General features: G+C 40.3%; 4 protein-coding genes across 15 annotated transcripts; 3 read left to right on the forward strand and 1 right to left on the reverse strand.

The window, feature by feature from the left end:
* The first annotated feature begins 1,601 nt into the window (after positions 1 to 1,601).
* On the forward strand, positions 1,602 to 2,540 carry LOC139009792 (olfactory receptor 7D4-like). Its single transcript, XM_070413906.1, has one exon. It carries the CDS (start codon positions 1,602 to 1,604, stop codon positions 2,538 to 2,540), a length of 939 nt encoding a protein of 312 aa, XP_070270007.1.
* Positions 2,541 to 9,234: 6,694 nt separating this feature from the next.
* Positions 9,235 to 29,959, reverse strand: LOC139010912 (zinc finger protein 177-like). 11 transcript variants are annotated; one of them, XM_070415968.1, is made up of 8 exons: positions 26,456 to 26,620; positions 25,508 to 25,644; positions 23,529 to 23,653; positions 20,723 to 20,824; positions 17,090 to 17,161; positions 16,376 to 16,502; positions 14,873 to 14,961; positions 9,235 to 14,338 (listed from the first exon to the last, which is right to left on the reverse strand). In XM_070415968.1, the coding sequence occupies exons 5-8, from the start codon at positions 17,120 to 17,122 to the stop codon at positions 13,235 to 13,237; spliced, it is 1,353 nt and encodes a 450-aa protein (XP_070272069.1). In that variant the 5' UTR covers positions 17,123 to 17,161; positions 20,723 to 20,824; positions 23,529 to 23,653; positions 25,508 to 25,644; positions 26,456 to 26,620; the 3' UTR covers positions 9,235 to 13,234. The 11 variants fall into 11 exon arrangements, with proteins under 11 accessions (XP_070272069.1, XP_070272072.1, XP_070272073.1 ...); XM_070415971.1 differs by lacking the exons at positions 25,508 to 25,644; positions 26,456 to 26,620 and adding an exon at positions 29,853 to 29,959; XM_070415972.1 differs by lacking the exon at positions 25,508 to 25,644.
* ZNF699 (zinc finger protein 699) lies at positions 29,733 to 47,734 on the forward strand. 2 transcript variants are annotated; one of them, XM_070415964.1, is made up of 6 exons: positions 29,733 to 29,984; positions 33,225 to 33,306; positions 34,464 to 34,590; positions 39,111 to 39,209; positions 39,602 to 39,785; positions 40,139 to 47,734. In XM_070415964.1, the coding sequence occupies exons 2-6, from the start codon at positions 33,259 to 33,261 to the stop codon at positions 41,595 to 41,597; spliced, it is 1,917 nt and encodes a 638-aa protein (XP_070272065.1). In that variant the 5' UTR covers positions 29,733 to 29,984; positions 33,225 to 33,258; the 3' UTR covers positions 41,598 to 47,734. The 2 variants fall into 2 exon arrangements, with proteins under 2 accessions (XP_070272065.1, XP_070272066.1); XM_070415965.1 differs by lacking the exon at positions 29,733 to 29,984 and having other exon boundaries at positions 33,138 to 33,306.
* A 13,711-nt stretch (positions 47,735 to 61,445) lies between these two features.
* Positions 61,446 to 62,459, forward strand: LOC139011440 (olfactory receptor 7E24-like). Its single transcript, XM_070416979.1, has one exon. The coding sequence runs from the start codon at positions 61,470 to 61,472 to the stop codon at positions 62,457 to 62,459; it is 990 nt and encodes a 329-aa protein (XP_070273080.1). The 5' UTR covers positions 61,446 to 61,469.
* Positions 62,460 to 71,257: the final 8,798 nt, after the last annotated feature.

A 71,257-nucleotide genomic window follows, 5' to 3' on the forward strand; every position in this document is an offset into this window, starting at 1 on the left:
AGCAATCTCCCGTGTTTACCTATGCCGCCATCTTGGTTTCTCAATATAAAAAGTTATCTTAAAGACCATAGACATGGATTGACAAGAGAGGGGAAGAGCAATTTCTATGCCTCTGCCTTAACTCTCCCTGCCTTCCTAGATCCGACCAGTGTTTTGGTTTCATCCACATATACTTGTGAATCTTTGTTCTCAGTGATGAATTTTGTTAAGTCTCGTAATAAGAGTAGCCTGACGGATGAAAGTAGTAGCTTGTGCATATCTCTGAAGGTCATGAAATATTGTTGGGGTCCAGCCTCAGCAGGTCCAGGGGTTCCCAAAGGTGTGGACAGAGTCGGCGAAGAAGGAATGACATGGAGACAGCGTTCAGTTGATCAGCATAGCCATGTTCTCTCTTTTTCTCTTGTTACATCTGTATTTATACCATTTGATCCTATAAGCATGCCTATATAGTCACATCATGGTATGTTTTGGGTACTCCCTTGACCTTCTACAGTTCCTTGTTTCATGTCCATAGTTTCTTATCTGACCTTTGCCAAAAATCCTGACTCTATCTAGTTTTGTTGATTTTAATCTTGTCTAGGTTAATCTCTGTGTTCCATTATAAGGGCTATTCCAAGGTCACTATTCTACTGCTCTACTGATAAGCTACAAGGAAGTGACTGAAGAAGATTATCCTACCCAGAAAAGGTTAAGTCCTCCCAGCCCCGCTGCTTGCCTTCCCTGGGACTGCCCTGTCGGTGGGTCTCCAGGGGTATAGGCTTTGGTGCTTTCCCTGGTGGGAAGACCCCTGGGGATGTGGGCCCAACAAGTCCCAAATTTATTGCCAACCTTCTTAGTCCAAGTTCTTTATAAGTAGTGCATGGTATTTCTGCAACACTAGGGGGTTTTACTGATTCATTCCCTTCCTTAGTCTCGTTAATTCCTAACTCCAGGGAAATACCTTACTCTGGGAGGTGGTCCTGGTTAGAACACATAGCGCTAAGAAGGGGAGCAAACATATTAAGAACAGTATGCCAGGTCCCTTGAAACATATTCTGTGCAGATGTTTCTTCCCTGCAGTGACTGTGTCAAGAAACAAGGATGGACAGGCTTACAGCAAAATATAAACCTGATGTAAAATCTCTGTCATTAGTGATGTAGCAGCAAAAGTTCCACTGATAATATCAAACAGAGTCCTAAAGTTTTCTGTCGGACTATCATTGTACATGTATACATTAAAAAATAAATGTATTTTTCATCATCATATACTGTGTTTTTGTCACTCAAATGAATTTTATTATTTCTTCAAGGTTCTTCACATACATACACCTTAAAAGACATCAAGTAGGCGTAACATGTTCTCAAAAAATTAGAATTGGCACGCAGAATTTTGAGTCAGAGATTTTGCTGGTTTTGGCATGCACTCACAAAAAGGTTGCCCACCCCTGCGCTAAATGATTACATTTAAAATGAAAATGGCTACCGTTTGTCTGAGTGAATCATAGTCATTAGAAGGATGTCCTCACAAAGGTGAAATCTAAAGGTGACCACTAGCTGATGTTCCAGTTGGCAGTTCTCTAAACATTTATTTGGCCTCTTTCTCCAGCAGACACACCAGCTACATGGAAGCAGGAAACTACACAGAAATATCAGAATTTCTGCTCCTGGGTCTCTCAGAAGATCCTGAACTACAGCCCTTCCTCTTTGGAGTGTTACTGTCCATGTACCTGGTCACTATACTTGGGAACCTTCTCATCATCCTGGCCATCAGCTCTGACTCCCATCTCCACTCCCCCATGTACTTCTTCCTCTCCAACCTGTCCTCTATTGACATCTGTTTCACCTCCACTATTATCCCGAAGATGCTGCTGAACATCCAGACACAGAGCAAAACCATCTCCTATATTGGATGCTTCATTCAGGCGTATTTTTTCATGATTTTTGCTGGATTGGATGGTTTCCTTCTGACTGTGATGGCCTATGATCGATATGTGGCCATCTGCCACCCCCTGCACTACCTGGTCATCATGAACCCCCGGCTCTGTGGCTTCCTGGTTCTGTTGTGTTGGTTCATCATTTTCTGGGTCTCCCTCACTCATATTCTACTGATGAGGCAGTTGTCCTTCTGTGTAGGTACTGAAATCCCACATTTCTTCTGTGAACTGACTCAGATTCTCAAGGTGGCCTGCTCTGACACCCTCATCAATGACATCTTCTTGTATGTGACTACTGCCTTACTGGGTGTGTTTCCTTTTACTGGAATTATTTTTTCTTACTCTAAGATTGTCTCCTCTTTAATGAGAATGTCCTCTGCAGAGGGAAAATATAAAGCATTTTCCACCTGTGGTTCTCACCTCTCTGTGGTCTCCTTGTACTATGGGACGAGCCTGGGGGTCTACCTCAGTTCTGCTGTGACCCATTCTACCCATTACAACTCAGTTGCCTCAGTCATGTACACCATAGTCACCCCCATGCTGAATCCCTTTATCTACAGCCTGAGGAACAAGGATGTGAAGGGGGCCTTGGGAAGGCTCCTTAGGCAAGGAGCCCCTTGTCTGTGATGGGTCACTTGCCTCAGAACTAAGTAAACATTGAAGTCCCCAAAGGCCAATGTCATGGATTTAAATCTGATTCTTTTCCTTTCCTGAAACACATGCTTCATTTCATCTATTCTCAAAGCTCCTATGACTTTCTTTTTCTTTTCTTTTTAAATTTAATTTTCAATTACAGTTTACATCAGTATTATTTTGTATTAGTTTCAGGTATACAGCATAGCAGTTAGGCAATTATATACTTTACAAGTGTTTTCCCCCAATATTTCTAGTACGCACCTGGCACCTGGCACCACATATATTTATTGCAATGTTATTGACTATATTCCCTATGCTGTACTTTATATCCCATGAGTACTTTGTAACTACTAATTTGTATTCTTAATCCCTTCAGCTTTTTCACCCAGTCCCCCAACTCCCTCTCTCCTGACAAGCACTAGTCTGTTCTCTGAGTCTGTTTCTATTTTGTTGATTTGTTTATTTTGTTTTTGTTTCCCTTCAGTAACTCTTTTTGTCTTTTTTTTCTCTATTTGCAGCCCATTGAGTTTTTATCTTTCTTACAGCCATTCCTGAGATTTCTAACATTAGATTTAAAGCACTTATATGAAGTGCTGACATGGTCCCTGCCCCCAAATTATCCTCTCAAATGTTGATATTCTTCACCTTAATTTGGTTGTGTGTTTATTTTTCTCTGGAAGAAATGGAACAAAAATCACACACTAATCATAAAAATTGTTTACCATATCAGGACTCTGCTTGTTGCTTTACATCTGTGATTTTCAACTGCAAAAATTTTTAAAACTTGCAGTACCTATTTAGTCAGATGCACTGACCTCTTTTCCCTTAGGTTGTCAAATTTAAAAAATGACAACAGCCCGGCTGGCGTGGCTCAGTGGTTGAGCTTTGACCTATGAACCAGGAGGTCACAGTTCATTTCCCAGCCAGGGCACATACCCAGATTGTGGGCTCAGTCCCCAGTGGGAGTGTGCAAGAGGCAGCCAATCAATGATTATCTTGCATCATTAGTGTTTCTGTCTCTCTCTCTCTCTGAAATAAAAGGATATGTTAAAAAAAATGACAACAGCCAAAAACAACAATAGCTGTCCTGTGTGAATGAATAGAAATTATACCTATTTTTTTGACAGAACAGCAAGAAATACATTTCTGGTGTGCCACAGAATTTTAGTAATTTATGTGCCATAAGATGAAAAAGGTTGAAAATCACTGCTTTACATGTATAATTTTATGTGGTTATGACAACATTTCTTTGAGCTATTTTATCTCATTTACTCAATTTTTCAGAGAAAGAGGTTGAGATTGAGAGGGACTCTAACCTGACACTGAACCCACAGTCCTGAGCTAGCACAACTTTCCTGTAACAGCGCTGAGATTTTCAACTTCAAGAATAGGAATCTAGATTTGAAAGCCAATTTGTTCAGGTGATTCATTTTAATATATTGCATAGATAACTCTTAGATGTTGCTCCAGTCTTTGCCTTTTTTCTTCCTTCCTTTTTCCCCCTTTCTTCCTTTCTTCTTCACTCTCTTTTATTGTATCTTTATTTCACATTATTGTAGTTTTAAAATACCCTAAGATCCTAAAACATGTAATAATGAATACAATAGAATAAGACTTGCTGTGTCAAGTGGTTTATCTTTGGGGGAGGGTACTCTCTAGAGGTGCCATCAGGAATAGTAGTTACACGTTGTGGACTGTTGAGAAGAGTGTTGACAGAATTGTGTTTGCAGGGAAGGGTGAAGTAGCAAAATCTGTTAAAATTGGTCAGCACTGCTCCCATGTTTTCTGAGATCCTTTCAGTATTGGCATTGCATACCAGCCTGACTGCCATGGTCAGCACCAGGTGGAACTTACTTTTCCCAATACATGGTGGCAGAAGTGACAGGGAATCATACTCCCAGGGACAGCTCTTGATGGAGAGACGCGGGGTATAACATTATCCTTCACATCTTAGCTGAGATAATTCTGAAGTTTGAATCTTGTGCCACTTTCCAGAATTCCCTTTCAGGGTGAAAACTCAGCTTACTTGCTGTGGGAAATGATACACGGTAAATTTTATTGGCTGTATTTTCTACCCTGTATCACATCTCCTCTGCCTAACTCATGTTCCGTGTTCCTTGCTTCTTCCAATAAAGTTGCTTGCGCATGAATCCTTGGCTCAGCGGTGCACTGGCACAACGGCACATAGGGGCTCAAACACTGCGATGATTTCCTTTCAGATGATCAGCTTTATTTTCTTAGACTGGGGAACAGCTGCTTTCACTACTCATGTCTGGTAGCTTCACTACTTAATAGAAACTAGATTTATTTAAGCTCCTATGTGTAAAAAAAAAAAATTCTGATCAGCACAGGCATGTCTTCTTTCCACGTTGGGCAATCTGTGATGAGGAGTCAATGTTACTGGCAGCCCCTTCAGAACCACATTTTTATTCAACTTATCTAACCTATTTTTACTGATTATTTACTATCTGTCAGTCATTATTTTAGGCTCAACTGCCACAGGATCAAGAGAATCAGGGGTATGAGAAGGAGCAGGCTGTCATATTAAAACCAGTGGTCTTCATAAACCTTATTGAGAAAGTTACATTTGTGAAGATGGTGAATGATTTAGGTGAGTGCACATCTGGGGAAACAGTGCCCCAGGCAGAGGGTGAGGTTAATACCAAGACCCTGAGGTGGGAGGTTGTCTGAGGCAATGTGGCTGCAGCAGAGCTATTGGGGGTGCATAGCAGCTAAGAGGAAGACAAGCATCTGAGTGACTGAGGACTCATTGCAGGGGTTTATTTATTTTTTGTTAATCCTTGCCTGAGAATATTTTTTCCTTGATTTTTAGAGAGTGGAAGGGAGAGATGGAGGGGGTGAAAGAGAGAGAGAGAGAGAGAGAGAGAGAGAGAGAGAGAGAGAGAGAGGAAAAAGAGAGAAAATCATTGATGTGAGGGAGATACATCAATTGGTTGCCTCCTGCACACACCCTACTGGGGCCAGGATTTCACCTGCAACCCTGGTACCTGCCCTTGTCTAAGAATTGAACCCAAGACCCTTTGGTGTGTGGGCCAACAGTGTGGTTTGAGCAGACACATGACATGATCTAACCTAGGATTTTAAAAATCATTATGGCTGCTGGGTTGAGCATGGATTGTAGGGTAAGGTAGCCTACTTGGAGCTGACTTGTACTATCCTGGTGTGATGTAGGTAGCTAGGGCCAAGGTGGGGATAATGATGTAAGGGTTGGGAAGCGGTCAGTTAGGCTACATTTTAAAGGTGGAAGCAAGAGGATGTGGGTGTGAGAGAAAGAGACACCAAGAATGTCTCTAGGGTTGGAGGCCTGAACAACTGAAGAATGGAATTGCATCCATTGAGACAGGGAGGGCTATGAGTGGAACAAATTTGGAAGGAAAGGAAACATTAGAAGTTCACGTTTTAAAAGGTTCAGATTGTGACATTCCAAATTCAGAAATATAAGGTTCCACTTACATTAGATAACTACAGCAGTCAAATTCATTAGACACAGAAGTTAACATAGATTACCAGGAGATGGGAGGAAGGAGAATGGGGAGTTAGTATTTAATAGGTACCAATTTTTGTTTGGAGAAGATGAAAAATATCTGGAGATGGATGGTCATGATGGTTGCACAACAATGTAAATGTACTTAAAGCCATGGAACCGTACACTTAAAAATAGTTAAAATGGTAAATTTTGGGTTATGTATATTGTGACACAGTGAAAAGTATGGAGATGTTTGTTTGACATTTCAGTAGTCTGCAGTTTGTGGTCTGTACTTAAGGTAAAAATTGGAGGGTTACAGACATAATTAGCGTTGAGGCCTGGAAGGTGGTTGAGATCCTTAAAGGAATAAGTGTGAATATGCAAGACCATGGACAGGACACTGGGGCACCCTGGGAGAGGAGGAACCTGCAAGAGAGACTGGGCAGGAGAGCCCAGTGACTTAGCAGGAAGGTTGCTCTGAAATCTAAGTGGAGAGAGTTTATCAGTGAAGATGCTAGCAAATCTTCTCAGGAAGAAAGGGTGTGAACTCTTTACAAGGCATGTGTCCTTCCAGACAGAGCCAGAGTTGTGCACTTCAAACATAGAGACCATTTGTTCAGAGGAACCTTAGGTTTTGTTGAACATGTTTTACTCCCAATGCCATGGAAGTCTGGCAGAGCTCCAGGTGTTGTAAAAAAGCTTCCATAAACATTTTATGGAATAATCTAAAGCAACCTAGATTATTTCTCTAGTCTTCTCTAGTGACTACCACTTTTCCATAACCAGGAAGGAAACAGACAAATAGGTGACAGCCCAGGTGACCTTGTCTTTGCTTCTTATCTACTTCATATGGAATGATTTATGCAAACCCCAGAAGTTCTGGATTTATTACTCAATTCCAATTATCTAAAATTTAGCTATCAGTGGGGCTGCTTCATAGTGAGTGATGTTTGGGTAAAAAATCAGTGTCCTTGAACAACACGGGTTTGAACTATGGGTGTCCATTTATATACAGATTAATACCTGTACTGTTTTCAGTCTTTGGTTAGGAGTCTGTGGGTGTGAAGAGCTGACTATATGCACTGATCTATACCATTTTATTTAGGGAACTTGAGCATCCACAGATTTTTGACTGTACAGAGGGTTGGTGCCTATAACCCTTGCATTGTTCAAAGGTCAATTGTAATTATAAAACATAGACTTTTTAGAAGACTGATCCATTCATTTTATACAATAAATATTTACTGAGAACCTACAATGTTTTAGGGACTAGGAACATGTATGTGAAGTAGTCTCTGTTGTCATATAGCTTACTCTCCAGTGGAGTAAAAAGTAATAAAGAGGTGAATCAATAAATACAGTTCAATTGTGAAAGAAGCTATGGAAACAAACAAAGTAATATAAGGCAGGGAATCAAAACATATTTCTATGAACACTCATGTTTACAGCACCAATATTGACAATAAATAAAAAGTGTAAACAACCCAAGTACCTATCAGTGGGTGAATGGATAAACAAAATGTGGTATGGACATAAAACAGAATACTATTCAGCCTTAAAAATGAAGGAAATTCTTACACATGTATAATGTGGATGAAAATATGCTAAGTAAAATAGGACAGTCCCAAAACAACAAATATTGTATAATTCCACTTATATAAGGTACCAATAGTAGTAAAATTCACAGAGATAAGAAATAGAGTGGTGATTGGTGAGACTAGAAGAAGGAAGGAATTGGGGAGCTCATGTTTAATGGGTAGAGTTTCAATTGGGAAGATGAAAAAACTCTGGAGATGGATGGTGGTGACGGCTGTACAACAAAGTGAATGTTCTTTTTTAAAAAAAGTATGTTTTTACTAAGTTCAGAGAGAGAAAGGGAGAGATAGAAACATTGATAGGCTGTCTCCTGCATGCCCTCTACTGGGAATCAAGCCCACAACCTCGGCCATGTGTCCTGACTGGGAATCAAACCAGCAACCTCCTGGTTCATGGGTCAACACTCAACCACTGAACCTCACTGGCTGGGCTGGATGTTCTTGATGTCAAATCAATAGAACTGTATGCCTAAAAATTGTTAAAATAGTATATTTTACTAGTATGTTATGTATACTTAACCACAATAAAAAAGATGCAATAGAACAAAATAACAGAGCAAGACTGTGAGATTTCTTTCAGATAATATTTTTAATTCTATCTAATAAAAGACAAAAAGGGTAATTAAGCATACCTCCGCTACACTTCCCATTGGCTAATCAGGGCGATATGCAAATTAACACTACGGTGTCAGGTGAATTTCCCGCCAAAATATAAGATGGCGGTTCACATACGCAGGTAGGTATCTTTGTGAACGGCAAACAAACAAATATTTGGTAATACGCAGTTACAATCGGCCCAAGTTTACACGTTTCCCATACTCCACTGCAAATCTATATGAACGGAGTTAAGACGGCTCCCGCGGAGTACGCGCAATTCACGCGAGCCGACTTAACTCGTTTCCCGCAATCCAAGTGTTAACTTTCAACAAAGATGGCAGCCGGCAGCCACACAGCTGAAGCGAACATGAGGCTTGCTTGCTCCAGTGATGGAGGAAGCCAAGGTTTCTGGCCTGCCGCGGCCCGGCTCTGAGCCCGAAAGCAACAATGTTTCAATTATAGAAGCTAAATAAACCCTAGATACCTGCTTTCAGCCGGCTGCGGCCTCAGAGCTGGGAGCGCCAGTGACGGCAACAATGTTTCAATTATAGAAGGTAAATAAATCCCAGAATAAAAAAGAAAAAAAGGAGAGGCTGGGTGCTTCAGTTGCTGGCCAGCCTGAAAACGGCTTTCAGCCCCTCACCCAGACTGGCCAGGCACCCCAGTGGGGACCCCCACCCTGAAGGGGGTGTGACCAGCTGCAAACAGCCATCAGCCCCTCACCCAGGCTGGCCAGGCACCCCAGCAGGACCCCCACCCTGATCTGGGACACCCTTCAGGGCAAACCAGCCGGCCCCCACCCGTGCACCAGGCCTCTATCCTATATAGTAAAAGGGTAATATGCAAACTGTCCCTAACAGCAGAAAGACTGGGAATGACTGGTCACTATGACACACACTGACCACCAGGGGGCAGACGCTCAATGCAGGAGCTGCCCTCTGGTGGTCAGTGCGCTCCCACATGGGGGAGCTCTGCTCAGCCACAAGCCAGGCTGACGGCTGCCAGTACAGCGGTGGTGGTGGGAGTCTCTCCTGCCTCCTCAGCAGCACTAAGGATGTCCGACTGCAGCTTAGGTCTGCTCCCCGCTGGCAAGTGGACATCCCCCGAGGGCTGCTGGGCTGCCAGAGGGATGTCTGATTGCCAGCTTGGGCCCAATCCCCTGGGGAGCAGGCCTAAGCCAGCAGGTGGTCATCCCCTGAGGGGTCTCAGACTGCGAGAGGGCAGACTGCTGAGGGACCCTCCCACCCCTGAGTGCACAAATTTTTGTGCACCGGGCCTCTACTATCATTATAAAATAATAGACAATGGCTGGGATTTTTTAGATAAAAATGTTAACATTAGTTCTCAAGAGTCTATTAGCATTTCTAATCCATGACAATATTGACATTCTGGTCTATAAAATTATTTGTGAGTAGCTGTCTCATGTTCTGTGAGATTTTTAAGAGGTTCCTGTGGACTACCCACTAGATGCCAACCCTGTACTGTTACAACCAGAAACATCTCCAGACATTGCCAATTGTCCTGCAGGGGGAAACTCAGCCTGATTGAGAACCCCTGGAAACAACTGTATGGGTGTCCGAGTTAATGGTGTAGCTTTTACAGCGATGGTAATAAAAGGAAAAGCAACATTTTAGGGAGGATAAAATGTCAGTTTAATTTTGAGTTGAGGGGTCTACAGGACCTATTATCTCAGAGGTCAATTATATTGATCTGGTGTCCATCAGTCTGCATGGGTGGCAGTGTAAATAAAGTAATTGTATAGAATGAGAAGAAGTTGCTGCTTCGCGAATTGGCAGTTAGACAAGCTGATGCTTGGCTGAATCTTACCCAGGATTCTTCAGTTCTCAGTTATAGGGCCTCACTGGATATATGCTCTCATTGGAAACTATGCCATCACAACATTAGCTACCACTGTCATTCAATAATTATTTGTATAATTATTCCATCTCTTCTGAATGTTCCAGGGAATTTACACTATCACTTTTTCCTTCCTTATCCAGTTTTTTCCCAAAGTTTGCATGCAATATTATGTCCAATGTCATAGGAATCTTCTATATTCCCCTATCTTTCAATGAAAATGAAACATTTTTCTTTGGGTATTATTCCAAATTTTTGTATATTTCGGCTATTAATGAGAAAACCACAGGCCTAAAATGGGGTCACTTGTGTTAAGACCTTGATAGTTAGACTTTGCAGTTCCCTTCTCCTAAAAGAAGATGGCTCGGCTTAAAATACCTCCCCCCCTTTTTGCTAATGACTCATTTGCCCCACCCTTTTTCCTAATAAAACCTCCACTTGTACAACCCTTCTGGTTGTTGGATGGGATGCTGGCTGATTCCTTTATCACTCAATAAAGCCTATTCTTCAAATTTACTTGGTGGATTAAAAAAAAATTGGTCTATACTTTCCATTGCCACTCTCTTCAACTCATCTGGCATCTTTCTGCCTCCATCACATTTGTTCTCATTGAGGTCAGCAGTGACATCATGTACCCAAGAAATACTAAGGGATATTTTCAAAATGCTTGATTTTACAGTAGCAATGTCACTAATGAAATTGTCACTGCAATGTCTCTTTCTAGAAATAGGGACCTCTCTCATTCACTTGATTTTTTTTTTTTTTTTTTTTTTTTGCAATCTGATTCTGAGGGTCCAGGGTCCTTGTAACATTTAACACATCCCTCAGGAAGAAATTCCTAACTCTGAAACCAAGAAAAAAATTGAGATGCTCTAAATTAAATTACAACACCAGAGAATGAGAGAAAAAGACAAAATAGTAAGCCTGTTAATAGCTGTGGGCCAGCTCTGACAAAAGGCTGCCCACATTCCTGTCTGTCTGTTGAAACTTTAGATTAACTTCCACATGGCTATTTCCACTACTAAACAAAAGAGAGAATAGCCAGGCACCGTTGAACCCCAGGAGCTTCCATTTATCTATGCATGCACTTTCCAATCTGTTGCCCACAGCCAATCCACAGGAGCGCACACTTCCTTGCTGATTCTGTGCCTATCCCACAACTGGCCCAGGACTAAAGTAGATTTATCCATTTTAGCATTTTACGTGTTGGCTCCCTCTCTAGATAAAGACATACATTTTTTGGTGAACTGCTTGAGGGTAAGTTGTGTGAACCCTAAGAAAGAAGATACCTCCTAAGAAGGGCTCCTGGTGGCTTAACTGGGCTTGATTTTTTAAACAGAGCCTAGCGGCCATTTCTATACAGAGTTCTCTCACACAAACCACACTTTAGGGAGAAGCCTACATTAAGCTGCCGGCCTCTGCACTGGACTGCCTTCCTGCACTGTGTTTCTACAAGCCAGTCCTCACAGAGGAATTCCAACCAATAGAACTGAGGTTTTCCCATCCAATAGGAGCTGTGCAGCCATATTCATCAACATCTTCACTGACCAATCAGAATAGCTCCCTTGTGACCAGTCAGGACAGTGTTTTTTAGACCAGTCAAACTGCAAGGATTTGGAGTCCTTCTTTGCATAAGGGCAGATCAATCAAGGACCAGGGACAGGGACTTCTGTCTATGTAAGTCAAATCCCCTCTGCCTCTGGGAGGAGGACACTTCCCCGTTCCCCTGAAGACAAGACTTGCTGGAGCTAAATCTTGGAAAGTGTCTCACTGGAGCAGAGCCGAGCATACCAGCACAGGGGCTGAGTGAGGTAGAACAGAGCAGGACAGAGCTGCCTAGCCAAAGCAGGGCTTTGCCCCAGGGCCACCTAGCCCCAGAGCCTCTTCATAGCCATGCTGTCCTGCTGCTTCATAATTGAGGTATAACAGTAGTAAGGTATTCCATAGCTGTGCTGTTTCACAATGGAACTGTTTTATACTAAATTTTCCTTCTTTGCTATACCCCAAACTGGGAATTCCTATTGGCATAATGGTACCAGCAACCATTGGTTTATCAGGAGATAAGGTTTGTAACGATACAGATTTAATAAACATATTCTGATGATTACAGAATATAGATTGTTTTCAACTATACTTGAAGGATTCACAAAACCTGGCCACATATGAGATCTATCAATTGAGAGTGAAATCCATTGTAACAGAATCTTCCCACAAGAGTGGTTTAATCCAGTTTGGAGCTTATTATTATTTTTTCATGTTACATGAAGTCCAGAAATAAACAACCCAGGGTTGGTACAGCCAAATACTATTGTATATATAATCAGTAGCCTATGACTGCTATCCCTTTGGTTTATTTCCTAAGAAAGAAGAGATAAGATAAATGGAAAATGTTAAGAGAAAATACCAGATGAGATGCTCCCATTTCCATGGGTTTCTTTAAAACCCAGGAGCAGCTCTCACTCTTTCTCATTGGCCAGGACTATGGGCTCATGGGCACTCATAGCTGCAAGGAAAGCTAGATGATTCCTTATCAAACTGTCCACACTGCCAACTTGAACAAAATTGTAGTTCTGTTACTTTAAGGAAGGAAGGGAGCAATGAAACGGGACAGCAACTGGTTCTGTCTGACACATTAGGCCACAAAGCAAATCTCCAACAATTTTCTATCTGAATATGTGTCATTTAGAATCTATATCATGAAGACCATATATTGAGTGCACAATGCAATTAAATTAGAAATCTATAACTAAAAGATAATTAAAATCTGCAGAGTTTTCACATTAAAACTCATTTCTAAATCCAAGAATCTTGTATAGATCCAAGACATCTTGATGAGAACTGGTACTCAATTACAATGAAAACATTATCTATCAAAACTTTTGTGATGTAAATCAAGGGAAATTTAGAATGCTACATTACATTTAATACTCGATTAATGAGTTGACAAACTTTAAGGATGAAACACTCACTGATAAAGATAACCACAGAACTGGAACACTTACAAGGTTGCTCCCTGTATAAGGTAAGTTGAGAGTTGTGCCTAAAGGCTTTCACCATTGGTCACAATGAGGTTTCTCTCCAGTGTGAGTTCTAGAGTGAGGAATGAGGTGTGAAGGACCACTTAAAGCTAGCCTGTAGTCATTTCATTCTTAAAGTTTTTGCTCAGTATGTATTCGCTTGTGCATTATAAGGTTAGTGCTGGTGCTGAATGCTTTTCCACAGTGAGTACATTTATAGGGCTTTTCTCCTGTGTGAGTTCTCACATGTACCCGCAGGCAAGAGGAATTCCTAAAGGCCTTCCCACATTCTCTACATTCATAGGTTTTCTCTCCAGTGTGCATTCTCTTGTGCACAATAAGATAAGAGCCCGAGCTGAAGGATTTTCCACATTGATCACACTCATAAGGTTTCTCTCCAGTGTGAGAGCGTCGATGTTTCTTAAGGGAAGACTGATCAATAAAGGCTTTCCCACAGTCGCTGCATTCATAGGGCTTCTCTCCAGTGTGGGTTCTCATATGTTTTTGGAGAGAGAAAGGAACAGTGAAAGCCTTGCCACATTCCTTACAGTCATAGGGTTTCTCTCCAGTGTGAGTTCTTTTGTGCACATTAAGATGAGAGCTCTGGCTGAAGAATTTTCCACAATGATTACATTCATAAGGCTTCTCTCCAGTGTGTGATCTTACATGTTTCTTAAGGGAAGAGTGAAAAATGAATATTTTCCCACAGTCACTACATTCATAAGGTTTCTCTGCAGTGTGAAGTCTCCCACATTTCTGAAGGGACAAGGGGCCAGTAAAAACCTTCCCATGTTTATCACATTTTGAGCTTCCCTTCTCAGTACACGAGTTTTTGTGCACCCTAAGGGAAGGTCTTTGTCCATAGTCACTGCATTCGCAGAGTTTCTCTCCAATAGGGTTTTGCACATGTCCTGAAAAGGAAGAGTGTAATCTGAGGGACAGAAGACATTGATCACACTCAGAAGATTTCTCTGTGAGAGTTCTTGAGTGTCCCCTATAGGATGACTCTAGATTGAAAACTCTGCTACAGTCAATAAATTCAGAAATGTTGTCTTCAGAGTGAGTACTCATATGACTCCTAAGAGTTAAGAAATGGTCAAAATCTTTCCTGTATTCTTTATATTTGTAGCATTTCTGACCCTTGCAATATCTTGTACAAATAAGGTGACAGTTCTTTCTGAAGAATTTTCCATAGTGATCAAATTCCAAAGGTTTCTCACCAGGGTGAGTTGGTGCCTGTTGAATAAGGAATAAGAGGTAACCTAAAGCTTTCTTACGTTCATTACACTTATGAGAATTCGTTTCCATGTGGATTCTGCCACATATAAGAAGTCCATTATTATGACTGACATTTTTACCAATTCTATGGCATATGTACGATTTTTGCCCTAGTAATTCCTTCAATTTGAATGGGCAGAATGCTTCCAAAGCCTCACTGTATTCATTCCAATCAAAGGGCATCCTAAATACAGAGTTTCTGTAATGGTGAGTAAGGAATAAATGACTTATGTATTAAATAATTAAAAACAAATCACATTTAAGTAAATGTTTATTCTTTGGTATTCTCTTTGAAGCTGCTTACTGTGAGGCAGCAAGTGTTGAGGTAGGATTGGAGATTTCTCAAATTCTGTGAGATTCATAGTCTTTCCTGAGACAGCTCTCTGCCACTTGCTTCAACTGTCTCTCCTTGTATGGGTGCTGCTGCTGTTTTAATTTACTGAAATTTACAGACTTCTCGTAACATAAAAAGCCATCCCTAGTAAATCTTACCATTTTTATGCCATTAGAAGTTTTTTCTTCAGGAACATTCTGCATAGGAATTGTATGTTTTGATTTAAGTTGAGTAGCCCAGCCTGAAACTGAAGCAGGAAAATTTTTATAACTATTGGGAGAAAAAGTAAGGATGAAAAAAAAAATAAGGTAAGTACTCTGTGGATTTGTTTTCAAATAATAACACTAAATATAGAAAGAAAAATGTGAAAGAGAAGATGAAACCAATGACCAGAGTAACTGACAGGAACAAGCAATGGAAATGGGAGGTATTTTACTTGGAAAGGATTCTGGAGGTTTGAGACAATAAGAGAGGGTATTACCTGGAAAGCAAAGTAGGGAGGACTGAACAGAAATTATTCAAGGAAATGTGAAATTGAAAGAGAAATTAAGCCCAGCTAGCATGGCTCAATGGTTGAGTGTGGACCTATGAACCAGGAGGTCAAGGTTCTCAGGGCATATGCCTGTGTTGGGGGCTCAAGCCCCAGTGTGGGTGTGCAGGAGACAGCTGATCAATGATTCTTTCTTATCATCATTAGTTTCTATCTCTCTCTCCCTTTCCCTTCCTCTCTGAAATACATAAAAAAAGTATTTTTTTTTAAAAGAAAGAGGAATTAAAAGTCTTTCTGAGACCAAATCAGAACAGGAATGAATGGGAATATGTTGAAAGAAGGAAAGTCCATAAAATGGCCTCAGCGTCCTTTTCCCACACTGACATTCCCAGATGCACCACCAGTTATGGCTGCTTCACACAATGACTCCCTTCTGCTTGGGGCTCACCTGAACAGGCCCCTTGGAGAATTCTTTTCTTCCCTAGCCTCAGTTCTTACTGCTCCACCTCAGTGATCAGACTGTATTTGCAGAGATGATACCCTGCTAATGGAAAAGACGTGATTTTGGAGCACTGAGAAGGAGGCAAGAAATCTTTCCATAAAACTGATTCCAATACTCTGGTCAGAAGTGGCAAGTGCAACTTTAGGAGCAGCAAAACAGATCAGATCAGAGAGCTTTCACAGGGCTCCAAAACTAACACCATATTCCATGTCTCTTATGGGACAGACCCTTGAAATCCAAGGCCAAGATCAGATATACAATGCAAATTACCTCATCTTTTAATGATAGAGAAAATGAAATCAGTGCATTTTCATGGGAAGCCATGAGACTGCCCCATAAGGGCAGGAACCACCCATTTGGGGTTCACCACATATTGTTATTCTTTTCTTATTTTAAAAAAGATATTTTTGTTGAGTTTTAGAGAGAGAGGAAGAGAGAGGGAGAGAGAGAGAAACATCGACGTGAAAGCGAAACATTGATCAACAGCCTCCTACCAGGGATCAAACCTAAAACCCAGGAATCAAACTGGCAACCTTTGGTGCATGGGAGGACACTCAAGCAACTGAGCCACACCTGCCAGAACTTGTTATTCTTTTCACAGATCCTGGAACATGATATATGATAAACTATTTGCTTCATGTAGAGATGAATAAATGAGGCCAACCTTACCCACGGAGGCCAGGTTCCTAAAGTTCTCCATCATCACATCTCTGTACAGGATTTTCTGAGCAGAGTTCAGGAGTGCCCACTCCTCCTGGGAGAAGTCCACCGCCACTTCCTCAAAGGTCACCAAGTCCTGAAACATCACACACATTCTGCCTTAGCCAACCATTCTTCATACACTGAGCCAGAAGAATGGTGAGAGAGGCTTCCAGGACTGGGGAAGGAGACTCAGTGCATAGGAAGCTCAGACATGCTTTGGAAGCCTCTCATGGTCTGCCCCAGAGCTCAGTTCTTGGAACTCTCCTCTCTCACTCTCACTCCCTGGACCATCTCATTCAAGCTCATGGTTTGACCAGCTTTTCTAACACTCAGTTGACTTGATTTTTCCACACTTAGATTCTGAGGACTCTTCTAATCTTATTCAAGATCTAGTACAGACTTAGTGTACAACAGGATGAGAAAACATGTTTGGAAAATGAACAAATGTTTCCTCTAGTGAAAAATCTCTCTTTTCCTTCATAGCACCCCACAGTATATAAAACATACTCAATCTGGAGGACTATCTGGAAAAACATTAACAAATGTTGTAGTAATAGAAGCCTTTCTTAAGGCATTTGCTCTCCCATTCTAAGAAGCCCAGAGAACTGGGGAAGCCTGAGGCCGGCCCAGTAGGACTGGGAAGCTGTGGTCATGGGTGAAAGAGTATAATTTCCCACATACCTGTGACCAAGATGTCAGCAATCCTGCACCCATTCTTCCCTTTCTGTGTCTCCCTCCTCACCTGGCAGAGTTCTGAGCAAGCAGAGTTAGAGAAAAAGAAAGAAGCCTTGAGAGTCTAGGCCTGACAGTCAACAGTTACAGACCTGCAACTTCCTCACACTAGCTGCAGAGTAACCACACACACAGGCACATATACATACACACAGTTTGCTCTTAAGATTTTATCTCCCTATCCAAGAACAATTAGGAATTGGGAATATAGTATATATTTATTATTTATTTTTTTAAAAACTTTTTCCTAAACTGAACCATGAAAAAATGCCTAGAGTCAGTAACAGCTCAAGAGCAATGAGCCGCTCTAGTGTCAAAATGCTTCTAAATGCCATTTGCCTATGAAAGAAACCAGGACTCATTTTGGAAATAGCTGAGTCCAATGTAAAACAGGAGATGTTCATGATGATCCTGAAACACCTTATACCAGAAAGCAAGGAGCCTCTCAAAGATTGATGGGGTTACCCCTTCTCCCTTTTGCAATTAATAAAGATCTTATTAACTAGGGGATAATTTAAGATTTCATAAATAAGCTGAAGAACTTTATAAATGAAGGATTGAGCTGCCATCAGAATCAACTGATAAATCTTAACATCACAAAAGAGGCATCTGGATATCATGTGAGTTCTGACATGATGCAACAAGAAAACAGCAACAACTATAGAATATTTTTGCCCCCCAAAAACACAATCTGACAAATCCTTTAACCTAATTAACAGTTTATGGGAAAGGGGAAGAGGAGAAACCCAGGGACATGTTAAATGACATCTGAGGAAACAATCAGCCAACCCATTTTGGGGTAGAAAGAAGACAGGAGAACTGTTACTGATAAACACACATAAACATTCACTGAAACGTGTGTACCTTAAATCTTGATTCCAACAACACCAATTGTAAAAACACATTTGAGACATTTCGAGTGAACACAAATAGGGTACATGGTATTGGTAAAGAGAAAAGCAGCCCCTGACATCCAGGATTTAACAACAGTAACAGATACAAGGCCACTCTGTAATCACGCCTGAGCACAGACAAAATATAAACATGTTCCAGGCCTCAAAAAGGATCTTGCCTTGGCCAATTTTGGTCAGTAATTAGAGTGTTGCCCCGGGGACCGAATGGGTTTGATTCCCCGTTAAGGGCACATACTTGGGTTGTGAATTCAATCCCGGCTGTGGTGGGGGGTGAGAGCAGGAGGCAACCAATCAATGTGTCTCTCTCATCTCTCTCTCTCTCTCTCTCTCTCTCTCTCTCTCTCTCTCTCTCTCTCCCTCCCTCCCTCCCTCCCTCCCTCCCTCCCTCCGCCAACTCCTCCCTTCCTTCCACACTGTCTGGAAATCAATGGGAAAAAATATTCTTGGGGTGCATGTGGGAGGCAACCAACTGATGTGTCTCTCACACTGATGTTTCTTTCTCTTTCTCCGCCCTTCCCTCCCTTCCTTCCACTCTGTCTGAAAATCAGTGGGGAAAAAAAAAATCCTCCGTTGAGGATTAAAAAAAAATTCTTGGGGTACACTTGTTGAAAATTGCTGCTCTCTCTATATAAACTGAATAGCCCTAAAATAATTTTAAAAACTAAATGGTGATGGTTGCATGATATTGTGAATATAATTAATGCCATTGAATTGTGTGTTTTAAAATGGTTATAATGGCAAATTTTATGTTATATATTTTTTACCATAATAAAAATGTAAAATATTAAATAATCTGGACTGTGCTGAACCCTTCAGAGAGGCTCCAGGTCTCTCCAGGCCCAAATAACTCACTGCCCAAAGAGAAAACACCAGACTCAGAGGTTTTAAAAGTCAGTTCTGCTATTCAAAAAGAGAATTCCAATCTGACTCCAAATCTTCCAGGGATTGGACACACTTATGAAGATTCTGGCTACTTACACTATACTTCAATATACTTGGTTTCCTATGATTGCCTATTACTAATATTAGTAGAGGCAATATTATCTTATACAATTTACAAGGCAATAATTAGGTATTTGCTCAATTAATATTTGACAAAGGAGGCAAGAACATACAATGGAATAAAGACAGTCTCTTCAATAAATGGTGTTTGGAAAATTGGACAGGTACGTGCAAAAAAATGATACTAGACCACCAACTTACACCATACACAAGAATAAACTCAAAATTGATAAAAGACTTAAATGTAAGTTGTGAAACCATAAAAAACTTAAAAAAAACCACAGGCAGCAAAATCTCAGATATCTCTCGTAGCAATATCTTTACCAATACATCTCCTAGGGCCATGGTCGGCAAACTGCGGCTCGCGAGCCACAAGCAGCTCTTTGGCCCCTTGAGTGTGGCTCTTCCACAAAATACCACGCATGGGCGCACACGTACAGTGCGACTGAAACTTCGTTGCCCATGCGCAGAAGTCGGTTTTTGGCCTGGGCGAGTCTATTTTGAAGAAGTACTGTTGATATTTGGCTCTGTTGACTAAGGAGTTTGCTGACCACTGTCCTAGGGCAAAGGAAACTAAGAAGAAAATAAACAAATGGATTGCATAAAAATAAAAAGCTTCTGCACAGAAAAAGGAACCATTAAGAAAATGAAAGAGCATGGGAGAACATATTTGCCAGTGATATATCTGATAAGGGGTTAATTTCCAAAATATATAGGGAATTCATACAACTTAACAAAAGGAAGACAAACAATCCAATAAAAAAATGGGCAAAGGATCTAAATAGACACTTCTCCAAAGTGGACATTTAGAAGGCCAAGAGACACATGAAAAAATGCTCAGTCACTGATCATCCAAGAGATGCAAATTAAAACAACAATGAGACATCACCTCAAACCTGTTAGAATGGCTATCATCAACAAATCAACAAATGACAAGTGTCAGGGAGGATGTGGGAAAAAGGGAACCCTAGTACATGTTGGTTGGAATGCAGACCGGTGCAGCCACTGTGGAAAACAATATGGAGTTTCCTCAAAAAATTAAACATGGAATGCCCATTTGACCCGGAGACCTCACTTATAGGAATATATCCTAAGACCAGAAACACCAATCAGAAAGGATATATGTACCCTTATGTTCATAGCAGCCCAATTTACAATAGATAAGATTTGGAAACAGCCTAAGTGTCTATCAACAGATGAGTGGATAAAAAAGTTGTGGTACATTTACACAATGGAATACGGTGCAGCTGTAAAAAAGTAAGAACTCTTACCATTTGCAACAGCTTGGATGGACCTGGAGAGTATTATGTTAAGTGAAATAAGCCAGTCAGAGAAAGATAAGTATAATATGATCTCACTCAAAAGTGGAATCCAGTGAACAAAATAAACTGATGAACAAAATAGATTCAGAGACACAGAAGGATGGAACAGACGGTCAAATCTCAGAGGGAAGGCAGGGGAGGGTGCGTGTGTGTGTGAATAGATCAACCAAGAACTTGTATGCATATATGCATAACCCATGGACACAGACAATAGGGTGTTGAAGGCCTGGGGCTGGGGTCAGCGGCGGGCTAGAAGAGGTCAATAGGGGAAAAAAGGGGACATATGTAATACTTTTAACAATAAAGATTAAAAAAAAAAGAATCACATATGCCTTTTCCCTCACTTTGGAGAACTTTTTCCCACTGTCTTCAGCACTTCTCTTTGTCCCATCTGAAACGATCAGACCAGGTGTGCATAGTTGATGTCTTCCTCTCATTGAAAGATCCTTCATGTTAAGAACATGGAAAGGGATATCAAATACTTTCATAAATCATGGACCAAGATTCTGCTCTTCAGGGATATCAAATACTGTTGGGTATAACTTGAGAAACAACAAAATTTTCATGTAACTCTACCATATCAGTAAACTTCCAAATGAAACTAAGACTTTCAAAAGCAAACACATACTCTCTCTCTCAATATACTTAAAAAGGGTTGCTGGTATTTACCTTGAAATCCAGGCTCAAACTTGTATATACATTTTTGAGGTCTTAAGCCTTTTATCCATAGAGAAAATAAAACTAGTACAATGAACAGATCTTCATTTTCATGGGAAAGCCGCTTGAGAGTAAGGTCTATAAAAGCAGAAACAATGTCTTCTCTGTCTACCGGGGCATTCCCATTAATCAGCAGATTGCCTGTAATAGAGTCACTTAAGAAATATTTGTTCCAGAAAAAATTTAAATGAAGAAATGGTACCATCTTACCTACTGCAAACAGATTCTCATAGTTCCCCAGCACCACATCTCTGTATAGATTTCTCTGAGTTTAAACTAGCAAAGTCCATTCCTCCTGGTTGAATCCCACAGCTACATCCTCAAAGGTCACTGTCACAAATGTTCTAGCATCAGGCAATTGCCTCGATCAATATTCACTGGAGCAAGAAGGAGACCCTATGCCTGACAGGGTCCCGTGTTCTCCCATCATCATCTCCCCCACGGCTCAATGGTCCTCATGCCCCTTCTCCCTACTTGGACATATTCACTAGTAATCCCATTCAGTCACACAGCTTTAAGAGCATTTCTTTCACCTGAATGAATGTAATTATCTCCCACGACTAGACTGTGACCCCTTCTGGTTTTATTTTTCTCTATTGACAGGATTTAGCATAGTCCTGAACATGCATCTTTCCTTTGTGTGTCCTCAGAATCACAAATTCTGAGTAGGCATGTTCACTCTCTGTGTATCATAACAAAATTAGAGCACACACTCAGAGCACAGAATCAGACTAAACTAGTAAATACTGGGATAACAGTATCATTTCCCTATGTAATCTGTCAACCACATGACAAGACCTGAGAAAATTAAACTGGGGACTCAGTCCCTAAGCAGGTCCTATTTGTATTAAGAAGCTCCATTCTAGCCCTAGCTGGTTTGGCTGGGTGGATAGAGCATTGGCCTGTGGACTGAAGGGTCCTGGATTCGATTCCAGTCAAGGGCACATGCTCAGGTTATAGGCTTGATCCCTAGCAGGGGGCGTGCAGGAGGCAGCCAATCAATGATTCTCTTTCATCGTTGATATTTCTCTCTCTCTCCCCCTCTCTCTTCCATCCTGAAATCAATAAAAATATATATTTTTCAAAAAGAAGCTCCATCCCACTAGAAGGAAACATGTCTACCTAGTAGGAAGAAGTATGTATTTTTAAAAAAATATATATTTTATTGATTTTTTACAGAGAGGAAGGGAGAGGGATAGAGAGTTAGAAACATCGATGAGAGAGATCGATCAGCTGCCTCCTGTAAACCCCCCACTGGGGATGTGCCCGCAACCAAGGTACATGCCCTTGACCAGAATCGAACCTGGGACCCTTCAGTCCACAGGCCGATGCTCTATCCACTGAGCCAAACCGGTCAGGGAGAAGTATGTGTTTTAATAAAGGAATACATTTCCTATTTACCTGAGAATAATGTGTCAGACATCTAGTGATAATCTTTTCCCCGTTGGGCTTCTTTTCACAAAGACAGAAAAAGTCTGAAAAAAGACAACCTTGAGAAGAAATGAAATCTGAAAACTTAGGCTGCTCCCCGATTGATGTTTCTCTCTCATCAATGTTTCTATCTTCTATCCCTCTCCCTTCCTCTCTTTCTAAAAAAAAATCAGTAAAGATATAAAAACAAACAAACTTAGATTACCTAGTTTCCACATTCACAAACCTGGAAGCACCATTTCACACTAATTCTAAATGGATGGACACACACATACACATTTGGATGGATGGATAGACAGACACATACACACACAGCTCCCATAAAATGCCCAAGCAGTCCATCTTATCTGAAATCAGAAAAGTAGTTTTGGATTTAATAAATAAGAGGAAGAATTTAATAATCTCATTTTACAGATAAAGAAATTAAAATCCAGGGAGGCAGAGTTGTTTGCCAACAATGATAAAACTCATCAAATGATTAAGCAGAACCTCTCTTATAAAAATACTAGAGGCCCGGTGTACGAATTCCTGCACGGGTGGGGTCCCTCAGTCTGGCCAGCAATCGGGCCAATAAGGGCTGTCTCACCCAGTCCTGATCGAGGCCAGTGGGGGCCGGCTGGGTTGGGGAAGACCACGGGAGGTTGGCCAGCCGGGGGAGGTTGGCTGTGGGAGTGCACTGACCACCAGGGGGCAGCTCCTGCATTGAGCGTCTGCCCCCTGGTGGTCGGTGCACGTCATAGCGACCGGTCATTCGGTCAACCGGTCGTAACGGCCACTTAGGCTTTTATATGTATAGATACATACATACCCATCCTTCTCAAATCCCAGGATTTAGGCATTCTTATCTACTTAATCCCCCTCTCCTAGAAAGCCTAGAAGCAGGACTGCTTAGACGACTGTTCATGGGCTAGAGTAAGATCTCTGAAAGGAACATCAACAAGGACTTACCACAAGGAGAAAGATCAATGGCCAGCATCCTGTGAGTCTGACAGAGGAACCTACCTGAACACTTCTTGTTCCCAAAGTCTCTTTAAGAGAGTATGTTTCAAACTTAATTCCTCTTGATTAAGTAGTAATGGGAAGTCTTGCCTCATACCTTCAATATTTAGGCAGCAGGCATTAGTCATCTGTCATCAAGCAGAAAATGAAATGATATATGTGAAAACCATAAGAAACTCCATACTACACCATCCGAACATAAATAATAATTGCAATTTACAGAGTACCCAACGTGTGCCAGAAACATTGATAACTCATCCGATTACCACCATTGAATAGTTGAGGCAATCTTATTCAGACAGGAGTAGTAATTAGCCCAAGATGACCAATTAGGAAGTGGTGAGCTAGGATTTGAATACACATTACTCTGTCATAAAGATCTGAGGCTCTGGACAATGTTGTATAATTTTGAATTCTGAGTGGCTAACGTCAGTCATGCGGGTGCTGCATGCCTACATTACAGATCCCATTAAAAACCTAAACACCAAAAGTTAGGTGCTACAGACTAAATGTTAAATGTTTGTGTCTCAACCCCCTTCCCCAATTCATATATTGAAACCTAATCTCCAGTGTGATGGTATTTGGAGGTAGGGCCTTGAGGTCATGATTAGTGGGATTACTGCCCTTATAAAAGAGATCCCAGAGAACCCCCTTGCCCCTTCTGCCATGTGAGGACACAGCGAGAAGACAGCCATCTATTAACCACAAAGTGGGTCCTCACCAGACTCTAAATCTGCTGACACCTTGATCTTGGTTTTCCCAGCCTCTAGAATGCTGAGAAATGTGTTGTTTATAAGCCACCAAGTCTACCACATTTTTGTCACAGCAGTCCAATTGACCAGACGTACATCAGGTGAGATTCCTTGGTTGGCAACTACTGACTGTAATATAGTAAATGAAAGTCCAAGAATATGTTGTGATACTGCAAAAGAAAAATGTATAGAAGGGAGGCTTGGAAGGAAAGCTCCTATTCACAGAGGACTGCCAGCTAAAGAATGAAGAAGGAATGACAGAATTTGAAAAAAAACACATTTGTATCCCCTAATATAAAAATAGGTTAAAAAAATAAAAAATAAAAACAGGTTAAGGCAAAAATCAACAACTGATGCTAAAACCATTGGGTAAAACTTTGGGGAACAAAGTGTCACCCATAGATTACCACAAGGAAAAATGTGGCTTAGCATCACTAATAAACAGCGGGATTTAAGTGAATTTAAGTGTCTCCCAATGAGATGAAGCACACATCACCCAGGAAACTTTCAAGTCTCTAAACCTGTGCAGTATAACGTGATAGCCACAGGCTAATGCAACTGAGGAACTGAATTTTTAACTTTATTCACTTTTAATTCAGTTTAGAAATAAAATTGATTCAGTCACTGAAAAACTTTTCAGTATGTCTGAAACAACTTGAGTTTGTAAATCTACTTTTTTCAACAGTAAATTTTATAAAATCTAAAAACAGATCAAGAATTTCCAATGAAAATTTAGCATCCACATGAGATGTGCTGTAAATGTAAAATACAGGCTAGATTTCAATCAGTTAGTAAACAAGAAATGGATAAGTTCTTAAAAGCTCTATTAGCCCTGCTGGTTGAGCATCCACCCACCAACCAAGAGGTCACCAACCAAGGGGTCACGGGTTGGATTCCCAGTCAGGGCACATGCCTGGGTTTTGGGCTTGATTCCCAGGCGGGGCATGCAGGAGGCAGCCCATCGAGGTTTCTCTCTCATCAATGTTTCCCTCTCTCCGTCCCTCTCCCTCCCTCCCCCCCCTCTCTCTCTCAAATCAATAAAAACATATTTAAAAATAAATAAAAGTTCTAGTAATACTTTTATATTGACTACATTAGTTATTAATTTCACTAATCATTTTCTATTGATAACTGGGTATGCTGGGTTAAATAAATTATTGAAAATAAAGTCACATGTATTTTTAATTTTTCTAACTTGGCTTGTAAACATTTTTTAAATTACATTTATACCTGGCATTGTATTTGTATTACAGAATACTGCTCCAGATCCGACATGTACTTCACAAGAACTCCAAGAGGCAGACAAGTCAAACAAAATCACAGGAAACCGCATCGCATCAGAACGCAGACATCTGACAATACAGGGGCTGGCAAAAAATTGCTTTACAGTTTCAGCACGGAAAGAGATGTGGATGTTATGATTATTACAACAGCTTGATTAACTCAAAAGAATGCCACTGACTGCTGTAAGCCTACTTTTGACAACTCCTGTATAACTCTCCTGGAATCTTCAACAATCAAAATTAAATTTTAAGAAATGCAGGGAAATGTTTTGGGCGTAATAAAGAGATTGGAAAACAACATGCAACGTGTGATCTTGTTCGGATCGATGCTAGCTCCAGAACCCCCCCCCCCCCCCCCCCCGATTCTTCTCTCATAGATACTTTTCTGGGGAACTGGAGGAATCTGATTTTCGTGGGTGGACAATGGAGTTTTGTTCTGTTTTGGAAGGAGACAGCCCTCGTTCTTAGGAGGCGCATGTTTAAGGGGTGAAGTGAGTGTCTGCAATTTGCCCCTCACTGGCTCATCATCACAAGAACCTACATCCTGAATGACAAGCGAGACACATCGCAACCATCAGTGAATCTAGAAGATCAAGGGTGCACCTGACGCTGCAGGCAGATTTCCTTCCGATGGGAATTTCTAAATGAGAACCACCCGCCCGTCCAAACCCACCCCACCTCGACTTCTGCTCGCAGCGAAGTCAGCGCGCACCATCTATTCTCCCGGAGACGCCCGCTCAGCGCCGGGGGCTGCAGGGCTCTGCGAGGAGCCGACTGGAGACCCGAGGAGGTAGCCGCCGTTCCCCGCGGTCAGCGCGCGAGTCACAGTCTTTCATTCACCCGCGTGCACCCAGCCACCGGGAAAGGCTCCTCTCTCCCCCGGAACGCAACTTACCAAACTCAATAACCGACACCCCGGGGGAAAAATCCACGGAGGGCGCCCGGGACCCGAAGGGAGTGCCGGCTGCGGGGACCGGGCACCCGAGGCCGCAGTCAGCGACGCGAAGGACGGAGGTGCTCTTCCTTCTGAGGAAAGGGCACAAACGGAGACTGACCTGGAGGCTTTGCTAAAGGGGAGGCGGGAATCGCCCCGCAGCGCCCCCCGGAGGCCCGAGGGGCCGGGTCAGATCGCGCGGGGCCGGGTCAGAGCGCGCGGGGCCGGGCTAACGCGGGAGGCCAGGCCCGGGTGACCCCGCCTACCCTTACCTCCGACGCCCGCCCGCGCACACGCCAACGTGCACACGCACGCTCGCTCGGTCTCCGCAAGCGACGTAAAGGGCGGAGCCTCGGAGGTTTGGACCAACCCGGGAATTGCCTGCTAGGTGATTGACATGAAAGGTGAGGCTGTATGCCCTAACCGGTTTGGCTCAGTGGATAGAGCGTCGGCCTGCGGACTGAAAGGTCCCAGGTTCGATTCCGGTCAAGGGCATGTACCTTGGTTGCGGGCACATCGATGTTTCCAACTCTCTATCCCTCTCCCTTCCTCTCTGTGAAAAATCAATAAAATATATTAAAAAAACGAAAGAAAGAAAGGTGCGGCTGTGGCCGAGGACTGTGGTGGTTTATTTTCTTTCCTGGCCCCTACCTCTTGCACGTCTTATGGGAAAAACAATTGTTCTGTAGACCAAAAAGTAACATCGCTAGATGATCATCACTAAAAATTTACTAGGGGTGGCGGGAGAAGAAACGATCGCAACCCGGTGCATGCATGCCGGAGACCATTTCCAACATGTCATAATTTCAAGAGTTTCATCAAAAGGTTGATGAGACTTGGGGACTCAACAGGGTTGAGTCACACCTGTAGTCACCTGTTGGGAATGGCTAAAGGCATTTCCCCAAACCTGAATAGGAAACTGATTGTGGCTGCCAGACAGTTAAAGCACATCTTAATCTACATGTTATTGCCTCCTACTGGCCAAACACCTAAACAGCCGTAGGCTAATTCCCCCATTCTGACAATGCCTCTGTACCCTTTGAAACCCTACCCTTTGAAGTGTATTACCTCCACCTTGCCTTAGGACAAATTGTGTTAATAAAAGCAAGGGTCCTAGACAGGGAGGGAGTGTTCAGTTCCTTTAGCTGAAGCTCCTCTGACCCCCCAATGCCTTTCAAAATTATATCTTGTCTCTGGACTCTTTATTAGTCTCTGGATTCCTATGTCATCTACGCACAGCCTTTTCCAGATTCCTGAACCCTTCTTGATTCTGGGACAAGAACCCCGGCACACGCAGACATGGCAAGCCATGTGGCCTGCAAGCGAAGACGGAGGTGTATTCATAGAAGGGAGATAAAGGAAGGGGAAGTTAGAGCCACAGAACTACATTATATAAACAGTTCTTTCTGTAGGGTTCTCCCAATGACAGTGTGAGAACTTCCATAACCCTAGCTCTTCCCAGGGACCCGCCTGATTATGTTCCTTTAAAGTTCCATTTCGTCTTTACAGATGTCACATTTTGCTGCATATTTAAATGCATCTTACTCCTGTTGGCACCACTGTTGCTAAACTTTCCGCATGGAGATGATGGATACAATCACTGCATAACTACATGCCCTTTTCATAAATTCACTGTTGGTGATTCAGCTTTTCAATGTAGTTTATTTTTTAAAAATTTGTCTTTATTGTTCATACTATTACACATGTCCCTTTGCTTTTTTTCACCATTGACCCCCTCCATCTGGCTCCATCTGGCTCCATCTGGCACCCGCCCCTCCCAGGCTTTCACCACGCTGTTGTCTGTGTCCATGGGCTATGCATATATGCATATGTTTCCCGGTTAATCCCCTCCCTTACTACCACCACCACCTCCCCAGTCCGGCCTCCCTCTGAAATTCCTCAGTCTGTTCCATGGTTCTATGTCTCCGGATCTATTTTGTTCATCAGTTTATGTTGTTCATTAGATTCCACTATGAGTGAGATCATGTGATACTTATCTTTCTCTGACTGGCTTATTTCGCTTAGCATAATACAATGTAGTTGTTAGGGCTGATCAAATAATTGAATTGATACTCCCTCCCCAGAATCTGGCAGACGGGATTTTTTAGAGCTTTAGCTCCTTCTCCATTCCTTGGCCAAAGAAAAAAACTTTCTGATCTGCTTTACCAAACCCAGTTTTGTTCTGTTGGTACGAGCTACACTGGGCAGAATGGCGATGCTGGGTCCCTGGCCTGCAAGGGGTGGGTGACAGTTATGACTGAGAACCGGAAGGAAGTACAAGGGCCTTTAGTGAGCACCGAAAGCATGAATGCTTGTGTGTTGTTTTGCCATGTGAACGTGAAAAGGTATTGGGAAAACAGATGGAAAAGAATACTAGAGGAGGTTGAACAGAGTCCTCCTACCGCGAAGTGTGCTGATTTTAGAGGTAAAAGGCCAGAGCAGCATCAGGGTTGGGGGCCACAGGAAATGCGGGCACACAATACAATGTATAGAGCTTAAGTTTTTTACAAAACGATATCCACTCCCATTTTTAAAAAAGAGGACAGGAGTGTTGCAGAGGCTGGCACATTCTAATGAAAGGACTGACTGGGTGGAAGGGAGGTCTCGTGGGTCGGTATAGGCCCCGCCTCTCGGAATATTCAACTAAGTCCCGCCCCACTGAGCTGGCCCCGCCCCTCGACCTGGCCTCACCGTAAGTCCCGCCCCACAGGGGTAGCCAACTAAGCCCGCCTCACTGACCTGGCCCCGCCTCACTGACCTGGTCCCGCCTCACTGACTTGGTCCCGCCTCACTGACCTGGTCCCGCCCCACCAACTTGGTACCGCCCCACCGACATCCAACCCCAACTCCTGCGCTGATCAGGTCCCAGGACCCAACCGTGTCTCTTCTGGGAGGAAATTGGCAGCTCGCCGCTCACAGCTGGAAGCACCGCCGCCCCCTCCCCACCCATCCCTGTCCCTCCCCATTTCCCAGCTCCGGAGCCCCCGCCTCTCCCGCTGGGCGCAGCGCAAAATCCGGAAGCAAATGTGGGCTTTTGCGCGTGCGCGCGCGAGCGGCCGGATTCGCCTCCCCGCACGGTCCCGGCGGCCTCGGTCCATTTTCACCGGGTCCTCAGCCTCCGCGCCTCGGTCCGGCCCGCTCCAGGTCCCCACCGTCGGAAGCGGAGAGCTCGGTCTCGGGGAGGCCGGCGATCACAGCGTGGCTGCCGCCGGGACCCCGCGCCCGGGCCTCCCCTCGCCGCGCGTTTCCCGAGCCCGGCCCGCCCCGCTCGCGGCGGGTGGCGGGTCCCCGACTCTCGGAATCGGGAACTCGGGCTGGGTCCAGCCGGCGGAGGGAGCGGAGGGGATCGGAAAATCACCTTCTCATTTGATTCTCCCCCGAAGCGCCCTGGGCTCTCTCCTAAAGGAACAGCGTCCCGCTATTCGGGTCCCGGGACCGAGCCTCACCTCGTCGTCTCCGCGCTGATCGGTGGATTCCGGCGGCGAGTGCGGTGAGCGCGGCTGACATTTGCCCCCACCCGTCCCCCGCCTCCCTCCTGGCGCGATTGGTGCGGCTGACCCTAACCCGACCCGCCCGCGGGCGCCGTCACACGTGACCCAGGTGCCGCTCGAGCGAGCGCAGCTGCCTCCGGTTCAGGTGCATCACCTAGAACCGAGGGTTCAATACCCAGAACCTCCGCGCCGAACGCAGCTACACATTTCAATCATCCCTAGATTTTTTGAATTTCACACACAGTGATCAGCTGTCAGTTTCAGCCCCCGCCCCTCCCCTTGCACCTTGTATTTCTTTACTTTATTGTGGTGCCAGACCTCCCTCCTCCGGTTCAGTGTAAAATAGCATGGAATTTGCATCCTTTCGCTGTTTCTGATCCCAGAGGGGATTATTCTGCTCTAAAGTAGGGTGTTTACTGGAGGTATTTGTGGATTTTTTTTTCCTAGTAAAACGTGTTCCCTTCAAGTTCTGGTGGGTTAAGTTGTTATCACCAATGAACATTAATATAGATCAGTCACTAGTTTATCTAGTAATACAAACTGTACGATGTTTTTCTGTTAATGTGGTGAATTCTATTAGTTGATGATTCCATTTTCAACATTTTATTCTTAGGATGAAATGAACTTGGTTTGTGATTAATATCTTTATTTTTCATTTCTTTTTTCAAAAAATATATTTTATTGATTTTTTCCAGAGAGGAAGGGAGAGGGCTAGTGAGTTAGAAACATCGATCAGCTGCCTCCTGCACGCCCCCTGCTGGGGATGTGCCCCGCAACCAAGATACATGCCCTTGACCGGAATCGAACCTGGGACCCTTCAGTCCGCAGGCCGACGCTCTATCCACTGAGCCAGACCGGTTAGGGCTATTTTTCATTTCTTGACTATACTAATATATTATTTACACTAATGTGTATGATAGCTTTTATTTTTAGTAGTATTTTTCTGGTCTTGGAAATATCTGAGAAAATAGTCCCCCCCCCCCCCCATGGGATTTTGAATATTTTACTTATTTGTTGAGCCTGTTGGTAAAATAATCTGTAACTTTTGTTTCTTACGTAGGTATGTTTTAAATTGGAGATTTTTTTTTCTTTAATGACTGGATATAATCAAGTTCTGTATTTATTTTAAATCATTGCTGGAAAATTGTATTTCTCTCTCTCAAAATTTATTCATTACCTGTATGTTTTCATATCAGTTCCCTTAGTTTTTTTGTTGTAGTCTCCCTGGTAACATCTGTGATCATAACTCATTCATAACTTCCTTTATCTGTGCTCTGTTGTTTTTAAAATTGCCATGGGTTTGTCGACTTCATTAGTTTTCAAAGGACACATTGCTACCTTTTCTGACTCTGTTTATTAGTTTTTTTAAGCATCATTAATTATGCCTTGTTTTCACTTTTCTTCCTAATTCTTTATGCTATTCTTTTCCCAACCTTATAAGTCAGTAGTTAGCCCATTGATACTGATTTTTTCTCCTCTGAGAATTGATGGTATTTATAAGTATATAAATACTAGTATATATACCACACCAGCTATGGATTCCCATTGTTATCTGAAACAGTTATTTTAATTTTCTGCTTCTCTCCTGCCATATGAGTAGTCCTGACTCACTAAAGATAAGTAAGTGTGCATCTCCTTATCCCTATCATGCGCTGCATTTTTACAGAGCATATACCACCACTTGATATTTTGTTAATTTACTGCCCTCCCTTAAAAAAGTTATGAAGTCCATGTGCTTCAGCATTTTTCTGTTTTGTTCAGTGCTGCATCTCCTGTGACTGCATGTCATAGGACCAGGGGAAATATTACGTAAATAAATATGCAGTGAAGACGCAGGCAGTAGGGGCCTTAAGAGAAGCATCCTTGCTCAAGACATAGGTCTTAGTCAAGAGAAGGAGCTCAAAGATAAAACCTTTGAATGGACGACTTCATTTGTCTACTCTGCAGTGTGTCCAACAGGGTTCTAGGCCAGGTCCTGGTAATGTTAGGGAATAAGGGCCTCACTAACAACTACGTTGTAAGGTAGACGTTCAGAAATATACTCATTGGCCATTTGGACTTGAGATAAATAGACCTGCACACACAGCCCGAGAGAGCAGCTTTCTAACTGGGAACATTGAGTGAGTGGTTAATTGACTCTAAGATTTCTCCACTATAAATTAGTTATAATGATACCTGATTTACAGAGTTTCTATGAAATATAAATAATTTCTTTGCAAAGCTGTGGGCATCTCTTTGCAAAGTCATTCTCACATCATGGTTGCTCACATGGAACATATTATTAATATACTAAAAACTGTGGTTGATGATTCAGTTTTTATTGGCTTTAAAATACCTACTTGATCCACCACAGTGGAAGAAACAGTTGTGTTTTCATTATTTGAAATTATTTGAAATTTGTGCAACAGCACTGTAGATATTACTACCAGAGATGACACACATTGCTAACTTCACCTAAGTATTACTTTTCTGTTGCTTCTGTACAGGCAGCATCAGGATTATAGCATGGTAGTCTTCTCTGCTTCCTGTGTATGGAATTTAGTTAGTTGGTTTCAGGGATCCTGCAGCCCCTGGGGGGAAGGTCCAGTGATTAGGAGCTGAGCAGTAATGCCTGTTAGCTTGCCAAGGGTGCAGAAGTGAGGAATATTGGGAACGGAGCACCCAGAAGTCTGGTATATTAGTCAGTACTTTCTTGGATTTGAAACAGAGTGTATATTCTTAGTATATTCTTAAGGTTAAAGGTATTGCCTGGAACTTTTTATGCTTTTCATTATCACAGGCAAATTGATTTCAGTATTAGCTAAGCTTTTAGAGTTCAGTTAACTTACTTGCAAAATGGGACTATTAATCTTTTTTTTTTTTTTTTAAAAAAAAAAGGCCAATAAGAACCAGAGCATAGTTTCTAGCTCTACATGAGGTAAGATTGCTCCACTTTTTTACAAGGCTACAGCATCCAAGCTCATGAGTGTCCAAATTGTGGGAAGATCTAAATCTGTGGTTCTCAACCTTCTGGCTCTTTAAGTACAGTTCCTCATGTTGTGACCCAACCATAAAATTGTTTTCGTTGCTACTTTATAACTGTAATGTTGCTACTGTTATGAATCGTAATGTAAATATCTGATATGCAGGATGGTCTTAGGCGACCCCTGTGAAAGGGTCGTTCGACCGCCAAAGGGGTCGCGACCCACAGGTTGAGAACCACTGATCTAAATTATGATGTCTTTTTCCTTCTGCCTCAGCTGTAACTTCTCAATAGTCTGCCTTTCTTCATGAATGGACAAAGAAAGAAGAGCTGCTGAGTTACAGAAAAACATGACACAGGTAGGTAAGAGCTAATAATTCTCCAAAAGAATATTCCCCTTTCACCAGCTCATCGGTCTGATTGTTAGAGCAGGGATTAGCAACCTGTTTCTTTGTTGGGCCACATAGTATGTTAGGCTTTGAAGGCCTGAGTTTCTGTTGGAACTCAACTCTGTCACTGTAGTGTGATAGTAGCCATAGACATCATATAAACATGTTTGATTGTGTTCCAGTAAAACTTTACTTACACAAACAGGTGGTAGGCTGGATTTAGCAGTGGCCTAGAGTCTAAGAAAATATGGCCACCTGGGGGCCTGGGTTGAAAAGTTGTGCTTTCTGCAGGCTTCTGGGCCTCTCAGGTTTATAAAAAAAAAAAAAAAGGAGAGCTCCTTTCTCTCAGTGCATTTTTAAAATTTTTTAAAATATATTTTTATTAATTTCAGAGAGGAAGGGAGAGGAAGAGCGAGATAGAAACATCAATGATGAGAGGGAATCATTGATTGGCTGCCTCCTGCACACCCCTACTGGGGACTGAGCCCGAAACCCAGGCATGTGCCCTTGACCGGAATTGAACCCGGGACCCTTGAGTCCACAGGCCGACGCTCTATACACTGAGCCAAACCGGCTAGGGCCTCTCAGTTTATTTTTATTCATTAAAACTTCATCCAGATTTGACCCTTTGTTTCATGTTGTGCTGATTGCTATAGCGGGAGAGAAGGAAGCAGGTGAAATTGTTTCTCACTTAACATTGTTGGTAGGTTTTGCGACTTAAAGCAAACAGTGGATATGGGAACCAGGTTCACCATAGATTGATATAGATGAGTTAAGTTCTCACAGCGTCTCCTCATCATAACAAAATGAAGTCATTCGAAGACCTGCTGTATTTAATTTTTAGACCAGTTCTCTCATTTTTGCTATATGCCCTGGACTGGTCTGGATCATTATAAGACTGGAATTGTTTACCATTGAACCATGGAGAGATAAATTGAGTGTTTAGAAGTGGGGAGAAAGATCTGATAGCTGTGTCCAGGGGTTGATGTTAGGAGACCATAAAATCTTTATAACTTCCCATGACTGGGTTCTCAGTTCCTTTCCCCTGTATTGTCAGCATCATCCATCCTCCTGAACACATTTGGGGAGTTGATATCTTTCTGATCAGAATATGTGGGATGTTCCAGGACTCAGTGGTCTTTGAGGATGTTGCTGTGGACTTCAGCCAGGAGGAGTGGGCTTTGCTGGATTGTGCTCAGAGGAACCTCTACAGAGAGGTGATGCTGGAGAACTTCCGGAATCTGGCCTCTCTAGGTAAGAATAGCAGCATTTCTTTATTTAGTTGTTTAGAAAACAAATCTTACTACTCAGCCTTATTCCTTATGCTAGGATTTGGGCTGAAGAATTGGAAGACATTGGTGAATAAGACAGGCATGGTCACTGACCCCAAGGAACTTGTAGTCTAGGGACTTCACCATGAAAATAAACATCTGTGTGCTGAACTGACTTTTTATTGTGGTGAAAAGTGTGGGCATACCTAAGTGGTTTGGCTCAGTGGATAGAGCTTTGGCCTGCAGACTAAAGGATCCTGGGTTCGATTCCAGTCAAAGGCACATGCCTGGGTTGCTTGATCCCCAGTGGGTGGCGTGCAGGAGGCAACTAATCAATGATTCTCATCATTGATGTTTCTCTCTCTCTCTCCCTCTCCCTTCCTCTCTGAAATCAATTATATATATATGGCTAATATGCAAAGTGTCCTTCGGGAGTTCAACTGGGAGACCAGGAGTTTGATTGCTTGCTGTCACCTGCACTGACCACCAGGGGGTGGCGTGGAACAAAGGAAGGCCCTGGCCAGCAGCCAAACGCCCCGATAGTCCTGATCGCTGGCCAGGCCTAAGGATCCTACCTGTGCACAAATTTCGTGCACCGGGCCTCTACTGTAAATTTATAATAATAAAAGCATAATATGCTAATTAGACCAGATGTCTTACCAGACGACCTTCCAGATGAAGCCAGGGCTATGAGGGAAGCCCGGGTCCTGGGTGCCAGAGGGAAGCTGGTGCTGGCAGCCTGGGGAAGGAAGGCCTACTATTGCACAAATGTTGTGCATCGGGCCTCTAGTGTGTGTGTGTGTGTGTGTGTGTGTGTGTGTGTGTAGATATAGATATAGATATAGATATAGATATAGATATAGATATAGATATAGATATAGATATAGATATTTGAGGGATCTCTTAGAGACCCAGGGAGGTTTATGGTTTGGGACCTTTTGAGAATTTGCTGCCACCGATGCTCTTTACTAAAAGACCACCAGCAACATACTTAATGTTAAACAAGTTGGGTTAATTAGTGCAGCAAGGGAGAACACATGATGTAGGGAGCTGTGGGTGTCATAGCAAAAGGGTATTAGAAAGTACATATGATAGGATTTGAACTTTGGTTGAGTGATTTGGGGAGGTGTCTATGCAAGCAGGCTGTATTTACTGGGCCTTTTGTAACAAAATACTACAAACTGGCTGACTAAAAACAAAAGAAACCTATTCTTTCACATTTCTGAATCTGGAGGTCCAAAATCAAGGTGTCAGAGGGCCTTGCTCCTTCTGAAAGCTCTTTAGAAAAAATCCTGCCTGTCTCTTCCTTGCTTCTGGTGGTGGCCAGAAATAAATCCTTGGTGTTCTTGACTTGCAGATACATTGCTCTAATCTCTGCCTCTGTCTTCTCTCTGTCTCTAAGTCCCTCCCTTTGTATAAGGACACTAGTTATTGGATTTAGGGCCCACCCTACTCCAGTATAACTTCAGCTTAATGTGATTATATCTGCAATGACCCTATTTCCAAATAAGGAAGCATTCTGAGGTTCTGCAGATGAATTAAAAAAAGACCCAAACATTAATTTATTTTTAGAGCAATTTTAGGCTCACAGCAAAATTGAACAGAAGGTATAGAGATTTCCCATATACCCCTTTACCCTTACACATGCACAACATCCCCATCAGAGTGGGTTATTTGTTACAACTGATGAACCTACATTGACATATCCTCATCACCTGAGTCCATAGTTTACATCAGGCTTCACTCTTGGTGTTATACCTTCTATGGTTTGGACAAACATATAATGACATATCCACTGCCATAATATCATACAGAGTAGTTTTACTGTCCTAAATCCTCTGTGCCCCATTGATTCATCCCTTCTTCCCTTTTAACCCCTGGCAAGTATGGATGTTTTTACTATGTCCATAGTTTTCCCTTTTCGAGAAGGTCATATATTTGGAATTATACAGTATATGTGTATGTAGCCTTTTCACATTAGCTTTTTTCAGTTAGTAACATGCATTTAAAGTTCTTTTATGTCTTGACAGTTCATTTCTTCTTAGCACTGAATATAATATTCCATTGTCTTGATGTACCACCATCTATTTATCCATTCACCTACAGAGGGCATCTTTACTGCTTCCAACTTTTGGCAATTATGAATAAAGCTTCTGTAAATGTGTGTGCAAGTTTTGTTTGGACATTTTCAACTCATTTGGGTAAATTCAAAAGAGCAGGATTGTCTGATCTATGGGAATGTTATGTTTAGTTTTAGAAAAAACCTCCAACCTATCTTCCAAGGTGGCTGTACCATATTGCATTCCCACCAGCAATGAATGAGAATTCCTGATGCTCCACATCCTAACCAGCATTTGGTGTTGTCAGTGTTCCAGATTTTGGCCATTCTCATAGGTGTTTTTTTTGTTTTTTTTTTAATATATTTTTATTGATTTTTTACAGAGAGGAAGGGAGAGAGAGAGTTAGAAAGATCGATGAGAGAGAAACATCGATCAGTTGCCTCCTGCACACCTCCTACTGGGGATGTGCCCGCAACCAAGGTACATGCCCTTGACCGGAATCGAACCTGGGACCCTTCAGTCTGCAGGCCGACGCTCTATCCACTGAGCCAAACCAGTTAGAGCTCTCATAAGTGTTTAATGGTATCTCATTGCTTTTTATTTTTTTTAAACTATTTTTTTAAAAGTACATTTTTATTTATTTCAGAGAGGAAGGAAGAGGGAGAGAGAGAAATAGAAACATTAGTGATGAGAGAGAATCATTGATTGGCTGCCTCCTGACGCCCCCTACTGGAGATCGAGCCTGCAACCTGGGCATGTGCCCTTGACCGGAATCAAACCCAGGACCCTTCAGTCTGCAGGCTGATGCTCTATCAAGCTAGGGAGGTATCTCATTGCTTTAATTTGCATTTTTCTGATGACATATGATGTGGAGCATCTTTTCATATGCTTATTTACCATTTATATATATATCTTTTTTGGTGAGGTGTCTTTTAAGGTCTTTGGCCCATTTTTAAATTGGGTTGTTTGTTTTTTAATTTTGAGTTTTGAGACTTCTTTGTGTATTTTTGATAACAGTTCTTTATAAGATATGTCTTTTGCAAATATTTTCTCCCAATCTGTGGCTTTTTTTTTTTTCTTTAATGTTTTTATTGAGTTCAGAGAGAGGAAGGCAGAGGGAGAGAAAGATAGAAACATCAATGATGAGAGCTAATCATTGAGCAAGTCTGCAACCTGGGCATGTGCACTGACCAGGAATTGAACCACGATCTCCTGGTTCACGGGTCGACACTCAACCATTGAGCCACACCAGCTGGACTGCGGCTTGTCTTTTGCAGAGTAAACAATTTTAATTTTAATGAAATCCAGCTTATCAATTCTTCCTTTTGTAGATGATGCCTTTGGTGTTGTATCTAGCAAGTCATTGCCAAGCCCTAGGTCATCTAGATTTTTCTCCTATTATCTTTTAAGAGTTTTATAGTTTTACATTTTAAATTTAGGTCTGTAATCAATTTTTGTGAAGAGTATAATGTTTGTGTTTAGATTCATTTTTTGGATGTTAATGTCTAGTTCTAGTCTTTGTTAAAAAAACTATGTTTTTTCTCCATTGTTTGCCTTTGCTCCTTTTTTAAAAAATCAGTTGACTATATTTATGGGTCTATTTCTGAACTCTATTCTGTTTCACTAGTGTATTTACACATGGATTAAAAAAAACTTTTTTGGTTAATTTTTACATGAGGATTTTTTTTCATTGCTTTTTTTCAGAGAGAGTGGAAGGACAGAAGGAAGGGGGAGAGAGATAGAGACAGAGAACAAGAGAGAGAGAGAGAGAGAATGAAAATGTAAGAGAGACACATTGACTGGTTGCCTCCCATATGGGGTGGGGAACGAACCTGAAACCCAGGTATGTGCTCTTGACCAGGAATGGAAAACCCATGATCCTTGGGTGCATGGGCCGATGCTCCAACTGCTGAGCCACAAGCCAGGGCTGGATATGGATTTTGGGTAGGTGGACACTGTTCAACCCACTTGGATTGAACTCACTTGGGTAGATTGGATGCTAATAGAAAATGGGGGAAATTCTATTATTGGGTATTTTGTGGGTGGCATAGTGACTTTTTTTTTTTTTTGCCTATCCTTAGATTAAATTTTGAAATGGCCTTATTTCATTTTACAATGGTATCAGAGCAACGTTGTCTAAGATTGGTATTCTGTGAGATTATTTGTGTTCAGCAGGAGAACAAAATGTCCTGGCTGTAAGTATCAGACCAACTTCTAGTAATACTGAGGATTAGATATGAAAGTCAGATCAGTTCTAGACATCAGAGGCTATGTTACAACTCCTCCCCTTAAAAATTTTTTTGGACAAGCATTTTGTTGCAATTAAATTCACACTTGTCCCATCTTTATAATATCATAAGACCAAAGTTTTGCTTTGTCTCATGGAAATGTTTATGGTTCCTCATTGTTTTCTTTCATGTGATATGTCTTTCTGCATTAATAGGGTATCCACTACATACACCCTGTCTGATCTTCCAGTGGAAACAAGAGGAGGACCTGGAGATAACAAAGAGAGGGACTATCCATGGGGAGCACCAGGAAGGCAAGAATTCTTGTGAGAAATTGTCCCGGTTGGGGGATATTACATTTGGGAACATAAAATAAAAGCAAAATGAAACTTTTGTCTGAGAGGCAGATTTTTCACAGATACCATTGATTACTGTTATGACATTTCATTAGTCCTCTCACACTTTCTTTGTTTTTGGAAAAGACTTTCCTCTTTGTAAGTTAGTATTTGGTCATGTCCATTTTATCCAGTTCCTTTTTGTTTTATTCTAATAATACCCTATTCATGTTACCATCAGTCTCAATCTTCATGGAATTATTTCTCAGTCAGTTGTTTAACATATTGACCCTGAGCTTATTACCGAAGTCTTGAAACAGCCTTAGTGCCAAAAGCCCTGTGCTCATAGGTACCTTTACCTTTTGTTTCAGGTTTGGAGACTCAACATAAAAGTAATGAATCAGTCACTTCGCAAGATATTTATGGAGAAAAAGCATCCAATCAACAGAGAAAAGAGAAATTGAAAAAGGATGATTCCTGGTCATCCATTTTATACAAAAACTGGGGATACCATTGCGTTGATTATAAAAACAAAAACCCCAAGAGACATTTGAGGTGAGTGCCATTCACATAAAAGAAAGTGGTGCCTCAGAAGAGAGTCTTAAAATGTCGTGACATTTAAAAACCATGTACATAAAACTTGGTCAAAAATTGTGATTGCATAAAGAATTTTCACAAGATATTCCCCCCCCCCCCACAAATGAGACAGATCTTCAATATTATTTGATAGTTGTAAGCAATTATGAGAAAAATCCGATTAGTCAAAAATTCAGTGATAAATATTGGCTATTGTTGAGCCCTCTCTGAGAACTTTCAGCGTATAACTTGACAGGGTGAAAAACATACATAGTTACTGAAAATGGCAAAAATGTATTTATTACTAATAATGTGCTTTTTATTTTTGAAAGAAGTAATGTGGTGGAGGACATCTATGAACGTAACGAAGAAAATCAATGTGGACAAGCCTTCAGCCAAATTTCAAATCTTAATATGCCCAAAAGAACTACTGAGATAAAATCATATGAATGCCATGAATGTAAAAAGGTCTTCACGGATCATTTATCCCTTAAGAATCACATTGGCTCTCACACTGGAAGCAAACCCTATCAGTGTAAGGAATGTGGGAAAGCTTTCCATTTTCTCGCTTGTTTCAAGAAGCATATGAAAACTCCCACAGAAGAGAAACCCTATGAATGTAAGGAGTGTACCAAAGCCTTCGGCTGTTCTTCATTCTTTAGGGCACATATGAAGATTCACACTGGAAAGACAAACTATGAATGTGAGGAATGTGGAAAAAACTTTAGCTGTTCTTCATCCCTCACAGAACACAAAAGAATCCATAGTGGAGATAAGCCTTATGAATGTAAGGAATGTGGGAAGGCCTTTAGTTGCTCCTCCTCACTCTCCAAACACAAAAGAATCCATAGTGGAGATAAGCCATATGAATGTAAGGAATGTGGGAAGGCCTTTAGTTCTTCCTCTCACCTTATCATACATATAAGAATTCATACTGGAGAGAAGCCTTACGAATGTAAAGAGTGTGGAAAGGCCTTCAGTGAGTCCTCAAAACTCACTGTACATGTCAGAACACATACAGGAGAGAAACCCTATAAATGTAAGGAATGTGGGAAGGCCTACAATTGTCCCTCCTCCTTAAGTATCCACATGAGAAAACATACTGGAGAGAAACCCTATGAATGTCTGGAATGTGGAAAAGCCTTCTATCTTCTAACGTCCCTGAATACCCATGTGAAAAATCAAAGTAGAGAGAAACCTTATGAATGTAAGGAATGTGGAAAAGCCTTTAGTTGTCCCTCATCCTTTAGAGCACACGTGAGAGATCACATTGGAAAGATACAATATGAATGTAAGGAATGTGGGAAGGTTTTTAGTCGTTCCTCATCCCTCACTGAACACTTGAGAACTCACAGTGGAGAGAAGCCTTATGAATGTAAAGAATGTGGGAAAGCCTTTATTAGTTCCTCCCACCTTACAGTACATGTAAGAACTCACACTGGAGAGAAACCTTATGAATGTAAGAAATGTGGAAAAGCCTTTATTTATCCTTCAGCTCTTAGGATTCATATGAGAACGCACACTGGGGAGAAACCCTATGAATGTAAGGAATGTGGGAAAGCCTTCCGTCATTCTTCATACCTAACTGTACATGCCAGAATGCACACTGGAGAGAAACCATTTGAGTGTCTGGAATGTGGGAAAGCCTTCAGTTGTCCCTCATCCTTTCGAAGACATGTAAGAAGCCACACTGGAGAGAAACCATATGAATGTAAGGAATGTGGGAAAGCCTTTGTTTGCCCTGCCTACTTTCGAAGACATGTAAAAACTCACACTAGAGAAAACATATAAATGTAAGCAGTATGGGAATGTCTGCAAAGCTTTTCAAATCTTAGGCAACATGTGAGATCTCACACTGTGGAGACATCCTCTTACTAAGAAAGGAAATTGTCGCTCATCTTTATGAAGTCTTGAGAATTTACAACTGAGTGAAACCCTTTGTATGTAAACCATGTGGTAACGCCTTCGTGAATATCACATTTTATTGGTCAAAATTCATAAGAAATAAGTCTATAAGAAAATTTATACTAGAAGCAAAGATCAGTATCTTATCCTTAAAGTGGAATGTTGGCTCAATGATTCTGGTTTTTAGTTACTTAATTTTAAACAAATTTAAATTTATTTATTGATTTTAGAGAGAGGAAGGAACAGGGAAATATTGATTTGAGAGAGAGAGAGAGAGATCAATTTGTTGTTCCATTTATTTATGTATCCATTAGTTGATTCTTGTAGGTACCCTAACGGGATTGAACCCACAACCTTGAGGTATCAGGACAGTGTTCTAACCAGCTGAGCTACCTGGCCAGGGTTCTGGTTTTAATTTTCTGAAATGAATATTTAGGGTGATAAATTTCCCTCCAATACCTTTTAGCTCTAATATGTTTTATTCTGAGGTGCTTTTATTTTGGTTCAGATGTAAATGTTATTTCCATTACTAAGTCTTAAAATGTATTTTTTCACATGCAGGCAAGAGTGGTCCTTTTTTTAAAAAAAAATTAGTTTCTGATAAACTCTCATTGCTCTCTAAGTGTGCAGTGATTATGGTATGGACTCTTGTATTTGTAATTTCTTTTGTAACTTTCTTTTGTAATTGGTAATTTCATTTTGATCTAGTACAACAGATACTGGAAATTGCCTACTCAATATCTTCCCCCTTTTTACTAAGAAACTATTGTTTTTGAAGTTATCAGTTTTTACTACTCAAAGCTTTTTCTGTCTAATAAGTAATTTCAACAGAAATTAATAAGTGCGAAGGTCTTGAAAGAAGTGTCTCATCTGATATGGAGTTTTTGTGTTTTGTTCTTTGGCCTTGCTCATGGCTGGGAATTGGACCCAATGTTTTCAGAGTAAAAAGATCTTGTGACAAGAAAATGAGAAGTAAAGCTGGTTGGGCTGGCTTCTGTGTGTTAATTTGGGCCTGGCTGGGACCTCATTTCCCAGAATCACTTCCTTATGCAGTTCCAGGTTAGAGTTGTCTAAAATAGTTTGAGAATTAGAAGGCAAAGGATAGAATCCCTTATATTTAGTTTAGTGGGACCATGAGACAGGGAGACAGATGCATAGGTGCCTATGGGCTCTAATTTCCAGCCATTTTCCTAACTATTGGTCTTACCAATCCATATTGGTTCAAATGGAATAGTAAGTGCTTAAGTTTCCTTACAAGCAGCAATTCTACGAACATCTCTGTAAGTTTTTCTATCATGGCTGTATACAGTCTCTTAGATTTTTTGGCAAGTTTTAGCATTATCATTTTGCTGATTTATTACAGTCCCCCAATTGGCACATCAATTGATTATATAGAGTTGGCCCCAGTTTGGAGCAGCACTGTTATCGCTATAGTCCAGTCCCATTATGTCACTCTGCCCAAAGGGGAAGATACGTCTATGTAAGTTCATTGTGATCTCAAAACAAGAGCAACCACAATTTTGACTTTTATTACAGTTTATTAGGATTGCTTATTCTTGATCTTTATATATGTGTTAAAACACAATATGTATAGTTATGTGTTTGGCTTTTCTCAACATAATGTCTCTTTGCCTTTTAATTGTTCTTTTGACAGACTTACCCTTATTTCTCTTGGTAAATGCTTTGTACGTGAAAATAAGATTAGTAAATCAAAGGGTAGACTTCATGTTTAGTTTGGTAGGTATTCTGCTTTTTCAAATATGTTTATTCCACCTATAATTGTAAAATCAATGCATGAAAATTCCAATTGTTCCAAATATCTGGCCAGCACTTTCTAATTTTAGCCATTGAATGAAAGATATGGTAATATCTTTTATTCTTTCTTTTCAAAATTGTTGACAATATTACAGATGTCCTCCATTCCCCCCACCTGCCCCCATTTACCCACTTCCATCCAGCCCCCACCCCCCTCCCTCTGGCCATCACCACACTGTTGTCTGTGTCCATGGGTTATGCATATATATTCTTTCATCCAGTCCCCCTACCTGTTCCCTCTGACAGCTGTCAGTTTGTTCCATGTATCCATGCCTCTGGTTCTGTTTTGTTCATCAGTTTATTTTGTTCATTAGATTCCACATATAAGTGAGATCATATGGTATTTGTCTTTCTCTGTTTGGCTTATTTCACTTAGAATAATAATCTCCAGGTCCATCCATGCTATTGCAGAAAGTAAGAGTTTTCTCTTTTTTACGGCTACATAGTATTCCATTGCATAAATGTAACAGCTTTAAAAAAAAGATTTTTAAAAATTGATTTGTAGAGAGAGGAAGGGAGAGGGAAAAAGAGAAAGAAACATCAATGTGAGAGAGAAACATGGATCAACTGCCTCCTGCATATGCCCCCCCGCCCCCTTTGCCATCAAGGATGGTGCCTATAACCTGGGCATGTGTCCTGACCAGGAATCAAACTGGCAACCCTTTGGTGCATGAGTTGATGTCCAACCAACTGAGCCAAACTGGTCAGGGATACCACAGCTTTTTTATCCACTCCTGATGGGCACTTTCCAGACCTTGGCTATTGTAAATAACACTGCTATGAACATAGGGGTGCATATGTCTTTTCTGATTGGTGTTTTGAGATTCTTAGGATATATTCCCAGAAGTGGGATCACTCTGTCAAAAGGCAGTTCTATTTTTAATTTTTTGAGGAAACTCTATGCTGTTTCCCACAGTGGCTGTACCAGTCTGCATTCACAGTAGCAGTGTACCAGATTTGCCTTTTCTCCACATCCTTACCAGAACTAGTTGTTTGTTGATTTATTGTTGGCAGCCATTTTGGCAGGTGTGAGGCAATACCTCATTGTAGATTTAATTTGCTTCTCTCAGGATTAGGGATGATGAACATTTTTTTCATATGTCTATTGGTCATCTGTATGTCCTCTGGAGAAGTGTCCATTCAGGTTCTTTGCCCATTTTTTAATCAAATTGTTTGTCTTGGTGTTGAGTTGTATAAGTTCTTTATAGATATTGGAAATTAACCCTTTATCAGATGTTTTATTGGCAAATATGTTCTACCATACAGTGGGTTCCCTTTTTATTTTGTTGATAGTTTCTTTTGCTGTGCTGAAGCTTTTTAGTTTGATATAGTCCCATTTGTTTATATTTTCCTTTGTTTCTCTTGTCCTAGGAGATGTATAGGTGAAAATACTGCTATATGAATTGTCTGAAATTTTACTGCCTATGTTCTTCTAGGATTTTTATGGTTTTGCGACTTTTAAGTTTTCTATCCACTTTGAATTTATTCTTATATATGGTGTAAGTTGGTAGCCTAGTTTCATTTTTTTTTTTTTTTGCATATACCTGTCCACTTTTCCCAGCACCATTTATGGAAGAGACTGTCTTTACTCCATTGTATGTTCTTGCCTCCCTTGTCAAATATGAATTAACCATTGAGATGTGGGTTGATTTCTGGGCTCTGTTCTGTTCATTGGTCTGTATGCCTGTCCTTGTGCCAGTACCAGGCTGTTTTGATGACAGTGGCCTTGTAGTATAATATTTGGTGTTGTGATCCCTCCAGCTTTAAGAATGCTGATGCTATTTGGGGCCTTTTTTTTGGTTCCATGTACATTTTTGAAATATTTGTTCTAAGTCTGTGAAATATGAGTTGGTATTTTAATAGGAATTGCATTGAATCTACAGATTGCTTTGGTAGTATGGACATTTTAATGATGTTCATTCTTCCAGTCCATGTACAGGTTTTTTTTTCTCCTTGGTTAAGTTTATTTCTGGGTACCTTACGTTTTTTGTTGCAATATTAAATGGGATTGTTTTCTTAGTTTCTCATTCTGATAGTTAATTATCTATAATAATAAAAGGGTAATATGCTAATTAGACTGGACATCCTGAAGCTGTGGCTGGAGTGAAGCCCGGGTTCTGGGTGCCTCCTGGTGGCTATAGGGAAGCCGCCCGGGTCCCGGGTGCTGGAGGGAAGCCGGTGCTGGTAGCAGGGGGAAGGAAGGCCTACTCTTGCACGAATTTTCGTGCATTGGGCCTCCAGTTGCTGTATAAAAAGGCTACTGTCCAGGTGGCTCAGTTGGTTGGAGTATTGTCCCATACACCAAAAGGTATGTGTTCGATACCTGGTCAGGGCACATGCCTAGGTTGTGGGTTCGATCCCCCTTTTGGGCACATATGGTAGGCAATTGATCGATGTTTCTCTCACATTGATATTTCTCTTTCTTCTCGTCCTCTCTCTCTAAAATCAATAAATGATTGGGTGAAGATTAAAATAAAATAAAAATGTTACCAATTTCTGGATATTAATTTTGTATCCTGCTATTTTGCTGCATTCATTTATTAGATCTAGTAGTTTTTTGGTGGAATCTTTAAGGTTTTCTATGTACACTATCATGTCATCTGCAAATAATGACAGTTTTACTTCCTCCTTTCCAATTTGGATGTCTTCTTGTCTGATCGTTGTGCCTAGGACTTCCAATACTATCTTATATAATAAAAGGCTGATATGCAAATTGTCCCCTCAAGCAGTTCAACCAGGGGGTGGGGCCAGCCTGCCAACCACCTGTGGCTCCTACCCCTGGCCAGCCTGGCCCAATCGGCCCTGATCAGGCAGGCCAGCCGGCCCCCACCCGTGCACGAATTCGTGCACCGGGCCTCTAGTGTTGAATAAGAGTGGTAAAAGCAGACATCCCTGTCTTGTTCCTGATATTAAGGGAAATGCTTTTAGATTTTGCCCACTGAGTATAATGGCTCTAGGTTTTTCGTATATGACTTTTACTATGTTGAAGTATGGTTCCTCTTTTGCCACTGCTGAGGATTTTTGTCATAAATGGGTGCTGGTTTTTTGTTTTGGTTGTAATTTGTATTGACATGTAATGATATTGAATACTTTTTTATGTGCTTGTTGGCTCTTTAGATATTTTTAATGAGGGCATCTGTTGAAGCATTTACCCATTTTTTTTTATTTGAAGGTTTTCTTTCTGGTTACTTGTCCTTTATTGTATGTGTGTCTATCTCTATAGTTACATATATACTAGTATACATGCCATATATTATATATATGTTATAATATGTATATTATATATACGTATATTGCAGGAAACTTTTTGTAGCCTCTGGCTTGTTTCTTCACTCTTTTCATATTTGTTAGCTATAAAGGGAATCTGTTATTTTGATTACTGGAAAGTCCTTGAGTATAACTGGTTTCAGGCATGGCTAGATCCTGGGGCTAAAAAAATTATCTGGATGAATTTTGGTTCAGTATCTTGCTGTACATCTTCCTGTATTCACTATTTTTCTTGTCATGCTATTTCTCTTATCATGCTATTTCTCTTCATAGCGGGCCCCAGAAGATTCAAGCTGCTTTCTTTCCAGGTTGGATTCTCAGGGAGAAGAGAGTGATAGTCATGTGGGACAATTTCAATATGATTACTACAATTGAAACTTATTGGCTCACTTGCCTACTGTTATCCAATGGAATGTAAAACTCCAATTTGTTTAGACTGGGTCCTACACTCATCCAGAAGCCAGAGTAGAGTCTATACTTGCCTTCTCTAGTCATCATTTGTTTCTATATTAATTTTAGAACTTCCTTATCAATTTTACAAATAAAACTGGGACCATGCTTGGAATTGAATTGATTTTATAGAATAACCTGAATGATTTTATGGAATAACCTGAATGAAATCAACAGCTTTATAATATTAAGTCTTACAAATGGTAAATGTAATATAATTGTCCATTTACCTGGGTCATCTTTGAATTCTTTTAACTGTGTTTTGTAGTTTTAATTGGAGAGGTATTGAATACATTTATTTAATTTATTTGTAGGTATGTAGTATGTTTTGCCTTGTAAATATTTTTATTTATTTTCTTTTTTGATTTTTCAGGCTAGCACATAGAATTGCAATTTCTTTTTGTACATTGATCTTTTATCCTGTGACAGTTATAAATTTAATTATTTATTCAATATTTATGGCTTATTTTAGATTTTCTGTGTATACAATCCTGTCAATAACAATAAAAAATTTTAAACTTTATCTTTTATTTTTCTTGCCTCATTGCTTTACAGTGATGAATAGATATGATATAAACAAACATCTTTGCCTTGTTTCTGATCTTAGGGGACAGTGTTCCATATTTCACCATTAGGCATAATAACAGCTCTTGAATTTTTCATAGTTAATGGCATCTTTTAGGCAAGCACTATCTTTTCAACCATCCATATCATATGGGCTCTCTATGATATGGAAGGAGCGTTAAAAGGAAGGAGAAAATCAGTCAATAAAATACGAGAGACCAAGATTGCTTGTATCTTTGAGTGAAAACATAGAGTACATTGTTATTATTATATACATATTGATTGATAGTTTGATGTGACCAAAATAGCTACGGTCTGTTGAGTGATTACTATGTCAGACACTATTTGAAGTACTTTATAGCTATAATGGATTACTCTTCACAAAAACACATTGAGATAGATGCTGTCATGATCTACATTTTACAGATGAAGAAAAAGAGGCAGAGAAACAGCCTGCCCAACGTCACATAGCTTGTGAGTAGCTAAATCTGCGTGCCTTCAGAATTCACATTTTACCCACTACATATTATTATTAAAAAGAGTAATTTGTGGAAGTAGTATCTGTTGCACAGCAATAAATGCTGACATTCTTTAGCTTCAATATTAACTCAAAGTATAACGTCTGAACAGTAATTTGTAATAGTTAATATTTAAAAAAATTTACCATGTGCCACATACTCATGGATCCTCTTAGTTATGTGCTTTTTTTTTTAACACAAAAACTTAAACTTTAGCCCTGGCTGGTGTAGCTCAGTTGGTTGGAGCGTCATCACACACTGAAAGGTCACGGGTTTGATTCCCCATCATGGCACATGCCTGGGTTGTGGGTTCAGTCCCCAATTGGGGTGTATGTGAGAGGCAACCAATCAATGTTTCTCTTTCTCTCCCTTTCTCCAAAATCAATAAGTATATCCTTGGGTAAGGATTTAAAAAAAATTAATTGCAAAATTTAATTTTACAAATTGACTGCTTCTGATTTCCAGATGAATGTCCTCCTTCAGTAATCCTCTCATTTTGTTCTCCCTCCACCCCCCCCTTGTTTTGATTTTTTATTGTGGCAAAAAATGAAACAAAACTCACCCTCCCCCAAACGTTCAAGTGTACAGTACAGTGTCAATCATGTACACATTGTTGTGCAACAGATCCCCAGACTTCCTCATCCCCATCCTTCGTGACTGAAACTATACCCAACCAACAACAACTCCCCACCACCCCTTCCTCTCAGCCTCTGGTAACCATCATTCTGCTTTCTGTTTCTATGAGTTTAACTACTTTAGATGCCTCATGTAAGTGGAATCATACAGTATTTGTCTTTTTTTGTGACTTATTTTACTCAGCATAATTTTATGAAGATTCAATTCATGTATATGACATTTCCTGTTTTAAGGCTCAATAATATTCCATTCCTGTATGCACCACATTTTTTTTTTTATCCATTCATCTGTGAATGGATACTTAGGTTGCTTTCACCTTTTGGCTATTGTGAATAATGCTGCAATAAATATGAGTGTGCAAATATCTCTTCTCTTCTCTGAGCCTCAGATTTTTAATAGCAAATTTGGATGATCTCTACTTACCTTCCAAATAGGACTGCCAGATTTAGCAGGAAAAAAAACAACAAAACATGCCCAAATTGGAATTTTAGAAAACAATGCATTTGGGACATACTTGTACCAAACAATTCTTCATTGTTTATCGGAAATTCAGTTTTCAATGGGCATCCTGTATTTTATCTGGCAACTCTACTTCTAAGGTCACTATGGAGATTAGACATACTGTGATAAAATCTATCAGTCATATGGCAAGTTTACATCAAATGTGGTATCTATTTTCATAACTTCTATATGTTTCCATTTAAAATAAGAATCCCAGGAATTCAAAATTAATTTGATATTGCTATCTTTACGATTCTGGACAAGTTCAAGCTGTGATCCTGAGCCTTTCATCTAACTTCTAAGTTTATTACAAAGTATGATTTTTGGGTTAAGACTAGGGTGCCACCTTGTTTTCATAAATAAAATTGTATTGGAACACAGCCTTGCTCATTCATGTATGTGTTGTTGATGGCTACTTTTGTGCTATGATGACAGAGTTGAGTAGTTATAACAAGGACCATAAGGCCTACAAAGCCTAAAATATTTATTACCTGCTTCTTTACAGGAAAATTTGCTGACCCTTTCTTGATATTATTGGGATAATTGTTCACTCTATGGGGTTATGCTGAGGAGAAAACAAAATGTATGTAAACTGCTTAGGACAGTGGCACATAGTAAAGCATCAATAAGTGGAAGTTGTGGTTATCATATTAAGAGGCCAAAGGAAAAAAAAATACACAAAACTTCTAGAGATGTCAAAATGGCATTTGGTAAATTATAACCCATTCCAGATTAAAAATAGTAACAGAACAAGAATGTAAAGAACAAAATATGTACATTAAACTAGATCTAGTATGAGGTTTAATGCAGGAAACTTGGAATCATGTTCATCATAGTGAATAAAGTTACAAGTTCATTCTATCACTATTATATTTCTAGAAGAGGTAACCTCTGCATTAGGACAGAAACATAAAAAAGGAAAGGGACCAAAATAATGAGTAATTTCAGATAATATGATTGTACTCATGAAAAATAACTAGAACCACTCAAAATAAAGAAGAGTTCTAGAAAAAAATAATTAAAAAGCATGAGGACAGTTTAAGGGAACTTTGGGAAAACACATCATGGGGGTACAAGAGGTAGAAGAAACTGATTAGGATAGAGATATGTGTGAAGAAATAATTACAGGAAACTTCCCTACCTTGGTGAAGGAAAAAGTCACACAAATTCAGGAAGCACAGAGGGTCCCAATCAAGATAAACCTATAATTAAAATGGTAAAGGTTAAAGACAAAGAGAATCTTAAAGGCAGCAAAGGAGAGATAGTAACCTATAAGGGAGTTCCCATTAGGCTGTCAACTGATTTCTCAACATGAATGCCCTAGGCCAGAGGGAATGGCATGAAGTATTCAATGAAAAGCAAGGATCTTAAACCAAGACTACTCTATCCAGCAAGGCTATCATTTAAAACTGAAGATGAAATAAAGAGCTTTCTAGACTGAAGGGGGCTAAAGGAGTTTATTGCCACCGAACAAGTATTGCAATAATTGCTAAAGGGACTGCTGTTAGAAAAAGAAGAAATAGAGAGAAAGGAACATAGGCATAGAGACTAAAAATGGAATAATTAAGTACTTATCAATTAAACCTAAAATATAAATGGATTAAATGCTCCAATCAAAAGACAGAGTAACTGAGTGGATAAGAAAACATGACCTGAGCAAAATGGACAAATTCCTAGACACATACAATTTTTCAAAACTCAATCAGGAAGAATCAGAAAACCTGAATAGGCCAATAACAACTAATGAAATTGAAACAGTTATAAAAAAAACACCCCTGGACTGGATGACTTCATAGGCAAATTATAAACATTCAAAGAAGAACTAATACCTATCCTTTTGAAACTATTGCAAAAAATTCAAGAGGAAGGAAGACTTTGAAGCTGTTTTTACGAGGCCAGCATTGTCCTAATTGCAAATCCACATAAAGCCACTACACAGAAAACTACAGGTTAAATCCCTGATGAACATAGTTGTTAAATCCTCAACAAAATATTAGGAACTAGGATTCAGTAATACATTAAAAAGATCATACACCATGATCAAGTGGGATTTATTACAGGGATGCAAGGTTGGTAAAATATTTGCAAATAAATAAATGTGACACATCATTTAAATAAAATGAAGGATAAAAACAAGATTTTATCAATACATGCAGAAAAAGCATTTGACAAAATCCAAAACCCACTTATGATAAAAACTCTCAGCAAAGTGGGAATACAGGGACCATACCTCAACATAATAAAGACCACATAAGAAAAACCTAGAGGCAACATCATACTCAATGGGCAAAAACGAAAAGTACTTCACTTAAGATCAGGAGCAAGACAGGGCTGTCCGCTTTCACCACTCTTTTTTAACATAGTTCTGGTAGTACTAGCCACAGCAATCACACAAGAAGAAAAAATAAAAGGAAGAAGTAAAATTGTCATTATTCGTAGATGACATGATACTGTACATAGAAAACACTAAGGACTCCACCAAGAACTACTGTATTAGATTTAAGAAATGAATTTGGCAAAGTATCAGGATACAATACTAATATCTAGAAATCAATGGCATTTTTATACACAATAATAAACTGTCAGAAACTAGAAAGAAAAATCCTATTTATCATTGCAACAACAAAAAAAATAAGGTACCAAGAAATAAACTTAACCAAGGTGGTAAAAGACCTGTACTCAGAAAAATAGAAATAGAGGAAGATACAAACAAGTGGAAGCAATATACTGTATTCATGGATTGGAAGAATTAACATTATTAAAATGTCCATGATACCCAAAGCAATCGATAGATTCAATACCTAGTAAAATACCGATGGTATATTTCATGGATGTAGAACAAATATTCCAAAAATGTATATGGAACCAAAATACCCCATATAGCTGCAGGAATCTTGAGAAGAAGAACAAAGTTGGAGTGATCACAATACCAGCTATCAAACTATATTACAAAGCGATTGTAATCAAAATAGCATGGTACTGGTATAAGAACAAACATGTAGATTAATGGAACAGAACAGAGAGCCCAGAAATCAACCCACATCTCTATGGTTAATTTATATTTGACAAAGGAGGCAAGAGTGTACAACAGAGTAAAGACTTGTCTCTTCAATGAAAGGTACTGGGAAATTGGACTGGTACATGCAAAATAAATAAATAAATAAATAAATAAATAAATAATAAAACCAGATCACCAGCTTAAACCATACATAAGAATAAACCCAAAATATATAAAAGACTTAAATGTAAGTCATAAATCCATAAAAATCCTAGAGGAAAACAGGCAGTAAAATCTCAGGCATCTCACAGATCAGTATTTTCTCTTATACGTCTGCTAGGCCAAGAGAAGCAAAGGAAAAAAATAAACAAATGGGACTACATCAAACTAAAAAGCTTCTGCACAGCAGAAAGAAAACATCAGCAAATTAACACTCCGGTGTGGGGTGAATTTCCTGCCAAAATATAAGATGGCGCGGGCAATTATTTAGGTTTCCCGCGCAAAATCAGGGATTTTTATGATACCTATTACCCCAATGGGTATGAAACGGTTCGCATACGCAGGTAGGTATCTTTGTGAACGGCAAACAAACAAATATTTGGTAATACGAAGTTACAATCGGCCCGAGTTTACACGTTTCCCGCACTCCACCGCAAATCTATATGAACCGAGTTAAGACGGCTCCCGCGGAGTACGCGCAATTCACGCGAGCCGACTTAACTCGTTTCCCCCACTCCAAGTGTTAAAAGCAAACCCACTATATGGGAGAACATATTCACCAATGATACATCTGGTAAGGGGTTCATTTCCAAAATATATAAAGAACTTATAAAACTCAACACCAAGAATACAAATGGGGGCTGGAGCAGGGTGTAGGGGGTCAACTAGAGAAGGGACATCTGTAATACTTTTAACAATAAAGATAAATTAAAAAAAATAGAGACCTGAAGAGACACTTCTCCAAAGAGGACATACAATAGCCAAAGGGCATGAAAAAATGCTTAAAGTCACTAATCCTCAGAGATATGCAAATTAAAACTGCAAGGAAGAATCACCTCACACCTTCCAGAATGGCTACCATTAATAAATCAATAAACAAAAATGATGATGAAGATGTGGAGGAAAGGGAACCCTGGTACACTGCTGGTGGGACTGCAGACTGGTACAGCCACTGTGGAAAACAGTATGGCGTTTCTTCAAAAAATTAAAAATGAAACTGCTGTTTGATACAGCAATCCCACTGCTGGGAATATATCCTAAGGTTTCTGAAACACCAATCAGAAAGAATATATGCACCCTTATGTTCATAGTGGCATTATTTACAATAGCTAAGATCTGGAAACAGCCCAAATGCCCATCAGTAGATGAGTGGATAAAAAAGCTGTGGTACATTTGCACAGAGGAGTAATATGTGGCTGTATAAAAGAAGGAGCTCTCACTCTTGCAACAGCATGGATCGACCTGGAGATTATTATGCTAAGTGAAATAAGCCAGTCTCCCCCCACACCTCCCGCACCCTCCAAAAAAGACAAATGTCACATGACCTCACTTATACATAGAATCTAATTAACCAAATAAACTGATGAACAAAACAGGACTAGAGGCATGGATACATGAAATAGAATGACAGATGTCAGAGGGGAGGCTGGGGGACTGGACTAGATTAACCAAAGAACATATATGTGTATAAGCATAGCCTGTGAACACAGACAAAACTGTGGTGAAGGCCTGGGGTAGGATGGGGCTGGTTGGAGGAAGGCAAAGTGGTGGAAAATGGGGGACATCTGTGATACTGTCAACAATAAAACAAAAAGAAGAGTGCTAGATAATGGAAATACACAATTTAATTGTGTTCTAATATGCCAATGTAAATCAATTAACAATAAATGAAACCAGTGATGTTACTTAAATTAGCAACAAAAAAGTTACCAAGGAATGAACTCCGTAAGAAATGAGAACTCATATTAAGAAAAGCATGAAGCTTTTCTTGCTGACACAAACATGTTCAAATATGGAAATATTTTCATATTTCAAAAAATCAAAATTGCAAGTGAGATTAAAACATTTTTAAATTTATTCTTAGAGAGGGAGGAAGAGAGAGGGGGCAAGAAAAACATTGATGTGAGAGCCAAACATCAATAGGTAAACTGCCTCTTGCACGCCCCCTCCTGGGAACTGAGCCTGCAACCCAGGCATGTGCCCTTGACCAGGGATCAAACCAGCAACCTTTCAGTGCATGGGAAGGCATGAAAACAACTGAGCTACAACAGAAAGGGCAGAAAGTGAGTTTTTAAATGGAAATAATAAATCTAAGGAGAGTCTTCCTTTTGGATGGGTGACTAGAGGCAGGCAAGTGAACTTCCCCCTGGGATGGCATAGGGCTCAGAAGTAATTGAGCTGGACCAGGGACACTGACTTTTTCCTCCCATGGTTCTCTAAGATTGTGAAGTCTGCAGGGAATAGAGTTCATGGACCAATTTGGTTAATTAAGAAGACTGTGCATTGAGTGCTCAAGGTCATACTACCATAAATAATTAGTCTGTGTCTCCAGCCTTTCAGGTTTCCAGTCCCTGTCCAGCTGGCTTCACACCTGTGCCTCTTCCTTTCAGAACAGTAATCTCCATCAGGAGGTCTGGCCCGAGTCTGTCTTTCTGCCAGTCCTGGGGACAGAGCCTCAGCCATCATTGCTCACCAGGCAGAAGAGGACTGGCCCTCCTTGGTCATGCGCCAGCAGAATGGCAGCCCAGCCCAGTGAGTGCCATGGGAGACAGTGGAGGGAGGAGGGCCCGGACAAGCAGGACATTTGAGGTAGGCAGGTGGTAGGGCACCAAAATGCAGTTTCTATTCCAAGCACTATGAAGTTTATGTGCTTGGTTCTGGTGGGAGTCCAAGAACTTTCATTCAGAGTTCTGCTTTCCTCTTACAATAGTTTTAATTCCCATAGAAATTACCCCCGTAATGGCAGGAAACAGGCCTCTAAACTGTCCCCTAAGCCCTAGCCGGTTTGGCTCAGTGGATAGAGCGTTGGCCTGTGGACTGAAGGGTCCTGGGTTCGATTCCAGTCGAGGGCATGTACCTTGGTTGCAGGTTCCCTGGCCCTGATTGGGACAGAGCCCAGGCTTCTCTGCCATGTGATTAAATAAATGAATGCACATTATCATCATTTTACAAATGAACAAAGGAGCACAGCATTTAAATATAACTTGTACTAAGTTATGCGGTAAAATAGGAGTGAATTCAGGTTTGAATCCAGGCATCAGACTGTAGACACAGAACACATAACCACTATTCTCTCCTTCCAAGCCAACCTTTCATTTAACTTGTCAGGTCACTCCAGGCAGAAACCCCACCCCCCCACCCCCCGCCGTTCACTGTTCTCTTTCCTTTGGGGGTTCCTAGTGGACCCCAGCAGAGAGTAATGGATGCCCCTTGCTGCACTGATGAAAAGGAGGATAGCTGAGCTCAAAGTGGGCATCATAGAAAAATTAGCAGATTATAATTTAGGGCAGATCTTGCTCCTGCCCCACCACTTAAACTGTCTTCTTCCTCCTTCATTTCTGTACCTTAGCACTCTCAATCTCCAGAAGAGACATAAATTAAGGGTCTTGAGTTCTATTATTAGGAAACTAAAACCAGTTAAAGATGTATCTTAGCTGTACTTTTGGTAAAGACCCCTGAACTTCTGTGTTCATCTTTCTGAAGTGTCAGGAAACAGAGTGAAGAAATTTATCACATGGGCAATTGGAGACTGGCAATTTAGTTTAATTTTGTCTGCTCTGTTTATTATCTTGTGCAATATGGGGCAAGTTCTGGGTATCTCTGAACCTCAACTTTGTCACCTGAATTGATCCCTAGTTGTTACAACTGCACTGCTGCAAGGATTAAACAATATAGTAGAAAGTACCTATGCGATTATATATGTGATGAATGTATAGAGAAAGGAAAAATACATTTAAAATATCATTATTAATATCAACAGGCTAGCTTTATGCACTTTGATTAAAATATCCTGTGATTTGAAGGTATGAGCTTACCTGGATCTTTGACAGGACATTTTTAAAAAATATTTTTATTGATTTCAGAGAGGAAAGAAGTGGGAGAGAGAGTTAGAAACATCAATGATGAGAGATAATCATTTATTGGCTGCCTCCTGCACACTCCCTACTGGGGATCGAGCCCACAACCCTGGCATGTGTCTTGACTGGAATCAAACCCGGGATCCTTCAGTCCACAGGCTGACACTCTATCTACTGAGCCAAACCAGCTAGGGCATTTTATTTAGTCCTTGTTCAAGTACATACTGAGTGAATGAAGGAAAATGACTGAATCTCATTCATTTGTGATTCCTCAGAGCCTATCCCGTCTTTGGCACAGAGTGGCCAACAAAAACAAAAAAAATTTCCTGTTAAACATGAACTAGATCCTTAGTTTACACCAGCACAGAGTAGACAAAAAAACTTCTACCTGCTGGGTGCTGTTCTGCCTGTTTTTTCATCCCATTCATCAATATTCCATAGGACTAGAGACATGATGCAATAGTTACTATGTACATCTATGACATGAACTTCCTATGAACCCATTATTTTCCTTTTATAAGACATACATCATTCAATTGCCAAAAAATTCTGGCGATTTTAAATACTGAACAATTTTAAAGGATGGGAAAGGGGAGGATCAATCTTACTTTGTGGACTGAGACACTTTTAGGATTTCACATTTAGGATGCCAAGTCATTCCGTGTTCAGGTTCCCTGGGACAAGGAAGGCTTTGGCTTCTCTGCCATGTGATTAAATAAAAGTCATTAAATATTTCTTGAGATTAAATTTATCAATAACCTGCTACTGCAAGAATAATTGAATTCTGATTAAAATGCAATAGCTGAATATATTAACTGCCAAACTTCTGGGGGTATTAGTCTCCCCATTCGGAGGTAAAAAATGCCATCAGAGAGAGGTTGAGATATCTGCACACACTCTAACTTTACTGTGTGAGAGATGTGGGACTCAAACTTTCATCTCCTGACTCCTGTCCCAGGGCTCTCCCATCCACTAGACTTGAACATATATTTTTTCTCAAGTCTGTTTTGTCTAAGATGAGGAAACAGAAGGAAAACAATGGATTTCTCCTATTGGGACTCAGTGAGGTCATCTATGAATCAGGGGATGGACTAAGTGATTCATAGGGGTCCTTCTGGAATATATATTGTGGTCTATAGGATTTTCTATAAATAGCAGTGTTTTTTCCATCTCACTTAGGAAATCTAAGATATGCAAGCATTATTTCCTCTACAATTTGAGAATTTCATGTGAACTATCATGAAATGACTATAACTAGACAGACTTTGGGGACATCTTGGTTCTATATCTCAGCAATAAGAGTAGGTAATTGATTTTTTTTTTGGAGAAAAATTTAGGCAACTAATAGTAAAATTCAATGTGCACTGGTTTTTACAAAGCAGACAATTACACTTCACACATATCTATCTTATAGTCAGTCTCACTTGTGTGATTTGGACAGGTAAAACATTTTGCATAGGATTGTTGTTATAATGAATCATAAATAAAATGAAGTCTATTCTTCTGGCAATCATATTCATTAGCTTAAAGGTTTAAACTAGATGCATGTAATTCGCAGAAAGGTTTAAAATATGAAGTTCTTTTTAAAAAAACATGAAGTTTTAATGAGAACGTTTCAGGGATGACATGTGTAGTATGATACTTTACAACTAAATTTTCAGAAAGACTATGAGTACAAAATCAATTCTAATGCCATGGAAGCATTGGCAAGAAAATATACCCACCAAATTCACTGACAATGGTTGACTAGTGGGACAGGTATGCAGGGGAATGGGATAGAAACAAAACTGAGATGTTATTGGTAATATTTCAAATCTCTATAAAATATAAGTTCTGAAGCAAATATTACTGAATGGTGTCTTTTTAAATATGGTGAGTGGGTACAATGATAATAATAGATAGCATGAATGAAACATTTGTTAAGTGCCTGGTAATATTCTAAGGCAATGATTCTCAATTTTGGCTGTACATTCAAATCACCATCAGACTCACACATAGAAATTCTTATTTAACTGTTTGTAGGCTGTAGCTAGGGCATCAGTATATTTTAAAAGATCCACAGGTAATTGTAGTGGCCAATCAGAAGTGAGAGTCACTGCTCTATATGAATGTAATTTAATTTCTTGCAACAAACCTATAAAGTAAATTCCATTTTTATCCCCATTATATAAATGTAGAAACTATCCAGGCTTTTGTTATATTATTTTATGTGCTTCCCTATTTGCATTTTTTTCAAATTAAATCATATTGCTACCTGTCAGCAGAAAGGGGGTTTCAAGTTGTCTTCAGGGTGCTGGTTTAAAGAGAACTGTAATTCCTGTTAGTAGGAAGGATTGACATAAACAATTCTCAACTAGACTTAAAAAGCCTGAATATTAGACATAGCTTTGGAACTTCCCTTGGGTGTGAAAATAAGATGGTTAATTTGATGAGAAAAGAATGCTTCACAAATTTAGAATTAGAAACATGTTTAAACACTTTAACCTAGCCACTACATATGAAGAGAAGCAAAGCAAAGAGCAGTTTAAAACACAAAGACTCCCTGAGATTGTATAGTGTGATATAAATAACCTGCCTGAAAAGCCTATGGGTAGGATTAATATTTGAAAATACTTTTTTGCATCTTTTAAAAATATTTATTTATTAAATTGATTGGGGTGACATTGGTCAACATGAACACATAGGTTTCAGGTGCGGGTTTCTATGCTATAAGATCTGTATATTGCATTGTGTCCCCGCCACCCAAAGTAAAACCTCCTGTCACCACATATTACAACTCCCTTCTTCCCCTACCCCCTTCTCTCTGGCAATCACCATACTGCTGTTTATGTTCACAAATTTCAGTTTTATATCTCACATATGAGTGAAATAATATAGATCTTAGCTTTTTCTGACTTATTTCACTTAGCATGATGTTCTCAAGGTCCTTCCATGTTGTTGCAAATGGCATTCTTTCATTCTCTCTTATGGCTGAGTAGTGTTCTATTGTGTATATGTACCACATCTTCTTTATCCAGTCCTCTATCATGGACACTGGTTGTTTCCATGTTTTGGCCACTGTGAATTATGCTGCAAGGAACATAGGGGTGCATATATCTTTGCGAATACATGATTTTGAGTTTTTAGTTATATACTCAGGAGAGAGATTGCTAGTCGTATGGTAGCTCTATTCTTAATTTTTTGAGGACTGGCATTGCTGGATTCCATAGTGGATGTATCAGTCTATATATGGACAAATAATTTTTGACAAAGGAACCAGATACACACAATGGAATAAAGATAGTTTCTTTAATAAATATTGCTGGGAAAACTGAAAAGCCACATGAAAATGAATGAAACTGGATTACAGTTTGTCCTCATGTACAAAAATGAATTTAAAATGGATCAAAGACCTAAATATAAGACCCCAAACAATAATCACATAGAAGAAAATATAGGTACCAAACCTATGGGCCTTGACCATAGAGGACATTTTACAAACTTGACCCCAAAGGCAGGGAAGTAAAGGCAAAAAAAAAAAAAATGAATGGGACTATATCAAACTAAAAAGCTTCTGCACAGCAAAAGAAACTGACAACAAAACAAATAGCCAGCCAGATGGGAGATGATATTTGCAAAAAGTAGCTCTGACAAAGGTTTAATTTCCAAAATGTATAAAAAATTCATAAAGCTCAACACCAAACAAACAACCCAATCGAAAAGTGGGCAGAGGGCCTGAAAATTCACCTCTACCAAGAGCCAGTTGCTACATGAAAAGATGTTCAACCCCACTAGCAGTTAGGGAAATACAAATTAAAACTACAATGAGATACCACCTTATACCTGCTAGAGTGCCCATTGTCAGCAGGACAAACAATCACAAGTGTTGGAGAGGTTGTGGATAAAAGGGAACCCTCATTCACTGCTGGTGGGAATGTAGACTGGAACAATCACTATGAAATGACTTTTAAAAGAAAACATAGCTCTAGCCGGTTTGGCCCAGTGGATAGAGCATGAGCCTGTGGACTAAAGGGTCCCAGTTTAGATTCTGACCAAGGGCACATGCCTGGGTTGCCTGCTCAATCCCCCTACCCCCCAGTATGGGGCGTGCAGGAGGCAGGCAATCAATGATTCTCATCATTGATGTTTCTATCTCTCTCTCTCCCTTCCTCTCTGCAGTCAATAAAAAATATATTAAAAAGAAAAAATAATATTTGAGTGAGCACTTATTTACATTGAGGATGGATGTTGGGGAAAACCAAATGATAATCAAAATCCAGGATGATAACTGTCATATAAAACTTCTAACTGATTAATTACATTTGTCTTTAATTTAGAATACCATTAATGATGTAAACATGTATAAATATTCAAAATTAAAGACTTTTTTGGCATAGTATTTGGGTAGATTAAAGTATACTTGCTTCCCAGTGTCTTTGAACTAGAGTGATTTAAATAAAATTTTATTAATGATTTTAGAGAGAGAGGAAGGGAGAGAGCGAAACATCAATTGTTGTTCCACTTATTTATGCATTCATTGGTTGACTCTTGTATGTGTCCTGACTAGGGATTGAACCTACAACCTTGGTGTATCAGGACGACTCTCTAACCAACTGAGCTACCGCCCAGGGCTGGAGTGATTTCTTTTAAGGGAGAAAGATATTTCTTCTTTCATATATTTCCTTCAGGAGGAAACTAATATTTTCTGTGTTCATGACTTTATTAACTCTATTAACTTTAGTGTCTCTAAAGTAGGTATATATAGAAACAGGTAAATACCCATGAAATCAATGAGGAAAAATTCCTCTGAGGTACTGAGTTTGCCACCTCTCCTTTATTATAAATGCATCATTTTGATTTGACTGAATCGAAAATATAGACTCAGCACCAGTTGCCTGTGTAGTTGTTTCATTACTCTAAGCATCTTTCGTTTTGTAGGAGATGTCTCAGCCCCATGGAACTAAAGAATCTAACACGTGTCTCAGAATTCTTCCTCCTGGGTCTCTCAGATGACCTGGACCTGCAGCCTCTGCTCTTGGGGCTCTTCCTGTCCATGTACCTGATTGCCGTGTTGGGGAACATGCTCATCATCCTGACTGTCAGCTCTGACTCCCACCTGCACACCCCCATGTACTTCTTCCTCTGCAACCTGTCCTTGGTGGACATCGGCTTCATTTCTACCACTGTTCCAAAGATGGCTGTGGGCATCCTGACTCCCAGCAGAGTCATCTCCTATGGGGGCTGCCTGACACAGATGTCTTTTTTTCTCCTTTTTGGATGTATGGATGACCTGCTTTTGACTGTGATGGCCTATGACCGGTTTGTGGCCATCTGTCACCCTCTGCACTACTCAGCCATCATGAACCCACGCCTCTGCTGCTTAGTTTTGGTGTCATTTTTCAGCAGCCTTTTGGACTCTCAGCTGCACAATTTGATGGTATTACAGTTTACCTGCTTCAAGGATGTAAACATTTCTAATTTCTTCTGTGATCCTTCTCAACTCCTTCATCTTGCCTGCTCTGACACCATCACCAATAACATAGTCATGTATTTTGCTGGCGCCATCTTTGGTGGTGTTCCACTCGCAGGGATCGTTGGCTCTTACTATAAAATTGTTTCCTCCATTCTGAGAGTTCCATTGATAGGTGGGAAGTATAAAGCCTTCTCCACCTGTGGTTCTCACCTGTCTGTTGTTTGCTTATTTTATGGAACAGGTATTGGAGATTACTTTGGTTCAGCACTGTTGCCTTCCCCCAGGAAGGACGTGGTGGCCTCAGTCATGTACACTGTAGTTACCCCCATGCTGAACCCTTTCATTTACAGTCTGAGGAACAGGGACATTAAGAGTGCCCTATGGCGGCTCTACAGCAAACAATCTAATGTGAATATCTCTGCAATCCTTTTTGGAATACGACTGGTAAAACCAACAAAACCAAACATGTAGACCAGTGAATACTCTATCCTTGGTCACATTCTTTTTTGTCTCATAGTTTTCATTCCTCTCCGTGCCTCACATATGAACTTTACATCTTTTGATTTGTCTTTAATTGAATTGGCAGAGTGTCCTGGGATCCTTTGTACATCATAGTAAATGAATGAGAGGTTCTCCTAATTGATTCTGATATCCAGGTGAAATGCACAATTTTCTTAGTATATACTTAAACTTTACTTCTTTCCCCATAGTTTTAGAGTATTTTCCATACAAAATTTGCATCTGTCAAATATATTTACTGAGGTAATTTCTGATGATGAAATTCACTGTTTTTCAGTTGTGGATTTTATTGGAATCCCCTTGACGATATATAAACACTGGTGACCGGGTCTGTTGGAGGAGTTCGTCAAGACGATGTAACTGCCAGTGGACCCAAGAGCTGGATTGTGGAATCAGAGACCCTTAACCCTCTCCCCTGTCCTTGGATTGTTCATATCATTTGCCTACCCTGAGCTAGCAGCTAGCTTTAGGAGACTATCTGGATGTATACATGACTGAGTGCAGTTGGATTGTCAAACCTCAGAGAGAAGGCAGGGAAGAGTGAATGGGGGTGGCGCGGAAAGGGGGGGGGAAGAGATCAACCAATGAACTCATATGCATGTATACATAACCCATAGACACAGACAATAGGGTGGTGAAGCCTTGGGGGGCGCGGGAGTGTGCAATGAGGGAAGATAGGAAAGGGACATATGCAATACTTTCAACAATAAAGATTTATTTTTTATTTTTTAAATTTTTTATTCTTTTTTTAAACTAAATCTTTATTGTTCAGATTATTACATTAGTTACTCTTTTTTCCCACCATAACTCCCCTCCACCCAGTTCCCACCCCACCCTCTGCCCTCACTCCCCACCCACTGTCCTCATCCATAGGTGCACGATTATTGTCCAATCTCTTCCCGCACCCCTCACCCCCCCCCCCCCCCGCCAAGAATAGTCAGTATATTCCCTTTCTATGTCCCTGATTCTATTACAGTCACCAGTTCATACTGTTCATCAGATTATTTATTCACCTGATTTTTAGATTCACTTGTTGATAGATGTGTATTTGTTGTTCATAATTTGTATCTTTACCTTTTCTTCTTCTTCCTCTTCTTAAAGGATACCTTTCAGCATTTCATATAATACTGGTTTGGTGGTGATGAACTCCTTTAGCTTTTTCTTATCTGTGAAGCTCTTTATCTGGCCTTCACTTCTGAATGATAGCTTTGCTGGATAAAGTAGTCTTGGTTGTAGGTTCTTGGTATTCATCACTTTGAATATTTCTTGCCACTCCCTTCTGGCCTGCAAAATTTCTGTTGAGAAATCAGCTGACAGTCGTATGGGTACTCCCTTGTAGGTAACTGATTTTCTTCCTCTTGCTGCTTTTAGGATTCTCTCTTTGTCTTTTGCTCTTGGCATTTTAATTATGATGTGTCTTGGTGTGGTCCTCTTGGATTCCTTTTGTTTGGGGTTCTATGTGCTTCCTGGACTTGTAAGTCTATTTTTTTCACCAGGTAGGGGAAGTTTTCTGTCATTATTTCTTCAAATAGGTTTTCAATATCTTGCTCTCTCTCTTCTTCTGGCACCCCTATAATTCAGATGTTGGTATGCTTGAAGCTGTCCCAGAGGCTCCTTACACTATCTTTGTATTTTTGGATTCTTTTTTCATTTTGCTTTTCCGGTTGGGTGTTTTTTGCTTCTTCGTATTTCAAATCTTTGACTTGTATCTTGCGATCCTCTGGTCTGCTGTTGGGAGTCTGTATAATATTCTTTATTTCAGTCAGTGTATGCTTAATTTCTAGTTGGTCCTTTATCACAACATCGAGGGTCTCACTAGATTTCTTGATGATCTCACTACATTTATCGGCGGTTTCTAGGAAATTCTTGAAAAACCTAAAAAGTGTGGTTTTGAACTCTATATCCAGTAGTTTGCTTTCCTCCATTTCTGTCATTTGTGTCCTGTTTCTTTGTCTCGGCATTTTTTATGCTTCGCTGTGTCGATAGAGTGGCTTTCTGTGCTAAGTGTCCCAATTACCTGAGGTAGACACTCTTGGTGCACCCCCTTGTGGGCTTTGTGCACAGTCTTGTTGTAGTTAAGCCTTGATTGTGTAGGTAAAACTGGGAGGATTTGACCTCCAGGCCAATTGGCTGTGAGAATCAGCTGTGTCTGCAGTGGGAGAACTTCTGTGCTGGAGACACCCCTCTGGGGCTAGACTTGCTTCGATGGGGCTTTGGTGCGAATCTGCCCCCTGAGTGTGTCTTTTATGGTTCCAAGGAGCTGCAAACTGGATGGTCCCACTCTGACTTCTGGGCTTCCTGGCTCCTGGATCTCTAGGGAGGTGCTAATCTCGCCTTTGCCTGAGGCTATCCAGCAAAAGTCTCCCTGCAGGGCTTGGGCGGGGCGGGTCCCACGGGATATACCGGGCGGGGTTAGCAATTATGGCTGCTCTCAGTCTTGCCCTCAGAGGCTCTGCTTCTCAGTGTCCCAGTAATCGCTGCAGGCCCCTCAGAGAGAAAGCTGCCCTCGGGTTCTGACCGATGCCAGACAGTCCCGCTTCTCCCGTATGAGTCTGGGTCCCTAGAGACTCGCCCGGAAATGGAGCTCAGAGTCTGAGACTCCCTCCTGATTGAAAAAGACAACCTCGCCCTCAGCTGCCACACCGCTCCGCATGCACTCCACACCTCAGTATTTCACTTCCGCACTGCGCCTCCTCCGAGTCTCGGTATGCTTTTCTCTTTCCTCCTAGTTGTAGAATTTCCACTCAGCCAGCCTTCCTGTGGTTCTGTCTTTTAGTTGTATTTTTGAAGTGGTTGTGTGAGGCAGCAATCTCCGGTGTTTACCTATGCCACCATCTTGGTTTCTGCAAAGATTTTTTTAAAAGGCCTTTACTGTATATAAATGTTTAAATTTTCTTTAAATGTCTTTATTGATTAAGGTATTACATATGTGTACTTATCCCCCCATTACCCCCCTCCCAATCCCCCACTCAAGCCACCATCCCCCTGTTGTCTGTGTCCATTGGTTAGGCTTATATACATGCATACAAGTCCTTTGGTTGATCTATCCCCTATACCCCCACCCTCTCCTACCTTCCCTTTGAGGTTTGATGGTCTGATCAATGCTTCTCTGTCTCTGGATCTGGTTTTGTTCATCAGTTTATGTTGTTCATTATATTCCATAAATGAGTGAGATCATGTGATATTTATCTTTCTCTGACTGGCTTATTTCACTTAGCATAATGCTCTCCAGTTCCATCCATGCTGTTACAAATGGTAAGATAAAATTTCGTGCATTCCTAGAAACTTACACTTTTCCAAATGGAATCAGGAAAAAAAAATCTGAATAGACAGATTACAGCTAATGAAATTGAAGCAGTAACAAAAAAACTCCCAACAAACAAAAGATGTCTCAATAAATTTAAGAAGTTTGATATCATATCAAGCATCTTCTCTGACCATAATGGTATAAAACTAGATATTAATCACAAGGAAAAAAAAAAGAAAAACAAAGAAAGACATGGATGCTAAATAGTATGTTACTAAGCAATGAATGGTTTAATGGGGAGATCAGGGAGGAAATAAAAAGATACCTGGAAACAAATAAAAAAGGTAGTTCCAAGACATAATTCATAGCATTACAGACCTATTTCAAGAAACAAGAAAAATCTGAAATAAACAGTCTAACCCAGTGATGGTGAACCTATGACATGCGTGTCAGAGGTGACATGCGAACTCATTTTGGGTGACACTCATCGACAGAGATAAAAAATTGCATAATTCAAATATTTGTCTCTCGCAACGGCCAGAGTTGGGCATCACTCGAGTAATATTATTACTCACGTTACTCATGATCAATAATGCAATTCTAAAACCGGATGTAAACATGTACATCGGTGTTGCGTAGCAAAGATACATAGTGAAAACATCCAAGATACATTGTTCCAATATTGACATTAATATAAAAAGGTTAAGAATTGCACTATAAAGAGATTGATCTATACCAGCCGTGGGCAAACTACGACCCGTGGGCCAGATTCGGCCCGTTTGAAATGAATAAAACTAAAAAAAAAAAGACCGTACCCTTTTATGTAATGATGTTTACTTTGAATTTATATTAGTTCACACAAACACTCCATCCATGCTTTTGTTCCGGCCCTCCGGTCCAGTTTAAGAACCCATTGTGGCCCTTGAGTCAAAAAGTTTGCCCACCCCTGACTCATGACATTTTATTTTTACTTGAGTGACAAAATGCCCAATTCTGGAAACGGCCTCATTATTGTCAACCTGTGCCTCGGGTAAGCTTCCCGTGCGTTCGGGTGCATTTGGCAAACGGACGCACTTGATCACCATGTTCGTTAGGAGACAAAAGTGGGAGGGTTAGAAGAAAAAGATATACAGTGCAACAGTGCTCGACAAGACATTCTGCGTGTCGGATAATTGATTACAGCACCATATATTTGTTGGTTATACATACTATCTTTGAATTGTTTTGCACCAGGAGTCAGTGCAACAACACTGCAAAAAGTTAATAGGTAAGAAACCTATCAACCTTTTATAAAAAATGCCATGATTTAGATTTATTTATTTTTGCAGCCTTGCGATGGAGAATCAAAAAATTAAAAAGCAAGATTGAATGATAAAGGAAGTGGAAGTAGCAGTAGCCAACCCTTTCAAGACATATGGACCAAGATGTATGGGATTGTCGACAGAAACAACAGATCATTGTGCATAATGTGTAATGAAATGGTAGTAAGCAGAATGTGGAATGTAAAGAGACATTTTGAAACTAATCATTGTCAGATCTTGAAAAAAGTATCGATGAAAGGAATCAATACATTTCTAGGCAGCTACACCTCTATAAAAGTCAATCAAATTCCATCATTAAATTTGTAAGATGCTCTACAAATTTAACATCAGCAAGTTACTGTATTGCTCACTCCATAGCTCAGCATGGAAAAGCCCGCAGTGATGGAGAATTTGTTAAGGAAACATTTCTAAGATGTGCACCAGCTCTATTTCATGATCTGAAAAATAAAGATGATGTTATTAAAAGAATTTCTGAGTTACCACTCAGTAGAAATACTATCAAACACAGAATAATAGATCTTAACAGAAATGTACAACATCAATTAAAAAAAGACTTAAATAGTTGTAAATATTTTTCGATTTCTCTTGATGAAACTACTGATGTCACATCAAATGCTTGGTTGGCCATTATTGCTAGATATTCTGATGGTCTCACAATGAGAGAAGAGTTGATAAAGTTAGAATCAATGCCAATAGGTACATCAGGAAACGAAATATGTAAGGTTGTTATAAAAACATTTAGTGACCTAAACATTGATATCTCTAAAATTGTGTCAGTCATGACAGATGGGGCACCAAATTTGGTGGGAAAAAATGTGGGATTCCTGAAATTGTTTATGGAAGCTATTGGACATCCACATGTACCTTTTCATTGTATTATCCATCAGGAGGTGTTGTGTGACAAATCGGGATTCTCAGAATTGAACGATTTAATGTCAGTTGTAACAAAAATTGTGAATTTTATAGCTTCTTGACTCCTTCACAAGCGAGAATTTTTTGCACTTTTACAGGAAGTTGATTCAACCTATAGTGGACTACTGATGTTCAATAATGTGAGATGGCTGAGCCGAGGTAAAGTACTTGAGTGATTTGTGAAGTGCTTTGAAGAAATTACGGTATTTATTGAGAATAAGGATCCGGCAAACTTTCCTCAGGTCAATGATCATACGTGGGTCAACAATTTGATGTTTTTTACAGATCTCTCTGTTCATATGAATGAACTGAACTTAAAATTACAAGGTTTTGGCAAAAGTATTGACGTTATGTTTGGATACATCAAATCTTTTGAAAGTAAACTTAAAATTTTCAAGCGAGATATTGAAACTAAAACTTATATGTATTTTCCTCAGATAAAAAAGTATTTCGAGAAGGTCACTACAACGAGTGTAATGGAGTCCATACTTATGTACCAGAATATAGTAAACTTGTTATTTGAACAGTTCAGCGAAAGATTTGACCAATTTAGAAGCCTAGAACAGACCATTAAAATAATTAAGTATCCGGATGTAGTTGTTTACAGTACTTTGGAATTAAAGGATTTCCAATGGATGCAAATTGATGATTTAGAGATGCAACTTGCAATTTTCAAGGTAGCATTTGGACTCATGTGTTTGTCGACTTAAGGTCAAAACTTGGCAACCTGGAACGAAATCGTTTGAATAATGAAGAGTGCAACTACGAACAAGAAATTTTGAGTGTTTGGAACAGAGTACCTGACACTTTTAGCTACATAAAAATCTAGCGATGGCTTTGCTAACAATATTTTCATCAACATATTTTTGTGAGACTTTGTTCTCAGCATTAAATAATATTAAAACGGACAAAAGAAACCGGCTAACAGATGAAGTTAGTGGTGTTTGCTTGGCCTTGAAGTGCACCAAGTATGAACCTGTAATCAAAGAATTAGCAGACAAACTTCAGCACCAAAGTCACTAATTTCTAGTTTTTGTACCATTTGATTATCATTGTTTTTATTATTATTTTTTCCTAAATATACATTGTTTTTCTGTTTTTGTTCATTTTATACATATTTTTGGTTGATTTTTCTTTGTTAAATGGCATTTAAGTATTCTATCTAATAATAGACAAACATGGTAATTGATCGTACCTTTGCTACGCCTCCCATTGGCTAATCAGCATGATATGCAAATTAACCGCCAACAAAGATGGCTGCTAATTTGCATACTGCAGGCAGGGTGGGACAGCACCATCCCGCCTGTTCCACCAACATCCGGGCCTGCTATTTGCCACCCAGGGCGGTGGGGCAGGACAGCACCATCCCGCCTGCCCTGCCGCCATCCGGGCCTGCTATCTGCGACCCGGGGTGGCGGGCATCCCGTGTGTGACCCGGCCCAGGGTGGCCGGGCGGGGCAGCGAAGGCTTGAAGGAGGCTCTGACTGAAGCAAAGGCCTGGGTCCTGGGTGCCGGAGGAAAACCGGTGCTGGCAGCCAGGGGAAGGGAAAGCCTATTACATAAATTTTTCATGCAACAGGCCTCTAGTATTAAATAAATATAAAATATATAAATCTTTTTTTACTATGGTTGCAAATATTTAAAAAAATTATGAATATTTCTATATGTGACACAGCACCAGAGTTAAGTTAGGGTTTTTCAAAATTTTGACACGCCGAGCTCAAAAGGTTTGCCATCAATGATCTAACCTTATACTTACAGGAACCAGAAAAAGAACAAAAAAGCAGTGCCCAAAGTGAGTAAAAGAAATGAAATACTATAGATTAGAGCAGAAATACATAAAATAGAGTCTAAAAAAATACAAAAGATCAATGACACCAAGAGCTGTTTTCTTTTTGAAAAGATAAACAAGATTGACAAACTTTTAATAGGACTTATCAAGAAATAAAGAGAGGACCCAAATACAGAAAATCAGAAATTAAAGAGGAGCCATAACAACTTACTCTACATAAATACAAGGGGCACTAAGAAAATAGTAGGAACATCTATATCCCAACAAATAAAACAATCTTGATGTCATGAACACATTCCTAGAAATGTTCAATTTTCCAAAACTGAATCAGGAAAAAATTTGAATAGAGAGATTGCAACTAATGAAATTGAAGCAGTAACCAAAAACTCCGAACAAACAGAAGTCCTGGACCGGATTATGTCACAGGTGAATTTTACCAACTATTTATTTATTTATTTATTTATTTTTATTTTTCGCTTAAAGTATTACAAAGGGTATTACATAAGTGTCCTTTTTCCCCCCCCCCGCCCTTGACAAACCCCTACCCTCCCTTACCCCCCAGTGTCTTATGTCCATTAGTTATGCTTATATGCATGCATACAAGTCCTTCGGTTGATCTCTTACTCCCCTCCCTCCTGCCCCCCAACTCTCTCTGGCCTTCCCACTGCAGTTTGACAATCAGTTTGAGGCAGCTCTGCCTCTGTATCTATTATTGTTCAAAAGTTTGTAATGGTCTTTATTATCCATGAATGAGTGAGATCATGTGGTATTTTTCCTTCATTGACTGGCTTGTTTCACTTAGCATAATGCTCTCCAGTTCCATCCATGATGTTGCAAATGGTAGGAGTTCCTTCTTTTTAACAGCAGCATAGTATTCCATCGTGTAGATGTACCACAGTTTTCTAATCCATTCATCTACTGATGGGCACTTAGGCTGTTTCCAGATCTTAGCTATGGTGAATTGTGCTGCTATGAACATCTGGTTACATATACCCTTTCTGATAGGTGTTTCTGGTTTCTTGGGATATATTCCTAGTAGTGGGATCACAGGGTCAAATGGGAGTTCCATTTCCAATTTTTTGAGGAACCTCCATACTGCCTTCCATAGTGGCTGCACCAGTCTGCATTCCCACCAGCAGTGCACAAGTGTTCCTTTTTCTCCACATCCTCTCCAGCACTTGTCGTTTGTTGATTTGTTGATGATGGCCATTCTGACAGGTGTGAGATGGTACCTCATTGTTGTTTTGATTTGCATCTCTCGGATGATTAGTGACTTTGAGCATGTTTTCACATGCCTCTTGGCTTTCTGAATGTCCTCTTTTGAAGGGTGTCTATTTAGATCCTTTGCCCATTTTTTGATTGGATTGTTTATCTTCTTTTTGTTAAGTTGTATGAGTTCCCTATAAATTTTGGAGATTAAGCCCTTATCAGATATGACGTTGGCAAATATGTTTTCCCAAGAGGTGGGTTTTCTTGT

The sequence above is a fragment of the Myotis yumanensis genome, unplaced genomic scaffold (assembly GCF_028538775.1).
Source record: "Myotis yumanensis isolate MYYU_CA2020_CCGP unplaced genomic scaffold, mMyoYum1.0.hap1 SCAF_5, whole genome shotgun sequence".
NCBI lineage: Eukaryota > Metazoa > Chordata > Mammalia > Chiroptera > Vespertilionidae > Myotis > Myotis yumanensis.

Excerpts from the sequence above, each read along its gene's own strand:
- LOC139009792 (XM_070413906.1), top strand. The coding sequence starts at position 1,602 with ATGGAAGCAGGAAACTACACAGAAATATCAGAATTTCTGCTCCTGGGT.
- LOC139010912 (XM_070415971.1), bottom strand. The coding sequence starts at position 17,122 with ATGGGTGCAGGATTGCTGACATCTTGGTCACAG. Across the intron at positions 14,962-16,375 it reads TAGGAACCTGGCCTCCGTGG|TTTCAGGCTGGGCTACTCAA; the intron begins GTAAGGTTGGCC and ends TTCCTGCTTCAG. Across the intron at positions 14,339-14,872 it reads CTTCTAATGGCATAAAAATG|GCACCAACTCACCCTGGTGA; the intron begins GTAAGATTTACT and ends CTTATTCAACAG.
- ZNF699 (XM_070415964.1), top strand. The coding sequence starts at position 33,259 with ATGGACAAAGAAAGAAGAGCTGCTGAGTTACAGAAAAACATGACACAG. Across the intron at positions 33,307-34,463 it reads TACAGAAAAACATGACACAG|GACTCAGTGGTCTTTGAGGA; the intron begins GTAGGTAAGAGC and ends GGGATGTTCCAG. Across the intron at positions 34,591-39,110 it reads CCGGAATCTGGCCTCTCTAG|GGTATCCACTACATACACCC; the intron begins GTAAGAATAGCA and ends CTGCATTAATAG.
- LOC139011440 (XM_070416979.1), top strand. The coding sequence starts at position 61,470 with ATGGAACTAAAGAATCTAACACGTGTCTCAGAATTCTTCCTCCTGGGT.